This window comes from Coregonus lavaretus (assembly GCF_964263955.1).
Source record: "Coregonus lavaretus genome assembly, chromosome: 14".
NCBI lineage: Eukaryota > Metazoa > Chordata > Actinopteri > Salmoniformes > Salmonidae > Coregonus > Coregonus lavaretus.
In genome coordinates, this window is record NC_140001.1 from 44,384,860 (window position 1) to 44,456,948 (window position 72,089).

The following is a 72,089-nucleotide window of genomic DNA, read 5'->3' on the forward strand; positions in this document are numbered from 1 at the left end:
TGGAGTGGCCTAACCAGTCTCCAGATCTCAACCCCATAGAAAATCTTTGGAGGGAGTTGAAAGTCCGTGTTGCCCAGCGACAGCCCCAAAACATCACTGCTCTAGAGGAGATCTGCATGGAGGAATGGGCCAAAATACCAGCAACAGTGTGTGAAAACCTTGTGAAGACTTACAGAAAACGTTTACACACAGACATACATATACGCATATACATACACATATATACATACATATCCATTAAAAATATATATATATTTCCCTTTATTACTTTTCAACCCCACCATCCCTTCCCTAATTGGAGTAAACTAGTGAACAACAATGCTTAGGCCTCTACTTCATGCTTATACATACTATATACATTTTATGGACACAGTCAATAATTATATTTTGTTTGTTTTTACTCCTGAACTTCCTACGATCATTTTCATGATGTCCATCTTGTATGCTTCTATATGCCATATCTTTCTAACTGTGCTCTTTCACAAAAGCTCACAATATATAACCTATATACTTATTATGGACACAGCTTGTCTTACACTAGTTATCTTGTTGTTATTAGTTGTTGTTATTAGTCCCATCCTTCAGCTCCATTCAACACCTCCCATCTATCTTTTAACACCATCCATATTGGATTTCTATTTGCCATATATTTTTCAACTGTACTGTGATGTTTTACAAGTTCTGAACCTTTCTATTCTCATTGTTTCTACAGTTTGTAAATTGAAAATAAACATTTCTGCAGAGCTGGGCAGAGCTGGGAAGATTGTATCCCCCATACAAATAACATTCTATTGGTAGCAAGAATTTTATATAACAATTTAAATTGAAAAATTCTAAGTTTTGAATCCGGCGTCGTTTTGCGTATCAGTTCATAAACACTATGCCATGGAATCGGTATGTCAAATATCTCTTCCCAACTATTTTGCAAATATATGGGACGGCTGTCAATCTTTTGGTCCTTAAATTATCACAATTTTCTTTAACCAATTATGTTCTTTAATGCAAGGCCGACAGACAAGTTCCTTACTTTTGCCTCTTTCCACTTTCCTCTTCCATTTTTTCGGTAATGCTGCAATTATTTGGTTGTAATTTTGGGTAGAGCACATTTCCATAAATTTTTGTTAGCTGCATGTGCAACATAACTCCACCATTCCCATTTTTTTTTTCAAAAAAGAATCGTTTTTTATCAATTAGTATATTTGAGTTTAACCACAATAGTTGTTGCAATATTTGTTCTGTCATTTCTGGAGGATTAAATTGAAATTGCAACCAGCTTTCTATGGCTTGTTTTAGAAATAGTGATATTTGGGAGATTATTTCCTTTTCAAATACCTGAACGTCAGGGGTTTTAATCTGAATAAAGGGAAAAAGTCCCTTCTTAAACATTGGGTGAAAATGTTTCGCATTATTTGTAACTTATTTTGTACATAATGTTTCTGCCACCGTCTCTTATGAGCTTCTGGATATCAGGACAGCGATTACTCACCTCGTACTGGACAAAGATTTTTTCTTTAACGAGTCGGACGCAAAGGATTTACTTCAGACGCCCGACAAGGCCCAAATCCCCGTCATTCGCAGGAGAAAGAGATGGAGATATCGGGGACATAGGTCGGTGTGCCTTGTAAGGATCCGACGGCGAGTGAATAATCTGCCTCTACCATCAGTCCTATTAGCCAATGTACAATTATTGGATAACAAAATAGACGAGCTACGATCACGAATATCCGACCAACGGGACATAACAAACGGTAATATCTTACGTTTCACCGAGTCGTGGCTGAACGACGACATGGATAACATACAGCTGGCGGGGTTTACGCTGCATCGGCAAGACAAAACAGCCGCCTCCGGTAAGACAAGGGGTGGCGGTCTGTGTATATTTTTAAACAACAGCTGGTGCACGAAATCTAATATTAAGGACGTTTCGAGGTTTTGCTCGCCTGAGGTAGAGTATATCATGATAAGCTGTAGACCAAACTATTTACCAAGAGAGTTTTCATCTATATCGTAGCTGTCTATTTACCACCACAAACTGATGCTGGCACTAAGAGGAAGCGAACAGGAAAACGCTCATCCAGAGGCGGCGCTCCTAGTGGCCGGGGACTTTAATGCAGTGAAACTTAAATCCGTTTTCCCTAATTTCTGCCAGCATGTTAAATGCAACTAGAGGGAAGAAAAACTCTAGACCACCTTTACTCCACACACAGAGATGTGTACAAAGCTCTTCCTCGCCCTCCATTTGGCAAATCTGACCATAATTCTATCCTCCTGATTCCTGCTTACAAGCAAAAACTAAAGCAGGAAGCACCAGTGACTCGGTCAATAAAGAAGTGGTCAGATGACGCAGATGCTAAGCTACAGGACTGTTTTGCTAGAACAGTCTGGAATATGTTCCGGGATTCTTCCGATGGCATTGAGGAGTACACCACATCAGTCACTGGCTTCATCAATAAGTGCATCGATGACGTCATCCCCACAGTGACCGTACGTACATACCCCAACTTTGCTCGCTTCAAGGCAAGCAAAACTGAGACATGCATGAGAGCATCAGCTGTTCTGGATGACTGTGTGATCACGCTCTCCGTAGCCGATGTGAGTAAGACCTTTAAACAGGTCAACATTCACAAGGCCACAGGGCCAGATGGATTGCCAGGAGGTGTACTCCGAGCATACGCTGACCAACTTGCAAGTGTCTTCACTGACATTTTCAACCTGTCCCTGATTGAGTCTGTAATACCAACATGTTTCAAGCAGACCACCATAGTCCCTATGCCCAAGAACACTAAGGTAACCTGTCTAAATGACTACAGACCCGTAGCACTCACGTCTGTAGCCATGAAGTGCTTTGAAAGAATGGTATGTTATCCATGTCGTCGTTCAGCCACGACTCGGTGAAACATAAGATATTACAGTTTTTAATGTCCCGTTGGTAGGACAACCTTGTAGGTCCTCCAATTTGTTTTCAAATAATTGAACATTGGCTAATAGGATTGATGGAAGAAGCAGTTTACTCGCTCGCTGTCGAATTGTTACAAGGCACCCCGACCTACGTCCATGATATCTCCGTCTCTTTCTCATTCGAATGACAGGGATTTGGGCCTTGTCGGGTGTCTGTAGAATATCCTTCACATCCGACTCGTTGAAGAAAAGATCTTTGTCCAATATGAGGTGAGTAATCGCTGTCCTGATATCCAGAAGCTCTTTTTGGTCATAAGAGACGGTGGCAGAAACATTATGTACAGAATAAATTACAAATAACGCGAAAAAACACACACAATAGTACTATTGGATAGAGGGCTGTAAAACGGCAGCCATCTTCTCCAGGCACCATTACTCATGATCCTCAACACGGCGGCCCCTCAGGGGTGCGTGCTCAGTCCCCTCCTGTACTCCCTGTTCACCCATGACTGCATGGCCAGGCACCACTCCAACACCATCATTAAGTTTGCCGACGACACAACAGTGGTAGTCCTGATCACCGACAACGATGAGACAGCCTATAGGGAGGAGGTCAGAGACCTGGCCGTGTGATGCCAGGATAACAAACCTCTCCCTCAACGTGATCAAGACAAAGGACTGAGCACACCCCCATTCTCATCGATGGGGCTTCAAGTTGCTTGGTGTCCACATCACCAACAAGCTATCATGGTCCAAACACACCAAGACAGTCGTGAAGAGGGCACGACAAAGCCTATTCCCCCTCAGGAGACAGAAATTATTTGGCATGGGTCCTCACATCATCAAAAAGTTATACAGCTGCACCATCGAGAACATCCTGACTGGTTACATCACTGCCTGGTATGGCAACTGCTCGGCCTCCGACCGCAAGGCACTACAGATGGTAGTGCGTACGTCCCAGTACATCACTGGGGCCAAGCTTCCTGCCATCCAGGACCTCTATACCAGGCAGTGTCAGAGGAAGGTCCAAAAGGCTTCTTAACAGCTTCTACCCCCAAGCCATAAGACTCCTGAACAGCTAATCAAATGGCTACCCGGACTATTTGCATTTCCCTTCTTTTTCTTAAAACTGCGTTGTTGGTTAAGGGCTTGTAAGTAAGCATTTCACTGTAAGGTCTACACCTGTTGTATTCGGCGCATGTGACAAATAACATTTGATTTGATTTGATCATATATTATATTAATGTCTGTATCTTCATGATGTATATGTAAGATAGATATATAGGGATATAGAAGGACAAAAAGGAGAGATTGAGAACGAGAAGAGGAGAGTATAGAGAAATGGGAGTAATAGTAAATAATAAAATGGCTTTTGTAAAGAGAAAGCGAACGAGAGGGTTCATTAGCAGAGTGGAAGTGAAGCAGAATGTGCTGCGTCTCGACAGGAGGGATATACTCCAGCGTACCAGGGAGTCACAGTGGGGGACACACACACGGAAAGCACAGACTTCCCACTGGGACGTACTGGTTGATTCAACATTATTTCCACATAATTTCAATACATACCGAACAAAAATATAAACACAACGTGTAAAGTGTTGGTCCCATGTTTCATGAGCTGAAATAAAAAGATTCCCGAAATGTACAGCATACAATGACATTCTAGACAATTCTGTGCTTCCAATTTTGTGGCAACATTGTACAAGATCGCCTTTTTTTTTACAAGATTTGTCAACTCTGCTTGAAATTGATCAGCTTACAGTGTATCGATGAAATGTAGATAATGAGTGGAATATATTGTTATATACAACCCAGGTAGCCCATTTCAGCAGTGCATTGTACACTACACTATAATTTCTAATGGTAGCACATAGTGATTCTTTCCACTTTGTCCTATTGAAGCACACTGGCTGATGGAGAATCATGTAGTATTTACAGCTTTATCCATATATGATTTGGTTTTAACTTCCAACATAAATTGATGTAAAATTGCTACAATTATGAGGTAAGCATATAAAATATTACAGTTTTCAGCAGTTATCAATCTATATACGTTAACTAGGCACTACATGCTTTTGGTTCAGTAGTTATCAGTTTTGAGCAGTTTGATTAAGTGATAGTTAATTGTATTGTTAACAAATGACAAGAAAATCATATCAAAAGTAAAGTGAATGTTGAATTTTGAAAAGCAGATACTTAGATTGAATATGTTTCCATATTCAAAGAGTGATTTGGTGCAGTGAACAAATGACTTTGTGAATGTGTTTGTCGTACTCAGTCAATTGAAAATGTGCTTAAAGTTTTGAAACACGAGCCATTTTGATGATCTGTTTTGATTTGTGCTTAGAGTTGTGAAAATGTACCACATACTTTTCACCAACGTGATTGAAAAAAATTGTAATATCATACATTAGAGAAAAATACTAGCCAGTAGCCACCACTTCCAGAGTAAATTATTCAAAGACAAACTAAACGAAACATCAGGACAAACCCTTCAGCCTTGATAGCTGACTTGATGAAGGTAATGATGACAAAAGTGACACCGAGCAGGGAGACTAGACGAGAGGTTAGGGGGGAGAGGAGAGGTCGGCTGGTGCAATTAAAAAGGAACACAGGAACCGAACGCTGACGAGGTTCTTCTCCAGGACCACACAACACGCACGCACACACACACACACAATAAATAACTCAGCCCCATCATGCTGGCCTGAACACAATAACAACAATACAGTCAGAGGAAGGATAATGTTACATGTATGACACCGCTGTACAGTGATGTTAAGGCCTGGTGAACACAGACACGGCAACAAACTAGACACCATGTCTACATGGTGCCTCGACTCTCTACAAGTCCTCCGTCCGTGACTGGTTGCCTGTCTGTCGAGGACAAGTGACAGACAGAACCACCCATGCCAGGACTGAGAGATACAAGAAAGCCCACATAACCTACTTCTACCACCTAAGTAAATTGTGTGTAATTGTTCTAATGTTAGTCCATATCCATATACACTACCAGTCAAAAGTTTGGACACACCTACTCAAGGGTTTTTCTTTATTTTTACAATATAGAATAATAGTGAATACATCAAAACTATGAAATAACACACATGGAATCATGTAGTAAACAAAAAAGTGTTAAACAAATCAAAATATATGTTATATTTGAGATTCTTCAAACAGCCACCCTTTGCCTTGATGACAGCTTTGCACACTCTTGGCATTCTCTCAACCAGCTTCACCTGGAATGCTTTTCCAACAATCTTGACGGATTTCCCACATATGCTGAGCACTTGTTGGCTGCTTTTCCTTCACTCTGCCGTCCGACTCATCCCAAGCCTTCTCAGTTGGGTTGAGGTTGGGGGATTGTGGAGGCCAGGTCATCTGATGCAGCATTCCATCACTCTCCTTGGTCAAATAGCCCTTACACAGTCTGGAGGTGTGTTTTGGGTCATTGTCCTGTTGAAAAACAAATGATAGTCCCACTAAGCCCAAACCAGATGGGATGGCGTATCGCTGCAGACTGCTGTGGTAGACTTGCTGGTTAAGTGTGCCTTGAATTCTAAATAAATCACAGACAGTGTCACCAGCAAAGCACCCACCACAACATAACACCTCCTCCTCCATGCTTTACGGTGGGAACTACACATGCAGAGATCATCCGTTCACCCACACCGCGTCTCAAAAAGACACAGCGTTTGAACCAAAAATCTCAAATTTGGACTCAATCCACCGGTCTAATGTCCATTGCTCGTGTTTCTTGTAGTGGTTTCATGCAGCAATTCGACCATGAAGGCCTGATTCACACAGTCTCCTCTGAACAGTTAATGTTGAGATGTGTCTGTTACTTGAACTCTGTGAAGCATTTATTTGGGCTGCAATTTCTGAGGCTGGTAACTCTAATGAACTTATCCTCTACAGCAGAGGTAACTCTGGGTCTTCCATTCCTGTGGCGGTCCTCGTGAGAGCCAGTTTCATCATAGCGCTTGATGGTTTTTGCGACTGCACTTGAAGAAACTTTCAAAGTTCTTGAAATTATGGACTGTCGTTTCTCTTTGCTTATTTGAGCTGTTCTTGCCATAATATGGACTTGGTCTTCTGTATACCACCCCTACCTTGTCACAACACAACTGATTGGCTCAAACGCATTAAGAAGGAAAGCAATTCCACAAATTAACTTTTAACAAGGCACACCTGTTAATTGAAATGCATTCCAGGTGACTACCTTGTGAAGCTGGTTGAGAGAATCCCAAGAGTGTGCAAAGCTGTCATCAAGGCAAAGGGTGGCTATTTGAAGAATCTCAAATATAAAATATATTTTGATATGTTTAATACTACATGATTCCATATGTGTTATTTAATAGTTTTGATGTCTTCACTATTATTCTACAATGTAAAAAATAGTACAAATAAAGAAAAACCCTTGAATGAGTAGGTGTGTCAAAACTTTTGACTGGTAGTGTATTTCAGTGTCCATCACTACCATGTGGTTAAACTTTTACAATTTGACATTGCACCAAATACTTTGTTTTTTTTTTCTTTCAATGAATGTCTGAATTAACATTATAGCTCCCCAGAGGGGAAATTGAGTTTGACACATGAAGGGACAATACACACTAGGGTTGGTATCTTTCAAGGATTTTATGTAATCTATCACAATACATCTAGTGGCCCTTTTGGGTCCTTCAGATTATCACAGGTGTCTGTAATCATCTCTGGCCCTCTGTGTGGCCTCATCACATGTCAAATATATGAAATAATTCAATAAAATGATTTTAAAATAAAAAATAGAATTACAAAGCTGTAAAACATTATCCTAAATATAAGCCATCAACTAAGTGAATACCATTGGTGTTTAATATGAGTGTTTCAGCATGAAACATCCTTTATTTATTTTTTTACTATGTCAATCTGTATTTGTTGTCAATGTTTTGGGGTCAAACTGGTGGCAGTTTTGAGCAGTCAATAGCTAGAAGAGTTGCAGAGTTAATTGGAAATAATGCCATTGTTGATTACAATTGTTTTAATTAATTGGGCTATTTTCTATATACTAGAAACTAATGGACAACATGGACACAGATACAATAAATTGATAATATATTAATACAGTTATTCAAATATAAATGATCAAAGTTACGATAGATTGCCATAGCTTTTTTGTTAATTACCAAAATCACTGAAGATTCCGGTAACTTTCTAAATTACTGGTAGCTTTGCAACCTTAATACAGACACACCGTGTAAGAGGCAGCTCCAGTCTTCATGCAGTTCTCTACCCTAAATGTAGCTCATTTACATAACTAAAATATCAACTCAGATGTTTAAAACTGCTTTTGACAGTGGAAAATAACTCTTCATTTGCAGGCTCTTCACTGAAGACCCCTGGATCCTGAACTCATTTCACCCAGGAGCCCCTACCCCCACCGTCCTCCTTGCTCCAGCCCCACAGCCTGTGGGTATCTTCCTGTACCTGTGTGTGTGTGTACCTCCCCCTCCTCATCCTCCCACCTTCACAGCCCATAGTCGACCATGCTGTGGACTGTTCTCCTAGCCCTGCTGGTTCTCCTCCTACTGCAGACCCAGCTATGTGTCTGTCTACGGGTGCTCAGAGTTGCCGGCTATTCCTCCCCCTCATCCTCCCCCTCTCGTAATGCCACCCAGCAGCGACTACCTGGAGTCATCATCATCGGCGTGCGTAAAGGTGGCACCAGGGCCCTCCTGGAGATGCTCAACCTCCATCCGGACGTAGAGGTGGCCAAGGCTGAGGTAATGAGACACAGAAACATCATCATGACCATCTTAACTTAATTTGTAAAGCACTTTCACACAATAGGCTACTCTCAAAGCTTTAACATAATGGGATGAAAATAGTCATGCAGCATAACAGAATGAAAGAACAAGAGAAAATCCTAGACTTTACAGCGGTACATTTTTGGGAGGTGATGAGGCATTAAACAACTCTACATACTTTCTTTTTAGGTGCACTACTTCAACGTGGAAGAGCACTACCGGCGGGGGCTGGCGTGGTATCGTGCCCAGATGCCCTTCACCCTGCCTGGGCAAGTGACAGTGGAGAAAACCCCTGGCTACTTTGCCTCTCCCGAGGTCCCTCAGCGGGTCTGGGAGATGAACCCTGCTGTCCGACTCCTGCTGATCGTCCGGGATCCCGCAGAGCGCCTCGTCTCCGACTATACCCAGGTCCTCCATAATAGGGTGACCCGCCACAAGCCCTACCAGTCTCTAGGTAAGTGGCACCGAGGTTAAAGTGGTAGCCCAGTAACCGAAAGGTTGCTAGTTCAAGTCCCAGGCGATGGATAATTGGGGACTGCTTGTGTCAGATGATTACTACCACTACTGTTGTTCCCTTGAGAAAGGCAGTTAACCCCAAAAATGTCAATCCATCCAGTGCTCCATACCTCAGATCCTGTTCCTCTCAACCTATATGTGTGCCTAGAGTTGGGAAAAAGCGAAGACAATATAAATTTTTGTTCTAACCTAATAATATTGGACTCTATTTTATGTTTTCTATTGTAGAAGAGCTACTGCTCCGCCATGGCCACATTGACCCGGCCTACAAAGCCCTGCAGAGGAGCCTGTACCACCAGCACCTGGACCGCTGGCTGGATGTCTTCCCCAGGGAGCAGGTCCATGTGGTGGACGGAGAGGCCCTCATCAGAGACCCCTTCCCAGAGCTCCGGAGGGCGGAGAGGTAATGTTATACCTAATGTAATCTTTGGGCGTGTCCCAAACTCCACAACAAAGGGCTCTGGTCAAAAGTAGCCATAATAAGATTTTGACCTTATGGTCACTGTAAGTACATCTTCCCTGTAAGGTTGGAACGGCAGGCTGCCCAGGAAACCATGGAGCCGGCACGAGATATAGCTCAGAAAACATACCTCAATCCAGGGATGGAGATGCTAGGTAGCCAAAACCACAGCAGCCATTTTCGAAGGATAGTCAGCCAATCAGCTCCTTTGTTGTTCAACATGACATTCCATATTGGGAAGGGGATACCTAGTCAGTTGCACAACTGAAATGTGTCTTCCTCTGAATCAGAGAGGTGTGGGGGGCTGCCTGTTGTTGTTGTTGAGGGTTAACTGCCTTGCTCAAGGGCAGAACTGTAGATTTTTTCCACCTTGCCGGCTCTAGGATTCAAACCAGCGACCTTTCGGTTACTGGCCCAACACTCTTAACTGCTAGGCTACCATGGCTGCTGGGGCTACTGCTAGCTAGCATGAGGATAAAAAAGTCAGTTTACTTTAAAAAGTATTTCAATCTTCTCAAGTACAACGCCATCTCCCATCGCTGGATTGAGGTATGTTTTCCGAGCCATATCTCGCACTGGCTCCACTGTGTCCTAATTAGGAGAGCCTGCCGTTCTGACCGTAAGGTCGGAGTCTTATTATGGCTAGTCAAAAATAGTACACTATATAGGAAATAGGGTGCAATTTGGGACACAGACTTACACTAGAATAAAATGGACGAAATTACACTTTATCACCATGCACTTTAACTTGTAGCCTACATATTTAACCAACCATGCTTTTTGCACACATTTAGCCTCCTGTCTATTGCTGGTACATGTTGGTAAAATTCAGATTTTCTTTCAATTGGCATGAGAATTCTTGGCCTACTTTCACACGAACACAACAAACAGGAAGTTCATTGAAAGGACCCGGAAATAGCAGTCTTCTTCTTCTTCATCTTATATGGTATTATGGCGGTCCACAAACACACTTTAGAGGTGCATGCTGCCACCTACTGTACGGGTGGTAAACTATATAAAAAATATCCATTGTAGAAAAAGGGGATAAAAACAACATCATACAAAAACAAAAATGGACACATACAAAAAAATATAACATCACAATCCTTCAGTCACATTCCAATTCAAGTCATATCCCTACACAGTCTCCTGAGTGGCGCAGTGGTCTAAGGCACTGCATCGCAGTGCTAGCTGTGCCACTAGAGATCCTGGTTCGAATCCAGGCTCTGTCGTAGCCGGCCGTGACCGGGAGACCCATGGGGCGGCGTGCAATTGGCCCAGCGTCGTCCAGGGTAGGGGAGGGAATGGCCGGCAGGGATGTAGCTCAGTTGATAGAGCATGGCGTTTGCAACGCCAGGGTTGTGGGTTCGATTCCCACAGGGGGTATGACAAAAATAAATAATAATGTAAGTCGCTCTGGATAAGAGCGTCTGCTAAACGACGTAAATGTAAATGTAAGGCGGAACATCCATTGACAAGATTTCTTGCAATTTAAACTCACTGAGTCCCTAAAAGCATTCTCTGATTGTGCTGTGCAGTTTATGACCATTGCAATAAATGCTACCTCAGCTATCATATGATATTTTTCCCATCTGCACACACTTGAGACACGCATTTATTACACTGGAGGAGCTTATGCACAAAAGATCTTAAAGGATATTTCATAAAGCCTAGCTTTACATGAGAAGGGAGAGACTTTATAATATGGACGAAGTGGGTTTCCTTACTCCATCCACCACACAGGTCAGTCAACGTGCACCAGTCACTTCATCTACTTCCTCAGGTATATCATCTGCATCCACTTCATGCGCAACCCCAGAGATAACCCCCTTGACAGGCGCCCTGCTTCGGAAATCCATTCACAAAACATTGCATGAAAAAATATTTTTGAGGCGCAATGTTCCGTGAGAAATCGGAATAAAACCAGAATTTGTGGCTGCCACCGACGCCACCTCACCCAATGCATCCATGTTATACCTCGTGACTTCAAATGGATCCCCCAGGTAACATTGATCCAAAACCCTCACTCCGACTATAAACAGATCTAGGGATTTCTTAGTTTCCATCACAACTGTTTCCTTTCTTTTTCACGACTGTAGCCTACTCATTTTCACTCTCATCTTTACCCGACCCGCCATCAGTTTCCAACAGAACATCTATTTCCGCCATCTTCCCTCTCCTAATCGACTCATCCGCCCGGAAATAGCAGTCTTTTGGATTGCCTGATTAAATAGGGGCCTGAATAAAAAATGGCCTCAAAGAGAGGATCCTTTCATGGCTCACCTGTTACATTTGTCTGTATGTAACTTATATTGTGTAAGATGCTATTCAGTTGCCTCATTGTGGAGATTAACGTTTTCGAATCTAATCTCATCTAATCTAATGTAGGCTGTCGTTGTAGTAGGCTGTCATTGTAAACAAGAATTTGTTCTTAACTGACTTGTTAAATTAAATAAATAAATAATCTATAGGTTCCTGGACCTGCCGCCCCGCATCACTCCCTCCAACTTCTACTTCAACACAACTAAAGGTTTCTACTGCCTCCTCTCTGCTGGGGGCCATGACAAGTGTCTGGATGAGTCCAAGGGGAGGCCCCACGCTCCTCTCAGCTCCCGGGCCTTCAGGAAGCTCTGCCGGTACTTCAAAGAACCCAACCGCCTGTTCTTTGAGATGGTGGGACGTTCCTTCTCCTGGTGCTGACTGCATCAAGAAACTAAAGGCTCTTATTGCTCTGATACCACCATTAATGGGACAGAGAGAGGGGACAGACAGGGCCAACTGGAGATATTGGCCATAATAGCAAACATTTGGAATGCCTCTGAAATGGTCATCTGTTCCCTATGTAGTGCACTACGTTTGGGCAGAGTGGGTACCATTTAGAACGTAATCTTAGAAATGCTTAGAGACACTAAGAGGAGGTCCACATTGAAGAGACATTGACCTGTGTGAAGTTGCTGTTGATTGATTGAATGGACGGATTGGTGTGTTGACTGTCAGGTAGGTGGGTGGATGGGATGAATGGATGAATAGATTGGTGTGCAGACTGTTGGGTGGGCAAATGGATGAATTGATGTGTTAATTGAAGGGTGCGGGTGGATGAATTGACTGAGAGATGGAAGGATAAAACCATGGCTGCACACTGAGATCTTTAGAGGTGATACGTTTTGAATGTTCTCAGTTCTCTTACTGTCAATGAGCTTCACCAAGCCAGACCTGGGAGTGAAAAGCACAACAAGCATAGACTATAAGATGATTCTCACTGAGAGACACACAGAACTACCCATATAAATAGATGATGGGTACATTCAATATGGCAGCCGGTCCACCCATCATGGAACATTGACTTGAATTGGAATGTCCATTCTAGTGATAAGAAAAAAGAATTGTACTACCTGCTGGAGAACATGAACTGAAGTGCCCATTCTCTAATACTGTGGTGGTCTTAATACCACCTGATCATGACACTTGCTGGTGCCTGTCACCGTTGGCCTTGGCTGCACAAACTGGAATGAAATCAAGTGTAAGAAAAGAACTACAAACTGGAATGAAATCAAGCGTAAGAAAAGAACTACAATAAACTGTGCCATACAATTGTATCGTGAACAATCAAGACAAAAACAAATATTGTCATTATGATGGTCATTAAAATGAGTTTCAGAGCAGATGCCATTGGAGGAAATGTATAAGTGTAGAGAAAATAGAGTGTAGAAGAAGGTTTTGAAATGAGATGGGGCTCATTGTTGCACTATAACTGAATGCTTAATTGCATAAAAGGTCAGTCCATCTGTAGAACTACTGTACCAATATGAAGCTATTTCAAACTGAGTCTGGGGTTTTAGACCGCTTACCATTGTTTACCATTGTAAAAAGTATGCCTGTGAGCTAAAATAATGTCCTCATCTAGATAATCATGTTTACTTATCTTGATAATATTTTATTACTCTAATATTTGACTTTCAAATGTTCAATAGAAATGTATATTTTTGGGATTGTTGAATTTAGATTTTAAGGTATTTGAGCTGTAATGCATTGTAAGTATGTTTTAAAATCTTCTTCAATAAATGTGTGCTGTGGTACCATAAGAAAAAAACAATATTTAATAGAATAGCCTGTGGCTCACAATAATTGCTCTCTAGCTATGGGGAAGAGAGAGAGAGAGAGAGAGAGAGAGAGAGAGAGAGAGAGAGAGAGAGAGAGAGAGAGAGAGAGAGAGAGAGAGAGAGAGAGAGAGAGAGAGAGCGAGAGAGAGAAAAAAAAAGAGAGAGAGAGAGAGAGACAAAGAGAGAGAGAGAGAGAGAGAAAGAGAGAGAGAGAGAGAGAGAGAGAGAGAGAGAGAGAGAGAGACAAAGAGAGAGAGATAAAGAGAGAACGAGAGAGAGAGAGAGAGAGAGAGAGAGAGAGAGAGAGAGACAAAGAGAGAGAGAGAAAGAAAGAAAGAGAGAGAGAGAGAGAGAGAGAGAGAGAGAAGCTCTCTGGCCCTCCCTGACACACCCCTACTTGTACACAGGCCCTGTGTACCCCAGTCCCAGCTCCAGCCCCACACCGTAAACCCACTACTCTGGTAAAACCCACTAAGGAGGAGGCCATCCTCATTGACTCAAATGGGAAATTCATCCAAGAGGATAAACTCTTCCCCCACCACAAGGTGTCCAAAATATGGTGCCCAAAAACAGAGGATGCACTCCACATCCTGTCCCAGCCTGACTTTGGCACACCAGGCCACATTATTATTCACACCGGCACCAACAACCTGCGAGAGGAGCAGGAGAGAGTAGGCAGCCTGGTCAACAGAGTAGCAGAGAGGGCCTCTGAGTGGTTCCCCAACTCCCACATCACCATCTCCACTCTGCTGCCATGCAAAGACTTTCATCCCCGTACCATTCAGAAAGTCAACGCTGACATCACCAGAGGGTATGGCCTACTCCCGAACGTGCACGTTGCTCACTACCCAACAATCACCCCAGAGCATCTGCATAACCACTCCCACCTGAGGAAGCAGACAGTAGGGATGCTTGCCAAGTCTCTAAAGGATGTGGCACTTGGTAGACAAACACCCGAATGCCGCACTGGACAGAGGACCACCCAGAGACCCCTATCAGACCACTGCACCACCAAGGAGCCCCAGGCCCCCTCAACGCCCCACCAGACCCAGCGCACCCCACAGGCCGCACCCACCACCAGAGCATCACCACTTCCATCGGCTTAGCCAGACTGGACCGGGCCCAGCCTACTCCCCTGCACCAGACCACCACCTCTACCAGACCAGAGAGGAAGCACCCCGGCCCAGACCTGGCCCCACTCCACAGGGCCCAACAACAGGACCAGCGCAGCTACGCGGAGGTCCTCAGAGGACAAGAGAACCCTGTAGGACTGAGTGAGATTAAACAGCTCCTCCAATACATCTGCACTAAACTGCACTAAACGCATGCACACACGCACACACACACTGTACTAAAATTTTACTTGTTCAATGAAAAGGAATATACAGTTGAAGTCGGAAGTTTACATACACTTAGGTTGGAGTCATTAAAACTTGTTTTTCAACCACTCCACACATTTCTTGTTAACAAACTATAGTTTTGGCAAGTCGGTTAGGACATCTACTTTGTGCATGGCACAAGTAAAATCAATCCCAGAACAAAGCAAAGGACCTTGTGAAGATGCTGGAGGAAACAGGTACAAAAGTATCTATATCCACAGTAAAACGAGTCCTATATCGACATAATCTGAAAGGCCGCTCAGCAAGGAAGAAGCCACTGCTCCAAAACCGCAATAAAAAAGCCAGACTACGGTTTGCAACTGCACATGGGGACAAAGATCGTACTTTTTGGAGAAATGTCCATAATGACCATCGTTATGTTTGGAGGAAAAAGAGGGTGCCTTGCAAGACAAAGAACACCATCCCAACCGTGAAGCACGGGGGTGGCAGCATCATGCTGTGGGGGTGCTTTGCTGCAGGAGGGACTGGTGCACTTCACAAAATAGATGGCATCATGAGGAAGGAAAATTATGTGGATATATTGAAGCAACATCTCAAGACATCAGTCAGGAAGTTAAAGCTTGGTCGCAAATGGGTCTTCCAAATAGACAATGACCCCAAGCATACTTCCAAAGTTGTGGCAAAATGGCTTAAGGACAACAAAGTCAAGGTATTGGAGTGGCCAATACAAAGCCCTGACCTCAGTCCTATAGATAATGTGTGGGCAAAACTGAAAAAACGTGTGCGAGCAAGGAGGCCTACAAACCTGACTCAGTTACACCAGCTCTGTCAGGAGGAATAGGCCAAAATTCACCCAAATTATTGTGGGAAGCTTGTGGAAGGCTACCTGAAATGTTTGACCAAATTTAAACAATTTAAAGGCAATGCTACCAAATACTAATTGAGTGTATGTAAACATCTGACCCACTGGGAATGTGATGAAAGAAATAAAAGCTGAAATAAATCATTCTCTCTACTATTATTCTGACATTTCACATTCTTAAAATAAAGTGGTGATCCTAACTGACCTAAGACAGGGAATTTTTACTAGGATTGAATGTCAGGAATTGTGAAAAACTGAGTTGAAATGTATTTGGCTAAGGTGTATGTAAACTTCTGACTTCAACTGTATATATATATATATATAACAGAACAAATGTTCGCTGTTATCCTGTTTATCTCACTCTTAACAACTTAGTAGTTAGTAGTTACTGTATTTTTGACTGTGCTGTTCTTTCTTTTTGCAACATGAAATCGCTATCAGCTACCATGTGGAACATTCAGGGCCTAAACTCATCAACCTTTGGACTGAAGAGTTTGGCACTGGTGTAAGTCAGACATTGTCCCTCAGGCTACAGAGAGGTAATTGTGCCGTCACAGAAACACAGCTCCGTCAATAGAGGCAGAGACTCTGGAGGATTGATCATTTGGTACAAATCCGAACTACAAAATCGAATTGATCCCCTCAAAATTGGTAAATATCACATTTGGCTAAAACTGAAAAAAGAACTTGTACTGACAGAAAAATATGTGTTCCTTTGCGCAATATATATCCCCCCTCAGAATCCCCATATTACTCAGAGGAGATATTCCCCACCCTTGAGGAAGAGACATGCCATTTCCAGGCCCAGGGAAATATGCTCATCTGTGGGGACACAAATGCGCGCACAGGAACACTACCTGATCTGACGACCACACGAGGGGACAGCTTTATTACCGGCCATACTGTTTCTAACTGTCTTAATCTCCCCCATAGAAACAACAGTGACAGCACCATCAACAAAAACGGAAGGGATCTGTTGCAGCTCTGTCGAAGCCTGGGTTTGTACTTTGTCAATGGTAGGTTACGGGAGACTTTGTGGAGAATCACCTATTGCTCACCTATTGGCCACAGCACAGTAGACTATATGATTCAGACATTGACCCTTTCTCTCTAAGCTCATTCACCGTCAAGCCACTAACACCTCTGTCTGATCACAGCCAAATTATGTTGTTCCTCAAACAACCACACATTCACAGCCCAGTAAGCTGTACAACATCAGAAATTCATACAGATGGGCCCAAAACAGCACAGAAGAATACCAGAAAGCAACCAGTAACCAAAATATCCAAACACTCTTAGATACAGTGGGAGAAAAAAGTATTTAGTCAGCCACCAATTGTGCAAGTTCTCCCACTTAAAAATATGAGAGAGGCCTGTAATTTTCATCATAGGTACACGTCAACTATGACAGACAAAATAAGAAAAAATTATCCAGAAAATCACATTGTAGGATTTTTAATGAATTTATTTGCAAATTATGGTGGAAAATAAGTATTTGGTCAATAACAAAAGTTTCTCAATACTTTGTTATATACCCTTTGTTGGCAATGACACAGGTCAAACGTTTTCTGTAAGTCTTCACAAGGTTTTCACACACTATTGCTGGTATTTTGGCCCATTCCTCCATGCAGATCTCCTCTTGAGCAGTGATGTTTTGGGGCTGTCGCTGGGCAACACAGACTTTCAACTCCCTCCAAATATTTTCTATGGGGTTGAGATCTGGAGACTGGCTAGGCCACTCCAGGACCTTCTTACGAAGCCACTCCTTCGTTGCCCGGGCGGTGTGTTTGGGGTCATTGTCATGCTGAAAGACCCAGCCACGTTTAATCTTCAATGCCCTTGCTGATGGAAGGAGGTTTTCACTCAAAATCTCACGATACATGGCCCCATTCATTCTTTCCTTTACACGGATCAGTCGTCCTGGTCCCTTTGCAGAAAAACAGCCGCAAAGCATGATGTTTCCACCCCCATGCTTCAAAGTAGGTATGGTGTTCTTTGGATGCAACTCAGCATTCTTTGTCCTCCAAACACGACGAGTTGAGTTTTTACCAAAAAGTTCTATTTTGGTTTCATCTGACCATATGACATTCTCCCAATCCTCTTCTGGATCATCCAAATGCACTCTAGCAAACTTCAGATGGGCCTGGACACCAGGGGGACACGTCTGGCACTGAAGGATTTGAGTCCCTGGCGGCGTAGTGTGTTACTGATGGTAGGCTTTGTTACTTTGGTCCCAGCTCTCTGCAGGTCATTCACTAGGTCCCCCCGTGTGGTTCTGGGATTTTTGCTCACCGTTCTTGTGATCATTTTGACCCCACGGGGTGAGATCTTGCGTGGAGCCCCAGATCGAGGGAGATTATCAGTGGTCTTTTATGTCTTCCATTTCCTAATAATTGCTCCCACAGTTGATTTCTTCAAACCAAGCTGCTTACCTATTGCAGATTCAGTCTTCCCAGCCTGGTGCAGGTCTACAATTTTGTTTCTGTCACGATCGTTTACGGATGAGACGGACCAAGGCACAGCGTGATAAGCATACATATTTATTTAGTACTGAACACACGACAAAAACAACAAACAAACGATACATGAAGTCCAAGGTAGACTAATAACATACCTATACGGAACAAGATCCCACACAGACTGGTGCCAAACGGCTGCCTAAGTATGGTCCCCAATCAGAGACAACGAGCTACAGCTGCCTCTGATTGGGAACCACCCTGGCCAACATAGATCTACACGATCTAGACACTCAACATAGAAAACTGAACATAGAAACTACACACCCTGGCTCAACATTTAAGAGTCCCCAGAGCCAGGGCGTGACAGTACCTCCCCCCAAAGGTACGGACTCCGACCGCGCCCCATAAACATAACAGGGTATGGGCCGGGTGGGCATTCGGCCTCGGAGGCGGATCCGGCTCCGGGCGTAACCACCACTTTCTCTCCACCTCCCTGTTGCGCCCCTGGTCTGGTATGGCACCGCTGACTGGAGCTGGACCCAACGACGGTGGATCGAACTGTACAGGCTCCGGACTGGAGCCGCTGGCCGGAGCTGGACTGGGCACCGGTGGAGCGGATTGCTCTGGCTCCGGAGTGGATCCGCTGACTGGAGTTGGACCGGACCCCGGTGGAGCGGATTGCTCTGGCTCCGGAGTGGAGCAGCTGACCGGTGCCGGACCAGGCACCGGTGGAACAGGCACGGGCCGTGCCGGACTGGACACACGCACCACTGGCTTGGTGCGGGGAGCAGGAACGGGCCGGACCGGGCTGACGACGCGCACCACTGGCTTGGTGCGGGGAGCAGGAACGGGCCGGACCGGGCTGACGACGCGCACCACTGGCTTGGTGCGGGGAGCAGGAACGGGCCGGTCCAGGCTGACGACGCGCACCACTGGCTTGGCGCGAGGGACAGGAACAGGCCGGACCGGGCTGGCGATGCGCACCACTGGCTTGGTGCGAGGGACAGGAACAGGCCGGGCTGGACTGGGAACACGCACCACTGGCTTGGTGCGGGGAGCAGGAACGGGCCGGGCCGGACTGGGAACACGCACCACTGGCTTGGTGCGGGGAGCAGGAACGGGCCGTACCGGACTGTGGACACACACCACTGGCTTAGTGCGAGGAGCAGGAACGGGTCAGGCCGTACTGGGAACACGCACCACTAGCTTAGTGCGGGGAGCAGGAACGGGCCGGACCGTACTGGGAACACACACCACTGGCCTTGTGCGGGAAGCAGGAATGGGTCGGGCCGTACTGGGAACACGCACCACTGGCTTAGTGCGGGGATCAGGAACGGGCCGGACCGGACTGGCGACACACACCACTTGCTTGGTGCGAGGAGCGGGACTGGGTTCCCTTATAAACCTCTGCTCCTTCTGCTGCCTAACCAGCTCCTCTCGCCGTGCCTCTACACTCTCCTTCTCCCTTCTCGCCTCCTGTAGCTCCTCCCTCTGACCAATTAACTCCTGCTCCCTCTGGACCAATAGACCCCGTAACCTGGTGGCCTCCTCTCCTAGTCTGCAGATTCGCCCTGTCGCTGCCTCCTGCTGCCTCGTCGTCCACGCCGTGTGCCCCCCAAAAATGTTTCTTGGGGTTGCCTCTCGGGTGTCCGTCGTCGGCACGGTTGGCGCCGTTTCTCCTCTCCTGCCTGGGCATTTACCTTTGCCCATGGCCCTTTCCCCGCGAATATCTCCTCCCATGACCACCATTTGCCCACCTGAGACATCGCTATTCTCTCTTCCTGGGCACGCTGCTTGGTCCTCATTTGGTGGGATCTTCTGTCACGATCGTTTACGGATGAGACGGACCAAGGCGCAGCGTGATAAGCGTACATATTTATTTAGTACTGAACACACGACAAAAACAACAAACAAACGATACGTGAAGTCCAAGGTAGACTAATAACATACCTATACGGAACAAGATCCCACACAGACTGGTGCCAAACGGCTGCCTAAGTATGGTCCCCAATCAGAGACAACGAGCTACAGCTGCCTCTGATTGGGAACCACCCTGGCCAACATAGATCTACACGATCTAGACACTCAACATAGAAAACTAAACATAGAAACTACACACCCTGGCTCAACATTTAAGAGTCCCCAGAGCCAGGGCGTGACAGTTTCTGGTGTCCTTTGACAGCTCTTTGGTCTTGGCCATAGTGGAGTTTGGAGTGTGACTGTTTGAGGTTGTGGACAGGTGTCTTTTATACTGATAACAAGTTCAAACAGGTGCCATTAATACAGGTAACGAGTGGAGGACAGAGGAGCCTCTTAAAGAAGAAGTTACAGGTCTGTGAGAGCCAGAAAACCTGCTTGTTTGTAGGTGACCAAATACTTATTTTCCACCATAATTTGCAAATAAATTCATTAAAAATCCTACAATGTGATTTTCTGGAAAAATAATTCTCAATTTGTCTGTCATAGTTGACGTGTACCTATGATGACAATTACAGGCCTCTCTCTTCTTTTTAAGTGGGAGAACTTGCACAATTGGTGGCTGACTAAATACTTTTTTCCCACTGTAACTTTCTGGATACCACAGTCACTCATAGTAAAGAAGGCATCAATCTAGCAGTAAAAAACATAAACTATATATTCAGGCAAACGACAAAAGAAGCACAACTGATTTTTTTTTTTTTTTTTTATAATTTAAAAAAACACCACAGACACCACTGGTTTGATGCAGATTGTAAAATTATAAGGAAAAAACTTAGAACACTATCAATGACTGTAAGTCGCTTTGGATAAAAGCGTCTGCTAAATGGCATATTATTATTATTATTATTATTATTATTATTATCAAACCAAAAGTACAGAGACCTAAATAATGGTGAATTACGCCTTCATTACTGTGAGACTTTAAAAACGCTATAAACGTACACTCAGAACCAAAAAAGCACAGTACAACAGCAAGCAGCTGACACTAACAGTACAACAGCAAGCAGCTGACACTAACAGTACAACAGCAAGCAGCTGACACTAACAGTACAACAGCAAGCAGCTGTACAACAGCAAGCAGCTGTACAACAGCAAGCAGCTGACACTAACAGCAAGCACCTCGACTAACCGGTGCCCCCGCACATTGATTCGATACCGGTACCCCCTCTATATAGCCTCGCTATTGTTATTTGTACTGCTGCTCTTTAATTGTTTTTTACTTTTATTTCCTATTATTTTATATTGTATTTTTTTGTGTGATTTTTTGGGGTATTCTGTCTTAAAACTGCATTGTTGGTTAAGGGCTTGTAAGTAAGCATTTCACTGTAAGGTCTACACCTGTTGTATTCGTGTCACGGTTCAGACAGACGACCAGAGGACCACAATTGCGTCACACCAGAAAGTTTATTAAACTTAAGGGAAAAGGGAAGTAGGGAGTGAATGAAGGCTCCAGGGGTAACAGGGATCCCGTCCAATGCGCTGGGTCTGTGCCCCCCCCAGTGGCAGCGATGCGTCCTATGAAGCCGGTGGTGGGTGGTCCAGAAGTCCTGGGGGGGGGAGACACAGACACAACAGGGCGGAATGAAACCAGGCAGCAGTACAGTTCAAGGGAAATCCAAAATACGTAGTAGAAAGGCAGAAGGCTGGTCAGAGTTACCGGGATTGAAGAGTAGTCAGGAGTCGTAATGGCAGAAGCAGGTCTGGATCTCCTGAGGCAGAAGAGTATCCAAAAAACAGGCAGGTCCGGGGTCACAAAACCAGGGTGAGCCAGAAGCGCGAGCAAACAGGTTCCGGGTGTGAGCTTTGCAGACGATCTGACACCGGAGAGCTGAAAGACAGGGCCTTAAATACTGGGAGAGGTAGTGGGTAATGCAGCGCAGCTGGCAGAGTAATTAGAGCAGAGCAGAGCAGGGACAGGTGGAGCTAGTTAGGCTGAGTAGAGAGAGTGGTGAGCAGAGTGGAAGAAAATTAAGGTGGTAACCCGGTGGAGTGAGAGGCCCATGACAATTCGGCGCATGTGACAAATAACATTTGATTTGATTTGAATTGAGGAGTCCATAAACACAAACAACTTCTGGCAAATTGGAAAAAACGGAAAAAATCAAAACAAGAGGAATTAGCAATAGAAAATGGTGACATATGGACAACCCATTTTAAAACACTCTACAACACCATTCAAATTGACAAAAAACTCAGAACAATGCCAAATTCATGAGAAGTTAAATGGATTAGAAAAAGCTATAAAGGACAATCAAAATCCATTGGACCATCTTTAAGAATGGAGACAAATTTGACCCTAACAATTACAGAGGCATTTGTGTGAACAGTAACCTGGGGAAGGTTTTCTGTAGTATTCTAAATGTAAGTTCTAAACGTCCTTAATAAGCACAGTGTCTTGAGTAAAAGCCAAATTGGATTCATACCAAAACATCACAAGACCGATCATATTTACACCCTACACACCCTGATAGATAAACATGTCCACCAAAATAATACCAAAATGTATGCTTGCTTTATCGACTTCCAAAAAGCATTTGATTCTATTTGGCATACAGGACTGTTCTACAAAGTTATTGAAAGTGGTGTAGGGGGTAAAACATATATCAATGTATACTGGCAATACGTGCAGCATCAAAATTGGCAAGAAAATAACAGAATTCTTTAACCAGGGGCGTGGCCTTCACCAGGGTTGCAATCGGAGCCATGCACTCTTCAATATTTACATCAATGAATTGGCCACTATTCTAGAAAAATCCTCAGCCCCTGGTGTTAGTCTCCACAATTCAAAGTTTAAATGCCTGCTCTTCGCAGATGACCTATGCCTGCTGTCACCCACAGCACATGGCCAACAGCAGAGCCTGGACCTGCTAGAGCAGTACTGGCAGACCTGGGCCCTGGCCGTAAAACCCAAAAATACTAAAATAATGATTTTCGGGGAATTAGACCAAAGTTGTCAATTGGTACAAAATATATAGAGTACTGCACACACTACAATTACTTAGGTTTTAAAATAAGCTCAACTGGACACCTTAATGATGCAGTGAATGAACTGAGAGAGAAAGCACGCAGGGCATTCTACGCCATTAAAAAACAATTTAAAATTGAAATACCTGTAAAAATTTGGCAAAAACTAATTGAATGTGTCATTGAACCAATTGCACTTTATGGCAGCGAGGTGTGGGGTCCACTTGCAAAACAAGATTTCACCAAATGGGACAAACACCCCATTGAAAGCCTGCATGCAGAGTTTTGTAAGATTATCCTACATGTCCAGAGGAAAACTACAAACAATGCATGCAGGGCAGAATTAGGCCAATATCCACTAATAATAAAAACTCATAAAAGAGCAATTAAGTTTTGGAAACATCTAAAATACAGTGACCCACTCTCATATCATTACCAAGCCCTGCAATGCCAAGAGCTGAGCAAAGAAAAGAGTCCCCTCATCCAGCTGGTCCTGGGGCTGAGTTCACAAACCTGTTCTACTAACACACTGAAGCCTCAGGACCAGAACATCCAATCAATCAGAATAAACCAAATTACAACACAGTCAAAACAAAACTACATTGCTTATTGGGAAACACAAGCACAAAGTAAAATGCAGTGCTATCTGGCCCTAAATCGACAGTACACCGTGGCTAACTATTTCACCATGGTTACTGATCAAAACCTTAGGAAAACCTTGACAAAGTACAGGCTCAGTGAGCACAGCCTTTCCATTGAGAAGGGTAGACACAGGAAAACCTGTCTCCCTGTAAAGGAAAGGCTGTGCAACCACTGCACCACAGCAGAGCCTGAGACAGAGCTGCATTTCCTGACAAAATGTCAAAAATATAAAACAATTAGAGTGTTTTTCAAGGTTTCAAAGACCTCTCTGATGAGAATAGGCTACCCGTCCTGTTGGGGGAGGACACAGAGAGCTGTGGGTTGGCAGCGCACTACATTGCTGCCTGCCATAAGATGAGGGACAGTGTCTGACAGACCAACCAACCTGCACATATCCTCTATATTGTTATTCAATGGTTATTTTGACCCTTGGTTATTGTTGTTACTGTTATCCCGTTAACAATATTGATTGTTATTATTTTAATTCTGTTCATATTGTAAATATCCAAAGTAAGCTTTGGCAATATGTACATTGTTACGTCATGCCAATAAAGCAAATTGAATTGAATTGAGAGAGAGAGAGAGAGAGAGAGAAATTGAGAGAGAGAGAGAGAGAGAGAGAGAGAGAGAGAGAGAGAGAGAGAGAGAGAGAGAGAGAGAGAGAGAGAGAGAGAGAGAGGGAGAGAGAGAGAGAGAGAGCGAGGAGGGAGAGAGAAAGCGAGAGAGGGAGAGAGAAAGAGAGAGAGAGAGAGAGAGAAAGCGAGAGAGAGAGAGAGAGAGAGAGAGAGAGAGAGAGAGAGAGAGAGAGAGAGAGAGAGAAATGTAAGAGTAAACAAAAGATTCCTTCTCTCTTTGAAGATACTATATCTCAGCTCTCCATGGCTTTCATGTTCAGAGACCCATAGCTGTATGGACAGACTCAGATGTGTTGCTGAGCGTGTCAAAGTGTGTTTAGTCCCGTTGGAGATCCTCCTCACATCAATGGTGTTCTAAAGTTTATATAGCTTTATCAAATAAGATAAGTCTATATTGACCGAAGATAAGTGAATTGCAGAAGAAGACCAATTCATCATCCTATCATTCTGTATGTAGGTAAGCTCCCCATAAACTCAAGGCTTATTTCCATATTCATGACTGGTATCCAATGTCTGGTGTGTAATAGTGCACTTATATCAAGAATAATGTAGGGTACCAACCAAAATACATTACTAGGCCTAGACAGAATGTACTGTAAAGATCATATGTCCTATCTCAGCGGGTCAAATACATAATAACACGTAGGGCTTTAAATACACAGACAGGGTGCTGACTTTTAACAGTTGTGTGTAAGTCTAATACATGTATTAGTTCTACACTTACAACAGTTAAAGCTCAGCACCCTGTCTGTGTTATTCTAGAATCTAGTCAAACCACAACCTCTATTATTATTATTTCTAATGACAATGTACAGTCAGGTCCATCATTTTTGGTACCCTTCATAAAGATGAGCAAAATAAATTGTTAAATTATATTATTTTACACCAGGATTGCCCAACTGGAGGCCTGCGGCCGTTTTTATTTGGCCCCCCTAGTTCATGATGCCTTTGACCTGAACAAGGGCCCCAGGACCAGTGGAAGCAAAATAGCCCCATAACATCAAAGATGCGCCACCATATTTTAAGGGAAAGGGGATACCTAGTCAGTTGCACAACTGAATGCATTCAACTGAAATGTGTCTTCAGCATTTAACCCAACCCCTCTGAATCAGAGAGTTGCGGGGGGGCTGCCTTAATCAACGTCCACGTCATTGGCGCCTGGGGAGCAGTTGTTGTCCGGGGTTAACTGCCTTGCTCAAGGGAAGAACGGCAGATTTTTCCACTTTGCCAGCTTGGGGATTCGAACCAGCGAATTTTCGGTTACTGGCCCAACACGCTTAGCCACTAGGCTACCGCAAATATGAGGTACTTCTATTCATTTGCTTCCGTTTTTCAAAGCCAAACCCACCACTAGTGTGTGGCCAAATAGCTCTATTTTCATGTCATCAGACCATAGCACTGCCTGGAGTTTGATAAACGGCACTGGCACTTGGATTGGAACCGTGCTTTGGTCAGATGACATGAAAATAGAGATATTTGGCCATGCACACCAGTGGTGTGTTTGGTGTTGAAAAACAGAAGCATATGCAGAAAAGTACCTCATACCTACGGTAAAATATGGTGGCGGAGCTTTGATGTTATGGGGCTATTTTCTTTTAAGATAGCAGTGTGATGTCTATAACACCAGCAAGACAATAACCCCAAGCCCTAATGAAAATCTACAAAGAAATGGTTAATTGACCATAACATTAACATTTGGCAATGGCCATCTCAGTCTCCAGACTTGAACCCCATTGAAAACCTGTTTGAATTGAAGAAGGCAGTCCATAAGAGCAGACGAAGGATATCAAGCATCTGGAAAGATTCTGTATGGAGGAATGTTCTAAGATCCCTCCCAATGTGTTCTCCAATCTCATAAAACATTTAAGGAAAAGGCTCAGTGTCGTTATCCTCGCAAGGGATATTGAAAACATTTTTACCCCTATCCTTTTGAGATGTACTTGTTAAACAAAATCTCTTTCTCTGAGGAATAATATTATAGCTCAGTATTTGTATAGTTTTTTTATACAGTCTTTTTTGCACATCTTTATCAAGGGCGCCAATAATTATGAACATGACTGTAGTTGTTCAAGTCATTTGAACTATCCTGCTGCACATCAAAGGGGTGCTGGTGCTTTGATATCTATCTTTGGTGTGACAGTCTAACACTGGATAAACATGTAGACTGTAAATGCAGGTTGACAGCAGAAAGTTCATCTCTGGGTCAGACTCAACAGTGAGGAGGCAGTGGTGTAGTGGAGGGTAAACGCAAGTCAACACTTTTTTTACGTGACAGTTTACCCACCTTTTGCAGAAAAACTCATTGAAAGTGTAGGACGTTTACCCGTCTATTTTATTTACCACTACATCACTGTGAGTAGGGTAACGGTCCCAAGTGACGACAAAGAAAGAGACCTGGCCTAGGTGTGTGTGTGTTTGGAGAGAAGAGAGAGAGAGAGAGAGAGAGAGAGAGAGAGAGAGAGAGAGAGAGAGAGAGAGAGAGAGAGAGAGAGAGAGAGAGAGAGAGAGAGAGAGAGAATGTTTACTGTTTCTTTTTTATTATCTATTTCACTTGCTTTGGCAACATAAACATATGTTTCCCATGTCAATAAACCCCTTTGAATTGAATTGAGAGAGAGAGAGAGAGAGAGAGAGAGGGAGAGAGATGAATAACATCAGTAGACTCCCAGGTGTCTTGTCTCAAACAGAAGAAGAGGCAGAAGATGTGTCTCAATTACCACAGGGCTTTCAAAGGCTAGGAGTGGAACAAGGGGAAAGGTTTCCCGTCATGTCTCTTAGCTCAGTGGATGTGCTTGCATTCTGCAGAGAGAGAGAGAGAAAGAGAGAGATGACATTGATATCACATTCCTCAAGTACCTCTGAGCACTGACACAATCTCCTAGCATTATGAATGTAACTAGCACCACCTGCTATTACATTACAGGCTGCAATTACATTTTTGCATCTACTTATACATTTTTAGATTTTGTGGTATTTTGGTCCTTTATTGTGTACTTTCAAAAATTCAACATAATTATTTATTTTTTACTTGATGTAAATGTATATTTTCTTTAGTTTATCATACTACCGAACTTTAACCCCCTTTAAATGGACATAGGGGAGACTGGGGTAAGTTGAGCCAACGGGTTAGTTGAGCCTATTGAGATAGAGGAATCATTTTTGTATCTGTGCCAGAATGGGCAGCGCCATTGAGGCTCTCAATTCTAAAGTAGTACATTTTCATAGGAATCCCCATCCAGTTGACTACCTTAAAATGGTGGAAGCCCTCAATTGTAATGTCCATGTTAAAACGGGTTATATCCATGATGAGTCCATTATCTATCTATATGGTTGAGCCATCCCTTGTTTCTAGGAAACAAAATTAATCATGTGACCAAATATTTAAGAAGAGGTCATCATTTCATGGATTCTGGAGGAAGAAACCACAAGGAAAGAGTGGTAAGCAAGTTAGGTCCAAAAAACGGATTTTCACAAAGTCAAATGAATGTATTGTGTTATAGCAGGGCTATCCAACCCTGTTCCTGGAGAGCTACCCTCTTGTCAGTTTTCACTCCAACCCCTGTTGTAACTAACCTGATTCAGCTTATCAACCAGCTAATTATTAGAATCAGGTGCACTAGATTGGGGTTGGAGTGAAAACCTACAGGACGGTAGCTCTCCAGGAACAGGGTTGGAGAGCCCTGTGTTCTAGGTTTCATTATGTTTGTATCTAAACCAGGGATGGGCAACTCCAGTCCTCGGGGGCCTGATTGGTGACACACTTTTATCCCAGCTCCTGCTAACACACCTGACTCCAATAATCAACTAATCAAGGTCTTCAGTTTAGAATGCAATATGTTTAATCAGGTGTGTTAGCTATAGGGCTGGGGGGAAAGTCTGACACCAATAAGGCCCCCAAGGACTGGAGTTGACCATCCCTGATCTAAACCAAAGTAAATCGTTTTAAGAATGTTTTATACATAAGTTGAGGTCTCTATAAGCTACAATATGAGGTCCTAAACCTAGCATGAAAGTGCATTCCTGTAGCTGTGTGGGTTAATATAGTCAAAACGTTTGCCTGAGCCAATGGCCACCATACTCCATATAAATTATAATTGATTACATTTTGTACGTTTAATGCATAGTCTTTTTGCAATGTGTCATGCATATGAACTCAAGATAGCATTTTTACTGTTACAGAGCAGACATCATCAAGCCCTGTGTGTACAAACGTAAAACAAGCAGGGGTCTAGCCCCCCCTTGAGGTTCTTGAGAGAGCAGCCAAGGAAGTGAGAGAAAGGAATAAGTCCATTCGAGCAGGTTCAAGGAATGAAAAAACTGACAGAATGACACTGAAGAGGTACATTGACAAAAAAGAAAACTAATGATCCTTTGTGGGAGGGATATTGGAAGACAATTGGAGGTTTACTTAGTGTTAGTTGCAGCTGCAATATGTTTAGCAGTGTATATACAATACATTACCAAAAGTATGTGGACACCCTGCTCGTCGAACATCTCATTCCAAAATCATGGGCATTAATATGGAGTTGGTCCCCCCCTTTGCTGCTATAACAGTCTCCACCCCCCTTTGCTGCTATAACAGTCTCCACTCTTCTTGGAAGTCTTTCCACTAGATGTTGGAACATTGTTGCGGGGACTTGCTTCCATTCAGCCACAAGAGCATTAGTGAGTTCAGGCACTGATGTTTGGCAATTAGGCCTGGCTCGCAGTTGGCGTTTCAATTTATCCCAAAGGTGTTGGATGGGGTTGAGGTCAGGGCTCTGTGCAGGCCAGTCAAGTTCTTCCACACCAATCTCGACAAACCATTTCTGTATGGACCTCGCTTTGTGCATATGGGCATTGTCATCCTGAAACAGGAAAGGGCCTTCCCCAAACTGTTGCCAAAAAGTTGGAAGCACAGAATTGTCTTAAATGTCATTGTATGCTGTACCATTAAGATATCCCTTCATCGGAACTAAGGGGCCTAACTCAAACCATGAAAAACAGCCCCAGACCATTATTCCTCCTCCACCAAACTTTACAGTTGCCACTCTGTATTCGGGCAGGCAGCGTTTTCCTGGCATTTGCCAAACCCAGATTTGTCCGTCGGACTGCCAGATGGTGAAGCGTGATTCATCACTCCAGAGAACGTGTTTCCACTGCTCCAGAGTCCAATGGTGGCGAGCTTTACACCACTCCAGCCGACGCTTGGCATTGCGCATGGTGATCTTAGGCTTGTGTGTGGCTGCTCGGCCATGGAAACCCATTTCTTGAAGCTCCCGACAAACAGTTGTTGTGCTGACGTTGCTTCCAGAGGCAGTTTGGAACTCGGTATTGAGTGTTGCAACCGAGGACAGAAGATCTGTGAGCTTGTGTGGCCTACCACTTCGTGGCTGAGGCATTCTTGCTCATAGATGTTTCCACTTCACAATAACAGCACTTACAGTTGACCGGGGCAGCTCTAGCAGGGCAAACATTTGACAAACTGACTTGTTGGAAAGGTGGCATCCTATGACGGTACCACGTTGAAAGTCACTGAGCACTTCATCTACTGCCAATGTTTGTCTATGGAGATTGCATGGCTGTGTGCTCGATTTGATACACCTGTCAGCAATGGGTGTAACTGAAATAGCTGAATCCACTCATGTCCACATACTTTTGTATATATAGTGTATTATGGTACAGCAATATTGATAGATGTCAGACATTGATTGTGGTAGTATTGTATGTATGGATACATTCAGGGTGTCTAGCAGCTTGATCATTATGCTACTTTTTGGTAGTAAGTTTACAGGCATATATTATGGTAAGTATATTTGAAACTTTTATCTCATTATGGTAAGTGGTGAAATAAGTATAGTTAGTTATAATTGTAATGGCTTAGTAGATTATAAAAAAAGACTATCAGTCTTTACCTGGCTAAAATATAATTAATATCATATCTATTGTTTACAGGAAAGTCACTCTACAATTACAGATGCGTGTGTATAGAAAAAGAACGGAGAGGGATACATTTATTTCTGTTATGGGCAAAGAAACTCAAAAGGGGTGATGATATTAATTAATAACAATTTCGATCTGAATGTGCAAACTCTCCAAACAGATCCAAAAGGAAGGTGGATACTTTTAAATATGCTATTGGACGATAAACAGATTTGGCTAATTAATCTATATGGTCCAAATAATGATGATCCACACTTCTTTGAAATTATATATACTAATCTATCGAGCTCACAAGCAACAAATGACTCTATTATTATGGTGGGAGATTATAATACAGTTTTAAGTACCCCAATGGATCATTTAGGAAATCACACTACAAACTATCACCCTCATGCACTTAGGGAAATTACGAATATCATGGACACATTAGAACTAGTGGATATATGGAGGCTTAAAAATCCAGACTTAGTGAGATATACTGTACATGGAGGAGGCTTAATCAAGCTAGTCATCTTGATTACTTTCTTGTATCCTTCACGCTGGCACCAAAAGTAAAACAAGTTTTGATAAGGGGATGAATGCAGTCGGACCATCAAATCATTGGCATCCACATTATTCTTACAGAATTTCCACATGGGCGAGGATACTGTATATTTTTTACCTAATAATAGTGTAAAAGTAACAGCTGTACAGAAAGACTTGTGAAAGGACCAAATTGCAGAGGAGGAATTTCTTGATGAAATTAAAGCCTGTAGGCCAGGGAAAACTCCAGGGCTGGATGGCATACCAGTTAAGGTATATGAAACCTTTTTTGATCTACTCAAATATCCACTATTAGCATGTTTTAACCACACTATCAGGTACTCAGCAATAAGGTTTGATTTCACTACTACTGAAACAGAACCCAGGTGGTAAGTATAAAGATCCAGTCTATCTAAAAAACTGGAGGCCCCTTATACTTTAGCACATAGAATTTAAAAGGTGTTGTCGGATATTATTCACCCTGAACAGACAGGTTTTACAGGGAAGATATATTGGAGATAATATAAGACAAGTACCTCAAACAACAGAAACTAGGTATTGTGTTCATTGCAGATTTTGAAAAGGCTTTTGATAAAGTACGACTAGAATTGATATACAATGCCTTTGGAAAGTATTGAGACCCCTTGACTTTTTCCACATTTTGTTACATTACAGCATTCTAAAATGGATTAAATAAATAACAATCCTCAGCAATCTACACACAATACCCCATAATGACTAAGCAAAAACAGTTTGAGAAATTTTAGCAAGAAAACAGAAATACCTTATTTACATAAGTATTCAGACCCTTTGCTATGAGACTCGAAATTGAGCTCAGGTGCATCCTGTTTCCATTGATCATCCTTGAGATGTTTCTGCAACTTGATTTGAGTCCACCTGTGGTAAATTCAATTGATTGGACATGATTTGGAAAGGCACACACCTGTCTATATAAGGTCTCACAGTGCATGTCAGAACAAAAACCAAGCCATGAGGTCGAAGGAATTGTCCGTAGAGCTCCGAGGCAGGATTGTGTCGAGGCACAGATCTGGGGAAGGGTACCAAAAAATTTCTGCAGCATTGAAGGTCCACAAGAACAGTGGCCTCCATCATTCTTAAATGGAAGAAGTTTGGAACCACCAAGGCTCTTCCTAGAGCTGGCCGCCCGGCTAAACTGAGCAATTGGGGGAGAAGGGCATTGGTCAAGGAGGTGACCAAGAACCCGATGGTCACTCTGACAGAGCTCTAGAGTTCCTCTGTGGAAATGGGAGAAATTTCCAGAAGGACATCCATCTCTGAAGCACTCCACCAATCAGGCCTTTATGGTAGAGTGGCCAGTCGGATCCACTCCTCAGTAAAAGGCACATGACAGCCCGCTTGGAGTTTGCCAAAAGGCACCTAAAGACTCTCAGACCATGAGAAACAAGATTCTCAGGTCTGATGAAACCAAGATTGAACTCTTTGGCCTGAATGCCAAGCGTCACGTCTGGAGGAGACCTGGCACCATCCCTACGGTGAAGCATGGTGATGGCAGCATCATGCTGTGGAGATGTTTTTCAGCGGCAGGGACTGGGAGACTAGTCAGGATCGAGGGAAAGATGAAGGGAGCAAATTACAGAGAGATCCTTGATGAAAACCTGCTCCAGAGTGCTCAGGACCTAAGACTGGGGCAAAGGTTCACCTTCCACCAGGACAACGACCCTAAGCACACAGCCAACACAACGCAGGAGTGGCTTCGGGACAAGCCTCTGAATGTCCTTGAGAGGTCCAGCCAGAGCCCGGACTTGAACCTGATCTAACATCTCTGGAGAGACCTGAAAATAGCTGTGCAGCAATGTTCCCCATTCAACCTGACAGAGCTTGAGAAGATCTGCAGAGAAGAATGGGAGAAACTCCCCAAATACAGGTGTGCCAAGCTTGTAGCATCATACCCAAGAAGTCTTGAGGCTGTAATCGCTGCCAAAGGTGCTTCAACAAAATACTATGGGTCTGAATACTTATGTCAATGTGATATTAATGTTTTTTATTTTTAATACATTGACAAACATTTCTAAAAAACAATTTTTGCTTTGTCATTATGGGGTATTGTGTGTAGATTGATGAGGGCAAAAAAAAGTGATGTATAATAACCCCAGGTGTAAAACAGTAAATAATGGCTACTTCTCAGAAAGTTTTAAACTGTCAAGAGGAGTAAAGCAAGGTTGTCCAATATCGGCATATCTATTTATTATGGCCATCGAAATGTTATTTATTAAAATCAGATCCAACATTAATATCAAGGGGCTATAAATTCAGGGCTTAAAAAAAATTATCATTGTATGCTGACGATTCATGTTTTCTTTTAAATCCGCAATCTGGATCCCTGCATAGCCTCATTGAGGATCTAGATAATTTTTCTAACCTCTCTAGATTTCAACAAAACTATGATGTACAGTGCCTTGCAAAAGTACTCATTCCCCTTGCCGGTTTTCCTATTTTGTTGCATTACAACCTGTAATTTAAATTGATTTTTATTTGGATTTCATGTAATGGACATACAATAAAAAGTCCAAAATGGTGAAGTGAAATGAAATAAATAACTTGTTTAAAAAAAAGAAAAATCTGTATATACACCTGTTCTGAAAGGCTCCAGAGTCTGCAACACCACTAAGCAAGGGGCACCACCAAGCAAGCGGCACCATGAAGACCAAGGAGGTCTCCAAACAGGTCAGCGACAAAGTTGTGGAGAAGTACAGATCAGGGTTGGGTTATAAAATAATGTCTGAAACTTTGAACATCCCACGGAGCACCATTAAATCCAATATTAAAAAATTGAAAGAATATGGCACCACAACAAACCTGCCAAGAGAGGGCCGCCCACCAAAACTCACAGACCAGGCAAGGAGGGCATTAATCAGAGAGGCAACAAAGAGACCAAAGATAACCCTGAAGGAGCAGCAAAGCTCCACAGCGGAGATTGGAGTATCTGGCCATAGGACCACTTTAAGCCTTACACTCCACAGAGCTGGGCTTTAGGGAAGAGTGGCCGGAAAAAAAGCCATTGCTTTAAGACAAAATTAAGCAAACACGTTTGGTGTTCGCCAAAAGGCATGTGGGAGACTCCCCGAACATATGGAAGAAGGTACTCTGGTCAGATGAGACTAAAATTGAGCTTTTTGGCCATCAAGGAAAACGCTATGTCTGGCGCAAACTCAACACCTCTCATCACCCCGAGAACACCATCCCCACAGTGAAGCATGTTGGTGGTAGCATCATGCTGTGGGGATGTTTTTCATTGGCAGGGACTGGGAGACTGGTCAGAATTGAAGGAATGATGGATGGCGCTAAATACAGGGAAAATCTTGAGGGAAACCTGTTTCAGTCTTCCAGAGATTTGAGACTGGGACGGAGGTTCACCTTCCAGCAGGACAATGACCATAAGCATACTGCTAAAGCAACACTTCAGTGGTTTAAGGGGAACCATTTAAATGTCTTGGAATGGCCTAGACCTCAATCCAATTGAGAATCTGTGGTATGACTTAAAGATTGCTGTACACCAGCGGAACCCATCCAACTTGAAGGAGCTGGAGCAGTTTTGCCTTCAAGAATGGGCAAAAATCCCAGTGGCTAGATGTGCCAAGCTTATAGAGACATACCCCAAGAGACTTGCAAATGTAATTGCTGCAAAAAGTGGCTCTACAAAGTATTGACTTTGCACGCTCAAGTTCTGTTTTTTTGTCTTATTTCTTGTTCGTTTCACAAAAAAAAATATTTTGCATCTTCAAAGTAGTAGGCATGTTGTGTAAATCAAATGATACAAACCCCCCAAAAAATCAATTTTAATTCCAGGTTGTAAGGCAACAAAATAGGAAAAATGCCAAGGGGGGTGAATAGTTTCGCAAGCCACTGTACCATATTACAGTGAGGGAAAAAAGTATTTGATCCCCTGCTGATTTTGTACGTTTGCCCACTGACAAAGAAATGATCAGTCTATAATTTTAATGGTAGGTTTATTTGAACTGTGAGAGACAGAATATAAATTCATTTGCATTTTAATGAGGGAAATAAGTATTTGACCCCCTCTCAATCAGAAAGATTTCTGGCTCCCAGGTGTCTTTTATACAGGTAACGAGCTGAGATTAGGAGCACACTCTTGAAGGGAGTGCTCCTAATCTCAGTTTGTTACCTGTATAAAAGACACCTGTCCACAGAAGCAATCAATCAATCAGATTCCAAACTCTCCACCATGGCCAAGACCAAGGATGTCAGGGACAAGATTGTAGACCTACACAAGGCTGGAATGGGCTACAAGACCATCGCCAAGCAGCTTGGTGAGAAGGTGACAACAGTTGGTGCGATTATTCGCAAATGGAAGAAACACAAAATAACTGTCAATCTCCCTCGGCCTGGGGCTCCATGCAAGATCTCACCTCTTGGAGTTGCAATGATCATGAGAACGGTGAGGGATCAGCCCAGAACTACACGGGAGGATCTTGTCAATGATCTCAAGGCAGCTGGGACCATAGTCACAAAGAAAACAATTGGTAACACACTACGCCGTGAAGGACTGAAATCCTGCAGCGCCCGCAAGGTCCCCTTGCTCAAGAAAGCACATATACAGGCCCTTCTGAAGTTTGCCAATGAACATCTGAATGATTTAGAGGAGAACTGGGTGAAAGTGTTGTGGTCAGATGAGACCAAAATCGAGCTCTTTGGCATCAACTCAACTCGCCGTGTTTGGAGGAGGAGGAATGCTGCCTATGACCCCAAGAACACAATCCCCACCGTCAAATATGGAGGTGGAAACATTATGCTTTGGGGGTGTTTTTCTGCTAAGGGGACAGGACAACTTCACCGCATCAAGGGACGATGGACGGCGCCATGTACCATCAAATCTTGGGTGAGAACCTCCTTCCCTCAGCCAGGGCATTGAAAATGGGTTGTGGATGGGTATTCCAGCATGAGAATGACCCAAAACACACAGCCAAGGCAACAAAGGAGTGGCTCAATAAGAAGCACATTAAGGTCCTGGAGTGGCCTAGCCAGTCTCCAGACCATAATCCCATAGAAAATCTGTGGAGGGAGCTGAAGGTTCGAGTTGCCAAACGTCAGCCTCGAAACCTTAATGACTTGGAGAAGATCTGCAAAGAGGAGTGGGACAAAATCCCTCCTGAGATGTTTGCAAACCTGGTGGCCAACTACAAGAAATGTCTGACATCTGTGATTGCCAACAAGGGTTTTGCCACCAAGTACTAAGTCATGTTTTGCAGAGGGGTCAAATACTTATTTCCCTCATTAAAATGCAAATCAATTTATAACATTTTTGACATGCGTTTTTCTGGATTTTATTGTTGTTATTCAGTCTCTCGCTGATCAAATAAACCTACCATTAAAATTATAGACTGATCATTTATTTGTTAGTGGGCAAACATACCAAATCAGTAGGGGATCAAATACTTTTTTCCCTCACTGTATGTATTTGATGGCAAAAAAATACATATTTTACATTACCGTGTAGTTTACCAATAAAATGGTCTGACGTTGAAGTGGACATGCTCGGTATTCAAAATATCCCTAAAGAAATAAAGGAACTTTAGTCATATCCCAGTTTACCTATTTACTTATGGCCCTGCCCACGCTGAACGATTAGTCTTTAAAATTATTTGAGCAAAAGATAGTTCACTTTATTTGGAATGGCAAGCCAGACAAAATAAAACTTGCTTATTTATATAATAACTATGAGTTAAATGTATTAAATATTAAAGCATTAAACCTCTCACTAAAGGCATCAGTCATACAAAAGTCATACTTAAACCCAAATTGGTTCTCCATTAGATTAGTAAGAATGGCTCATCCCTTCTTAAAATAATGTCATTTTTTGCCTTTATCCAGATTACAACCTCTCACTTTCAGTTAATTGAAAATTGAACCTTTTTCAAAACATTGCCCTTTCTAAAACAAGCCATACAAAGCTGGTTGCAATTTGTTTCATCCTCCAGAAAAGACAACATCAAATAATATGGTTCAAATTTACTAATTGATTTAAAAAAACGTTCTTTATGGAATTTTTTTAAAGAAAAGGAATTATCTTTGTTAATGATATCATGAATAGGAAAGGTGGAGTTATGTCACGTGCAGTTAACAAACATTTACGGAAATGTTTGCTCCATCCAAAATTACAACCAACTGATTGCAGCATTACCAAAAAAATGGAGGAGGCAAGTGGAAGGGGGAGAAGGTAGTGAACTTGTTTGTTTGCCCTTTATTAAAGACCAAAATTGGCAAAAACTAATTGTCATGAATAAAAAAATATTTCCATTTTCCTTGAGGGCCAAAATGTTGACCGCAGCGCCATACAGGTTGCAAAATAGTTGGGAAGAGATTTTGGATGTGCCGATTCCGTGGTACATGGTTTATGAACTGATACACAAAACAACGCTTGATTCAAAACTTTTTCAATTTAAATTATTATACAACATTCTTGCCACAAACAAAATGTTATGTACAGTATATGGGGTATACAACCATTTCAGCTCTGCAGATTTTGCTACGAAGAGACAGAATCATTAGATCACTTATTTAGGTATTGCCCCCTATGTACCTTGTTTCTGGTCACAGGTTCAGGAATGGCTGAAAAATCACAACATTTATCTAAAATGAACCCTACAAATAGCACTGTTGGGAGATTTGGAAAACCATAGTCAATCAATCAACAATATAATAACACTTTTAGTAAAAATATGTATCTTTAACTTACAATCTGTAGATACTATGCGATTAGACAGGTTCAGAATTTATATGAAACATCACAGCACAGCTGAAAAATATATGGCACATGGAAATCTTAAGAGGGCGGTTTACGGAGATACAGGTAGGTGGGATGGACTGAGAGTAGCTGAGGGGTGGGTTTAAAAGCTCATGTTCTATAATAGTTATGACTGAAAACATTTATACTGTATAAGTACTATCTAGATGTAATGTACTGTATATCAAAATACTTTATTCTTGCTATGTAACTACTGTAAAACATATATTTTTTAAGTGCCATGTATGTCAAATGTGTGTAGAATGTACATGCAACAACAAAATAAAAAGCTGTAAAAAACAAAGTGGGAACCATTTAAAAAATAAATAAAAATATTTAAAAAAACATGTACCTGTGCGAAAGAGAGTCTATGATAGAATAGCAGAGCCAGAGGCACACAAGGTCTTATCTGATGGCATGGAGTCTGAGCTTGCTAAACATATCAAGAATCTCACAGACGAGTTTCATGGGCTTAGTAGCCTCAAATGCAGAGAACTTTGGCACATCGAAACAACATCCCTGCCCCTGGTCAAGAAAAGGTAGGGTAAGTGATATTGAACAGAGATATCTACAGTATATTTGAATGTAGGCATACATTTAAGATATACAATATACCACACCCCAATTCCATGAATTAAACTTTGACCTACCAGGGCCATCACCCACTGTCACAGGACTCCATCACCCACTTACCAACTTACACTGTCCCTATGCTCAATTTACCCCATACCCGGGTTCTGTCTGTTCAGTATGTTTTTACGTTCTGGAACGTTCAGTTGAATGGAAATGGTGCTGTACTGAACGATCAGTTGAAAAAACGTGAAGGTGTTGGGGTCTGGAACGCTGTCAGCATGGCCACTGCTCTTTAAATACACCACTCATTGCTTCAAGCCACACCTCGCCACACCCACCAAACGGGAGCAAACATACCTCAAAGTCTGTTCAAAAATGTACAAGATAGTTTTGGGGAAACGTGTCATTCAGTACAAATCGTTCTGAACGCACCGCACTTTTTTTGGACAAGCTGTTTTCAAACTGTTTACATGAATTCTGATTATTTCCAGGGATACACAACATCCTGAAATATACAGTGCATTCGGAAAGTATTCAGACCCGTTGACCTTTTCCACATTCTGTTACGTTATAGCCTTATTCTAAAATGGATTCAATTGTTTTCCCCCCTCATCAATCTGCACAGAATACCCCATAATGACAAAGCAAAAACAGGTTTTTAGAAAGTTTTGCAAATGTATAAAAAATACAAAACCGGAAATATTACATTTACATAAGTATTCAGACCCTTTACTCAGTTCTTTGTTGAAGCACCTTTGGCAGCGATTACAGCCTCAAGTCTTCTTGGGTATGATGGTACAAGCACACCTGTATTTGGAGAGTTTCTACCATTCTTCTCTGCAGATCCTCTCAAGCTCTGTCAGGTTGGATGGGGAGCGTCGCTGCACAGCTATTTTCAGGTTTCTCCAGAGATGTTCGATCGGGTTCAAGTCCGGGCTCTGGCTGGACCACTCAAGAACATTCAGAGACTTGTCCCGAAGCCACTCTTGCGTTGTCTTGGCTGTGTGCTTAGAGTCGTTGTCCTGTTGGAAGATGAACCTTCGCCCCAGTCTGAGGTCCTGAGCAGGTTTTCATGAAGGATCTTTCTGTACTTTGCTCCGTTCATCTTTGCCTTGATCCTGACTAGTCTCCCAGTCCCTGCCGCTGAAAAACATCCCCACAGAATAATGCTGCCACCACCATGCTTCACCGTAGGGATGGTGCCAGGTTTCCTCCAGACATGACGCTTGGCAATCAGGACAAAGAGTTCAATCTTGGTTTCATCAGACCAGATAATCTTGTTTCTCATGGTCTGAGAATCTTTAGGTACATTTTGGCACACTCCAAGCGGGCTGTCATGTGCCTTTTACTGAGGAGTGGAGTGCTGCAGAATTTCTCCCATTCTTCTCTACAGATCCTCTCAAGCTCTGTCATGTCCAGAGACGTTCGATAGCGTTCAAGTCCGGGCTCTGGCTGGGCCACAAGGACATTCAGAGACGTGTCCCAAAGCCACTCCTGCGTTGTCTTGGCTGTGTGCGTAGGGTTGTTGTCCTGTTGGAAGGTGAACGTTCACCCAAGTCTGAGGGCCGGCGCAGGTTTTCATCAAGGATTTTTCTGTACTTCGCGCCATTCATCTTTCCCTGGATCCTGACTAGTCTCCCAGTCCCTGCTGCTGAAACACATATCCACAGCATGATGCTGCCACCATGCTTCACCATAGGAATGGTGCCAGGTTTCCTCCAGACGTGACGCTTGGCAATCAGGACAAAGAGTTCAATCTTGGTTTCATCAGACCAGATAATCTTGTTTCTCATGGTCTGAGAGTCTTTAGGTACATTTTGGCACACTCCAAGCGGGCTGTCATGTGCCTTTTACTGAAGAGTGGAGTGCTGCAGAGACGGTTGTCCTTCTGGAAGGTTCTCCCATCTCCACAGAGGAACTCTAGGGCTCTGTCAAAGTGACCATCAGGTTCTTGGTCACCTCCCTGACCAAGGCCCTTCCTACCCCGATTGCTCAGTTTGGCCGGGCGGCCAGCTCTAGGAAGAGTCTTGGGGGTTCCAAACTTCTTCCATTCAAGAATGATAGAGGCCACTGTGTTCTTGGGGACCTTCAATGCTGCAGAAATGTTTTGGTACCCTTCCCCAGATCTGTGACTCGACACAATCCTGTCTCGGAGCTCTACGGACAATGCTTTCAACATGGCTTAGTTTTTTCTCTGACATGCACTGTCAACTGTGGGACCTTATATAGACAGGTGTGTGCCTTTCCAAATCATGTCCAATCAATTGAATTTACCACAGGTGGACTCCAATCAAGTTGTAGAAACATCTCAAGGATGATCAATGGAAACAGGAACTCAATTTCGATTCGCATAGCAAAGGGTCTGAATACATATGTAAATAAGGTATCTGTTTTTGTTTTTTTTATACATTTGCTCAAATTTATAAAAACCTGTTTTTGCTTTGTCTTTATGGGGTAGTGTGTGTAGATTGATGAGGAAAAACATTTATTTAATACATTTTAGAATAAGGCTGTAACGTAACAAAATGTGGAAAAAGTCAAGGGGTCTGAATACTTTCCGAATGCACTGTATGTAGATATCTTTATTAGAAATAATACTATATGTAAAAATTATCTCAACATACTTTGAAGAGATGGTGATTGGGTCTAAATAGGCGATCGGTAGGCTAATTTCAGTGCCATTTCCCGAATGTTAGACTCTTCCCACACGCCAACAAATTCATCTCGGCTTCAGAAACACCTACACTGACCAAAATATAAACGCAACATGTAAATTGTTAGTCCCATGTTTCATGAGCTGAAATGAAAGATACCAGAAATGTTCCACATGCACAAAAAGCTTATTTCTCCCAAATGTTGTGCACAAATTTGTTTACATCCCTGTTAGTGAGCATTTCTCCTTTGCCAAGATAATCCATCCACCTGACAGGTGGCATATCAAGAAGCTGATTAAACAGCATGATCATTACACAGGTGCACCTTGTGCTGGGGACAATAAAAGGCCACTCTAAAATGTGCAGTTTTGTCACAACAAAATGCCACAGATATTTTGAGGAGGCGTGAAATTGGTTTGCTGACTGCAGATATGTCCACCAGAGCTGTTGCCAGAGAATTGAATGTTAATGTCTCTATCATAACCGCCTCCAACGTCGTTTTAGAGAATTTGGCAGTACGTCCAACCGGCATCACAACCGCAGACCACGTGTATGGCGTCGTGTGGAGGAGCAGTTTGCTGATGTCAACATTGTGAATAGTGTGCCCCATGGTGGCGGTGGGGTTATGGTATGGGCAGGCATAAGCTACGGACAACGAACAAAATTACATTTTATCCATGGCAATTTGAATGCACAGAAATACTGTGACATTATCCTGAGGCCCACTGTGAGGCCTATGTTTGTTAAGGTATCTGTGACCAACAGATGCATATCTGTATTCCCTGTAATGTGAAATCCGAAGATTAGGGCCTAATTATTTCATATCAATTGACTGATTTCCTCACATGAACTGTAACTCAGTAAAATCTTTGATATTGTTGCGTTTATATTTTTGTTCAGTATACCTTCACCAAAGTTTGTGTGGTGGCTTAGATACAGTGGGGCAAAAAAGTATTTAGTCAGCAACCAATTGTGCAAGTCAGCAACCAATTGTGCACTTAAAAAGATGAGAGAGGCCTGTAATTTTCATCATAGGTACACTTCAACTATGACAGACGAAATGAGAAAAATAAATCCAGAAAATCACATTGTAGGATTTTTAATGAATTTATTTGCAAATTATGGTGGAAAATAATTATTTGGTCAATAACAAAAGTTTCTCAATACTTTGTTATATACCCTTTGTTGGCAATGACACAGGTCAAACGTTTTCTGTAAGTATTCACAAGGCTTTCACACACTGTTGCTGGTATTTTGGCCCATTCCTCCATGCAGATCTCCTCTAGAGCAGTGATGTTTTGGGGCTGTCGCTGGGCAACACATACTTTCAACTCCCTCCAAAGATGTTCTATGGGGTTGAGATCTGGAGACTGGCTAGGCCACTCCAGGACCTTGAAATGCTTCTTACGAAGCCACTCCTTCGTTGCCCGGGCGGTGTGTTTGGGATCATTGTCATGCTGAAAGACCCAGCAACGTTTCATCTTCAATGCCCTTGCTGATGGAAGGAGGTTTTCACTCAAAATCTCACGATACATGGCCCCATTCATTCTTTCCTTTACACGGATCAGTCGTCCTGGTCCCTTTGCAGAAAAACAGCCCCAAAGCATGATGTTTCCACCCCCATGCTTCACAGTAGGTATGGTGTTCTTTGGATGCAACTCAGCATTCTTTGTCCTCCAAACACGACGAGTTGAGTTTTTACCAAAATGTTCTATTTTGGTTTCATCTGACCATAAGACATTCTCCCAATCCTCTTCTGGATCATCCAAATGCACTCTAGCAAACTTCAGACGGGCCTGGACATGTACTGGCTTAAGCAGGGGGACACGTCTTGCACTGCAGGATTTGAGTCCCTGGCGGCGTAGTGTGTTAGTGATGGTAGGCTTTGTTACTTTGGTCCCAGCTCTCTGCAGGTCATTCACTAGGTCCCCCCGTGTGGTTCTGGGATTTTTGCTCACCGTTCTTGTGATCATTTTGACCCCACGGGGTGAGATCTTGCGTGGAGCCCCAGATCGAGGGAGATTATCAGTGGTCTTGTATGTCTTCCATTTCCTAATAATTGCTCCCACAGTCGATTTCTTCAAACCAAGCTGCTTACCTATTGCAGATTCAGTCTTCCCAGCCTGGTGCAGGTCTACAATTTTGTTTCTGGTGTCCTTTGACAGCTCTTTGGTCTTGGCCATAGTGGAGTTTGGAGTGTGACTGTTTGAGGTTGTGGACAGGTGTCTTTTATACTGATAACAAGTTCAAACAAGTGCCATTAATACAGGTAACGAGTGGAGGACAGAGGAGCCTCTTAAAGAAGAAGTTACAGGTCTGTGAGAGCCAGAAATCTTGCTTGTTTGTAGGTGAGCAAAAACGTATTTTCCACCATAATTTGCAAATAAATTCATTAAAAATCCTACAATGTGATTTTCTGGATTTTCTTTTCTCAATTTGTCTGTCATAGTTGACGTGTACCTATGATGAAAATTACTGGCCTCTCTCATCTTTTTAAGTGGGATAACTTGCACAATTGGTGGCTGACTAAATACTTTTTTTCCCCACTGTATATTCTCCAGACTTTTACACCTCGATCACACCTACAGAGTCATTGCCCAAAATAGTAAGCCGCATCATCTGGATAGGTGTGCAACCAACGTTCAACATTCACCTTCTGCTACCATTACTGCCAACGTATGCCCCACACAGAATGCACTGCAACTGCCTCTGCAATGCTGCAAGGCAAACGCAGCGTTCCATTGACAAATCAATTTACTTCTGGTGTACCAAAACGCAATGGCGCTGTTGGTGTGATCGAGGCGTTACAGAGGGAATTGTTGATATGTTGTAGTGCTGAGCGATTAGTGCTTTTTGAAGTCTGTTTGGTTAGATTAAAACATAATCATGGATTTTGAAAGTGATTATTTTTATTTTTTTACATTAAATGCACTTTGCATTATGTGGGTTGAATGCTGTAACACCACAGAATAAAACAATTAATAAAAGTCCCATGAGGGTAGTGACTGCCAATTACTGCTTAGTGCTTCACTTATTAACCATCATTTATTCACATTACTTTAATAAAATATTTCAGTTGTTTATATTACATTTGTTTTATTTGATGACTTTATTTCATTCCAAGTCATCATCTCATCCCTATGGAGATGTTGCCTATGCTGTCTGACAAAATAATTGTAGTAGTTCTTCAAAGTAAATAAGGCATACTTATGACTGCTGAATACCAACTATCAGTCACTTATATAATGTATTTTCAGGTAGAGCTAGCAACTGCTCTCTATTCCTCTCGATCGACCATTCTTGTCTCTTAAGTAGCAGACGTAAAAGAAACAGACCGGACAAGTATGAGGTGTGCAATGGATTATGGTCATTGTAGTTAATTACCACGTTTTCGGCACTAAACTATGTCGAATATTGGTCTGTTGGAAACTACAACTCCCTACTACATCGCACAGTTCGGGCTTGATCCGATTTATTTTGAGAAACTGCGCAATGTGCGCATTGAGCTCACAGAAAAACTATTGAAATAGAATTCAAATAATTGAACCGACATGGTTTAAACCCGAAAAATAACCAACATTTCGGTTAATTGCTCAGCACAGTTGTCAAAATGCTTGACAACATATAATTTGTTATTGTTTCGACTGCAGATTGTCCCTTTAACAAAGCACTAAAACTAGCTGCAAATGAAGATATTACTACTCATCATAAAATGCAGTATTTACATTTTAGTCATTTAGCGGACGCTCTTATCCAGAGCGACTTACAGGAGCAATTAGGGTTAAGTGCCTTGCTCAAGGGCATGTCGAAAGATTGCTTACCTAGTCGGCTTGGGGATTCAAACCAGCGACCTTTCGGTTACTGGCCCAACGCTCTTAATCGCTATAGGCTACCTACAGCATTTGATCATTTTGTCACATCAACAAACCAGATATGTTTTTAAAGTGCCTTGATTAGGGTTGCAAAGCTACTGGTAATTTACACAAATTACCGGAATCTTCTGTAATTTTGGTAACTAACAATCTATGGTCATCTATGGTAACTTATGCTTCAATAACTTTTTTTTAAATGCATTCAGTATTAATTTTTTATATCTGTGACCATATTGTCCATGAGTTCCTAGTAAACTCAGCAAAAAAATAAATGTCCCTTTTTCAGGACCCTGTCTTTGAAAGATAATTCATAAAAATCCAAATAACTTCACAGATCTTCATTGTAAAGGGTTTAAACACTGTTTCCCACGCTTGTTCAATTAACCATAAACAATGAATGAACATGCACCTGTGGAACGGTTCTTAAGACACTAGACGGTAGGCAATTAAGGTCACAGTTAAGAAGATTTAGGAGTCTAAAGAGGCCTTTCTACTGACTCTGAAAAACACCAAAAGAAAGATTCCCAGGGTCCCTGCTCATCTGCGTGAACGTGCCTTAGGCATGCTGCAAGGAGGCATGAGGACTGCAGATGTGGCCAGGGCAATAAATTGCAATGTCCGTACTGTGAAACGACTAAGACAGTGCTACAGGGAGACAGGACGGACAGCTGATCGTCCTCGCAGTGGCAGACCACGTGTAACAACACCTGCACAGGATCGGTACATCCGAACATCACACCTGCGGGACAGGTACAGGATGGCAACAACATCTGCCCGAGTTACACCAGGAACGCACAATCCCTCCATCAGTGCTCAGACTGCCCGCAATAGGCTGAGAGAGGCTGGACTGAGGGCTTGTAGGCCTGTTGTAAGGCAGGTCCTCACCAGACATCACAGGCAACAATGTCGCCAATGGGCACAAACACACCGTTGCAGGACTAGACAGGACTGGCAAAAGGTGCTCTTCACTGACGAGTCACGGTTTTGTCTCACCAGGGGTGATGGTCGGATTCGTGTTTATCGTCAAAGGAATGAGCGTTACACCGAGGCCTGTACTTTGGAGCGGGATCGATTTGGAGGTGGAGGGTCCGTCATGGTCTGGGGCGGTGTGTCACAGCATCATCGGACTGAGCTTGTTGTCATTGCAGGCAATCTCAACGCTGTGCGTTACAGGGAAGATATCCTCCTCCCTCATGTGGTACCCTTCCTGCAGGCTCATCCTGACATGACCCTCCAGCATGACAATGCCACCAGCCATACTGCTCATTCTGTGTGTGATTTCCTGCAAAACAGGAATGTCAGTGTTCTGCCATGGCCAGCGAAGAGGATCTGGGACCTGTTGGATCGGAGGGTGAGGGCTAGGGCCATTCCCCCCAGAATTGTCCGGGAATTTGCAGGTGCCTTGGTGGAAGAGTGGGGTAACATCTCACAGCAAGAAATGGCAAATCTGGTGCAGTCCATGAGAAGGAGATGCACTGCAGTACTTAATGCAGCTGGTGGCCACACCAGATACTGACTTTTACTTTTGACCCCCCCCCCCCTCCTCCTTTGTTCAGGGACACATTATTCAATTTCTGTTAGTCATAGGTCTGTGGAACTTGTTCAGTTGATGTCTCAGTTGTTGAATCTTATGTTAATACAAATATTTACACGTTAGGTTTGCTTAAAATATACACTGTTGACAGTGAGGACGCTTCTTTTTTTGCTGAGTTTAGAAACTCAAGAGGATATAGCGTAATTCATGAAAGAAAAAGCATTAATCAACAATGACATTTTTTCAATTAATTCTGCAACTCTTCCAACTAGACATTTCACAACTGCCTCCAGTATGACACCGAAACCCTAATTAAACACCAATGGTATTCACTATGTTTATACAGTAGTTAGGATAATGTTTTACAGCTTTGTCATTCCATTTGTCATCTTATTGAATGATTTCATATTTTACATGTGATAAGGCTACACAGAGGGCCAGAGATGACACCTGTGATAATCTTTAGTACCCAAAAAGGCCACTAGATGTCATCTAATAAAATTCCAAATAGAGTAAGTCCAGCTTGTAGTCCTAAAACCCAGAAATTAGTTAACTCTGGTTTGTTAGGACCATAGAGAATGACAGAGGCCTGTAGTGGCCAGAAGGCTGTTTTAGAATGGGCAGCGCCATTGAGGGCGTCTACAATTTTAAAGTAGTCAACTGGGTGGGGATTCCTATGGTTGCAGCCTCAATAGCGCTGCCCATGAGGTCACAGAATGGTATAAAGACGAGTCCTCCATCGCTTTTGGTTCAAAAAAGTATGGTCTCCTAAGCCTGTGTTAACCGCAGACTTCATGTCCCCCATAGGCATTTTTCCTTTATAAGATATCAGTTAACATGACCTTCATGAATTATGAAGCCTTAATGCGCTCATTTGGATGACATAAAATACTTCAAAATTCACAAAGTGATGTTGGCTGATTCTTGTAGAATAAAGCAAAAGATCTCCTAAGCCTGTTTTTAACCACAGACCTTATTTTCGGAGTTGATCAAAAAACTACATTCATTTCCCCCTTGGCTGTGACCAACGAGCCTACAAAGAGATGCCATTACAATTGCGCTCTATAAACCTCTGGTAGTTTCCTGTTAAAACTTAAAGTTTCCAGTAGTATACCCCACCCTTTGCAACCCTAGCCTTGATACAGGCTTTGTTGGAACTAGTAGCAAATAAAGACATTACTTCATCATAGCATAAAAATTCTAATAATTTAGCTAGACCAATACGGAAGAAATCCACAAACAGCTTCGTTTTTATAAAAAATGAGTTTTAATTCCATTTTCAGTATAAAACATTTATGAAGCCCTGCCAATCAAAACAAATTCAACTGTCACAATAACAAACGTATGATTATTTCCCCGTCCTGCCCCACAATCTAAAAATAAAAAAAATTAGGGCTGGGCGATATTGAATTAATTTGATTAATTCGAATTTGTGCAATATTCCAAATGCCTGTATCGCAAGAAGAGGTGTATTGTACTTTTCATTTTTATGAGTGTCATTGTCTGCTTGTTCTCATGTCTTTTTGGTCTCATCTTCTTCGCTCCTTCCCACTAACACCAGAGATCTGTATATAATGATGAGATGCATGTCTCCACCCTAACAGTGGGAGTCGTCCCAAAGGCAGGCGACAAGATTAAATCCAAACTAAGCTCAATCCCATTGGCCTTATTTTGGTGCGAGTGAAACCTCTCGCCTCTACGGCAGGGCTGTCGAACTCATTCCATGGAGGGCCTAGTGTCTGCGGATGTTTTCAATTAAGACAACCAGATGAGGGGAGTTCTTTACTAATTAGGGACCTTCATTTGTCAATCAAGTACAAGGGAGGAGTGAAAACCCGCAAACACTCTGCCCTCTGTGGAATAAGTTTGACACGTGCTCTATGGTTCACACTCCCCCTGCCACTCATAAAGATGAGATCAGTTCTTCCTCTCCGACAATTGGTTTCAACTTGCTATTTGCATTTAAGGTTTGGTCCAACAGAAAACCGGTCATATGGACATTTTAATGTAACAAGAGGAGAAGTTACCTTTTCCGACGATACCCTTTGTCTTAACTACTCAAATTGCACGCAGAGCAGACACTAATTAAAAGAGCGCGTCTATGGAAATGAATGCTCAGTTTGTCGCGCGCAGCATTGCACTACCATGTACACGAAGCAGCATTTTAGCCAAAGACTTAAACTAGCTGTCTAGTCATAAAACAATATGATTGGCAACTTCTCATTCTGACAAGTTAGGCCACTTGATTTCAACATCTGAACAAAGTGGACAGGATAGCATGCTGTTTAAACAGTTGGAAACAGAAGGGTGTGTTCATAATTTATTATTATAATGCAACTGTTCTGCCTTGTTAGCTAGCAAATAGACCCAAGTACACTAAATGTGAAATACAAAGATTAGCTGGCTACCTACTAGCATGTGGGCTTGCGCTTGAGACCAGTGTTAATTTTCTATAACGCCTGCTACAAGAAGTTATTAATTATTAGTTAATGTACATTATGCATGATTCTGGTTAAATTTGTTAGAAAAGGGGAATTTTCATAAACCAGATCAGTGATTGCAAAAAAGCAGGTTAAAATTGATAAAATATTTAAATTATTAGTGATCTTATGTTGTAGAAGGCTTTTATTGAGCCCAGGTATAATTTCACAAGTCCTGAATTAGATTGTTGCTTGACTATTTGAAATGCAGTGTATTTGACCTTTAAAATTGTACAAGAAAACTATTACATGTTTTAGGAACCGCCCATAAACTAAAAAATAAATTACGATCCGATTTTTAGGCCAGTCGCCCAGCCCTAATCCAAATGTGTTTGAGTTTTTCTAGTTATGGGAAATATTACAATCATGACAAAACCGTAACAATCACTCATCATCGTTAGCTATAATATTAATAAAAGAAAATGTGAAGTTCTGGTCGGTCAAGTAAGTCTGAATACAAGCGTCTCCGAACACAGTCCAGTCCGAATAAAAGCCTTCACAGTCAACAAGATGTCTGTCTACGCAGTCTTCTGCTGGCCCTTCTTCCCAATCAGGGACTTGTGGATGTGAGGGATCACTCCTGGAAACAGAAGCAAACAGTGGTCAAACAAGAACACGAGCGTATGCATGTTATGAAAGAAATGGAGATGTGGACATCTAGTATTTTGAAAACACCACGTACAATAGCAATGATCCAAAAACGGGTGCATATGTGGAGGGCGATTATGCGTGTGTTTGTTCCAATAACTGTGTGTGAGAGCAAGTGATCTAATAACGGTGTGCCTTCACAACTCACCTCCTCCAGCGATGGTGGCCTTGATGAGGGAGTCCAACTCCTCGTCTCCACGGATAGCGAGCTGCAAGTGGCGAGGGGTGATGCGCTTCACCTTCAGATCTTTGGAAGCGTTGCCCGCCAACTCCAGTACCTGGAAACAAAAATCTTAAACTCAAATATGAAACGATTCAGAGATCTACTATTCAATAGCACTCTTATACATCTTCCCAATCACTCACAAATTGATAAATGACATTTTGGTTACATGACAGCAATAGTCTAATCCAACAGGATGTATTTGATCAGATGCGTCAGTGGTACGCGCACCTCAGCGGTGAGGTACTCCAGGATGGCAGCACTGTACACGGCCGCTGTGGCTCCTACACGGCCATGGCTGGTAGTACGAGTCTTCAAGTGCCTGTGGATACGACCCACTGGGAACTGGAAGGAAGAAAACAGGGGGGGGGGGGGGGAAAGGGGATGAGGATATATATAGCAATACATTTACATTTTAGTCATTTAGCAGATGCTCTTATCCAGAGCGACTTACAGTTAGTGAATACATATTTTTTTATACTGGCCCCCCGTGGGAATCGAACCCGCAACCCTGGCGTTGCAAACGCCATGCTCTATCAACTGAGCTACATCCCTGCCGGCCATTCCCTCCCCTACCCTGGACGACGCTGGGCCAATTGTGCGCCGCCCATGAGTCTCCTGGTCGCGGCCGGCTGCGACAGAGCCTGGATTCGAACCAGGATCTCTAGTGGCACAGTTAGCACTTACACCTATTCAGAAAGTAAGGAAACGATGTGGGGAGACAAGCAAGTGGGAGAAACAGTGAGAAGGTTGGACACAGGGATTTAACCTGGTCTCTGTTGGACAGTTGCACTTGTGACATGTTCCAGGGAGTGTTACCACTACACAATGGCTCTGCAATGAATGAGTGGTTTCTAGTAATAGCCGTACATGAGCACTGAAACATTGAGAAGCAAACAAATGCAAACCAGTTGAATGGAAGAGTTTTATTGTAATAGCAGGAACATGGAAAATAGCATTGCTACTCTTACCTAATAGAACAGAAACTCAAGATCCATTATAATGAACGATAAGGTGCATATACAGTGCAGTCGGAAAGTATTCAGACCTCCACCCGTTCTACATTGTTACAGCCTTATTCTAAAATGGAAAAAAAACGAATGTTTCACCTCAATCCACACAACCCCATAATGAGAAAGCAAAAACAGAATTTGTGGCAATGTATTAAAAAAACAGAAATATCACATTCACATATGTATTCAGACCTTTTACTCAGTACTTTGTGGAAGCACATCTGGCAGCGATTACAGCCTTGAGTATTCTGGGTATGACACTATAAGCTTTGCACACCTGTATTTGAGGAATTTCTCCCATTCTTCTCTACAGATCCTCTCAAGCTCTGTTACGTCCAGAGACGTTCGATAGCGTTCAAGTCCGGGCTCTGGCTGGGCCACTCAAGGACATTCAGAGACGTGTCCCAAAGCCACTCCTGCGTTATCTTGGCTGTGTGCGTAGGGTTGATGTCCTGTTGGAAGGTGAACGTTCACCCAAGTCTGAGGGCCGGCGCAGGTTTTCATCAAGGATTTCTCTGTACTTTGTGCCATTCATCTTTCCCTGGATCCTGACTAGTCTCCCAGTCCCTGCTGCTGAAACACATATCCACAGCATGATGCTGCCACCATGCTTCACCGTAGGAATGGTGCCAGGTTTCCTCCAGACGTGACGTTTGGCATTCAGGTCAAAGAGTTCAAGCTTGGTTTCATCAGAACAGAGAACCTTGTTTCTCATCGTCTGAGAGTCCTTTTGGCAAACTCCAAGCGGGCTGTCATGTGCCTTTTATGGAAGAGTGGCTTCCGTCTAGCCACTCTACCATAAAGGCCTGATTGGTGGAGTGCTGCAGAGGTTCTTGGTCACCTCCCTGAACAAGGCCCTTCTCCCCCGATTGTACAGTTTGGCCGGGCAGCCAACTCTAGGAAGAGTCTGGGTGGTTCCAAACTTCTTCCATTTAAGAATGACGGACGCCACTGTGTTCTTGGGGACCTTCAATGCTGCAGAATTGTTTTGGTACCCTTCCCCAGATCTGTGCCATGACACAATCCTGTCTCTGAGCTCTACGGAAAAGTCCTTCAACCTCATGTCTTGGTTTTTGCTCTGACATGCACTGTCAACTGTGGGACCTTATATAGACAGGTGTGTGCCTTTCCAAATCATGTCCAATCAATTGAATTTACCACAGGTGGACTCCAATCAAGTTGTAGAAACATCAAGGATGATCAATGGAAACAGGATGCACCTGAACTCAATTTCAAGTCTCATAGGAAAGGTTCAGAATACTTATGTAAATAAGGTATGTTTATTTTATTTATAATACATTTGCAAAAATTTCAAAAACGTTGCGGTCATTATGGGGTATTGTGTGTAGATTGATGAGGGGGGGAAACATTTATTTTATCAATATGTAAAAAGTCAAGGGGTCTGAAAACTTTCCGAAAGCACTCCACACACAGAACAAAAATATAAATGCAAAGATTTTACTGAGTTAGTTCATAAGGAAATCAGTCAATTGAAATATACTGAACAAATATAAAATGCTACATGTAAAGTGACCTGGGGAGTTCTGAGGTACCAGAACGCATAAAAAAAAGTCACCTTTATAATTAGGCATGCATTACGGCGCATTTGTGTAGTGGTAGAGAGCAGTACAGTAGAGGGACTTACAGAAGTTGCACACATAGGGAACGTTTTTAGTAGCCTAAGGTCCGGGAAAAATGTTGCCCTTTATAAACGCATTTCATTTTTCATGACTGGAGACTGGCAGAATATTTTTTGATACCGCACAAATGATCGAAATGGCAGGCTACTTTGACACTGACAAACTGAGAATCTGAGCTCATTAAAAACGACCTTGTCTTGAATCCATCAATAGCCTTGGCGTGTGGAGACATATTGTAGGCTACAAGATAAGGAAATTAGTCCTAAAAATGGTTTCTAGTTTCACCAATGATACACAGATCACTCGCTGGTGATTGTCGACCCGTGCCAAAAGCGTCGCTCTCGTAAAACAATATTTGGAAGTTGATCAAATATTTTGGTAGCCTACAGCATAGTGTTCTCTTTCAGCAGAGTCATTTGCTGTCCAACCTGTGTTTTCCCTTGATCGCATTCGAAATATTGCGAAAGGCCTGTTGTCTGCATGCAGTTTTTTTAACTGACAGATTTGCCGCATGTTGCCGACTGTTGGCTATTCCTTGTTATTGGGCTACAATCACAGCTAGGCTATTCTTTTATATAATCTATTGATCCTCTGTGGCTAAATTATAGGCCTTTTCATGGTGTAGTAGGCTATTCTGAATAATTTAATTTATTTCTGAGCAGACCGCAGTAATTCTATAACTTTAGCAAATGTCTTTACGTTCATCAGGGGTGCTGCAGTTCGCTCAGAACCCTTTTGTGGCTATGATTCTATAAGGAAATAAATTACGAAGTGCAACGCTAGAGATGTGAGTTGCAGGCTCATGTCTAGCGGAGTAGAGAGATCATAGAAAATGAATCTCATTATAGTTATGCGAGACATACTGGCATGCGTCTCAGCCACAGATTGGTCTCTAACATACGTTTCAATGTTGCGCAAAATCAACCCAAATAAAACGCTTAGAATATTAGGCACGGGCTGAGAATCTACTTTTTCACGTGACGCTTTTTTTGTGGGGGCAGGTAATTAACAAAAGAGTCACCTCAAATGAACTTCGATCGCTTTGGTTAGAATTTTTACATTGCAAGAAGTTAAAATCATTATTAATGCAACGAGAGGTTCCGGATCCGGCCAAATAAGTTCCAGAACAAAACAGTCCAAACTGAGAGGCTCAAATTAAACATGGGTCCCATGAGCTGAAATAAAAAAGATCGAGAAATGTTCCATACGCACAAAAAGCTTCCCAAATTTTGCACACAGTTGTTTACATCCCTGTTAGTGAGCTTTTCTCCTTTGCCAAGATAATCCGTCCACCTGACAGGTGTGACATATCAAGAAGTTGATTAAACAGCATGATCACTACACAGGTGCACCTTGAGCTAGGCACAATAAAAGGCCACTACAATGTGCAGTTGTGTCAACACAATGCCACAGATGTCTCAAGCTGAGGGAGCTTGCAATTGGCATGCTGACTGCAGGAATGTCCTCGAGAGCAGTTGCCATTTGTGACCATGCCAGCCCAGGACCTCCACACCCAGCTTCGTCACCTGCGGGATCGTCCGAGACCAGCCACCCGGACAGCTGATGAAATTGAGGAGTATTTGAGTCTGATTGGCTGGGCCTTGCTCCCCAGTCATGTGAAATCCATAGATTATTTAAGTTGACTGATTTCCTTATATGAACTGTAACTCAATAAAATCATTGGAATTGTTGCATTCATATTTTTCCCCCCCAGTATAACTGGGCAGGGGTGCAGCCATAGGTGGCTTGGGAGCCACGCTCACCCAATCAGAATTAGTTTTTCCCCACAAAAGGGCTTTATTGCAGATAGAAACACTACTCTGCATCCCCCAACTTCAGACGATTTCGCTGGTGAAGAAGCCAGATGTAGAGGTCCTGGGCTGACATGGTTACACATGGTCTGCGGTTGAGGCCGGTTAGACGTACTGCCAAATTCTCTAAAACGACGTTGAAGGCAGCTTATGGTAGAGAAATGAACATTGATTTGGCAACATCTCTGTTGGCCATACCTGCAGTCAGAATGCCAATTGCACGCTCCCTCAAAACTTCAGACATCTGTAGCGTTGTGTCAAAACTGCACATTTTAAAGTGTAATTTTGTTCCCAGTCCAAGGTGCACCTGTGTAATGATATGCCACACCTGTCAGGTGGGTGGATTATCTTGGCAAAAGAGAAATGCTCACCAACAGGGATGTAAACCATTTGTACACAACATTTGAGAGAAATAAGCTTTGTGCATATGGAACATTTCTAGGATTTTTTTATTTGAGCTCATGAAACCAAAACTTCACATGATGCGTTTATATTTTTGTTCAGTATATAAGATCACTGCAGCGGTATTCAAATCTTACCTGAAGTCCAGCTCTCTGGGAGCGCGACACTGCTTTCGCCTTGGCCTTGCCACTGTCTTTTCCTGCCTTACCGCCAGCCTGGAATAGATGGAGCAAGACATTATTACAAAATAAAAATAGGGACTTTTAAGTAAGATAATGAATAGAAACCATGTGATTTGCATGCAAGCACCCCTTACCCAAATGACAACACAAATCCCCCAACTGTGTTTTTTGTTACAATATATATAATTTAATGGATTATCTACATAGGCCCATTAGCAGCAACTGTCAGTCCTGTGTTCCAATGGCACGTTGTGTTTGCTAATCCAAGTTTGTCATTTTAAAAGGCTAATTGATCATTAGAAAACCCTTTTGCAATGATGTTAGCACAGCTGAAAACTGTTGTGCTGATTAAAGAAGCAATAAAAACTGGCCTTCTTGAGACTAGTTGAGTATCTGGAGCATCAGCAATTGTGGGTTCGATTACAGGCTCAAAATGGCCAGAAACAAAGAACTTTCTTCTGAAACTCGTCAGTCTATTCTTGTTCTGAGAAATGAAGGCTATTCCATGCGAGAAATTGCCAAGAAACTGAAGCTCTCGTACAACGCTGTGTACTACTCCCTTCACAGAACAGAGCAAACTGTCTCTAACCAGAATATAAAGAGTGGGAGGCCCTAGTGCACAACTGAGCAAGAGGACAAATATATTAGTGTCTAGTTTGAGAAACAGACGCCTCACAGGTCCTCAACAGGCAGCTTCATTAATTAGTACCCGCAAAACACCAGTCTCAACATCAACAGTGAAGAGGCGACTCCGGGATGCTGACCTAGGCAGAATTGCAAAGAAAAAGCCATATCTCAGACTGGCCAATAAAAAGAAAAGATTAAGATGGGCAAAGAACAGACACTGGACTTTTTCCTTGTTGTGTTGAATCAATTGTTGTTTTGTTTATCAGTTCATACACCATGTGCCATGGAATTCGTACAGTGATAATCTCTTCCCAGCTACTTTGCAGCCTGTATGGCGCAGCTGTCAACATTTGTCCTCAAAACTCAGTGTTTCTTAATCCTGGACCTAGAGACCCTAAATATCTTGACCCCTGACCGTGTCCCAGGTCACCAACCTTCACTTGCCTGGCTGACATTGCTAACGTTTAGCTAAAATAAGACAACTTAAAATTGATTAATTAGGTCCATATAAACATTTCTAATTAGGAAGGTAGTTAGTGCTTGCTAGCATGCCATGGGAATCACCCCCATTTTGATGGCTTACGTTTCCCGCCAATTCTTCACAAGCAACATCTCAGCTGGCATCAAATTAGAAGGCTAGCTAACTAGTTAGATATCAAATTAGAAGGTTAACTAGATGGATAACACTACCACCAAGTGGAATGTTTAATAAACCCATTGTATTAGTTAACCATTTGCTGAAATGTACTGCAATGCTAAAGGCGAATTATTAGTAACTAGTTACATAACCTCAACAGATATGGCAATATTGACATTTGATACAGAACAGCCGCGGAGCAACACGACCAGCGAACTCGAACAAACTGACGGTAGTTATCCAAATTAGTTAAGTTAGTAGACTACTTGCCGATCAACCACATGATTCGCACGCGAAAATAGCAGAATATATTTATCAGTGATAAAACCAGCAATTACCAAAACAGAAAATAAGTTAAACTAAGGTAAAAAGTAACTCAAATCTAACTAGTAAGTTAGCTATCGATTAGGAACGCATTGCTTTTCAGTCAATTTGAAGCAGTAGCAGGTAATGCTAGCGAATGTACAATTAAACCATACACGGACAAATTCTATACCATGCAGTAGTTATTAAAAGTATGGCTACAGAAAATAAACACTTACCATTTCAACGTTTCTTTATTTGGTTGTGGAACTGAGGAGATCGAAAACAATTTCGGTTCAAGACGGAGAGAAACAATAAATCCCTTAACAACCCCTATACCCAAAGGACTCCTCGCGAGCGGACATTGACCAATGGGAATTCCTGTTGTTTATTTGAATCTTTTTGTTGACCAATCACAGCGCTGCTTGTACAGATTTTACCCATCCCCCCACCTAAAATCGGATTGTCTTTCTTTGCGCACGAGACCAACAAGTAGGCGGGACCGCTGTAGCTAGAAAATGCCACTCAAAATGTATACTGTTTTTCATTTGATAAAAATTGATGCTCAATATTATTCACTTGATTGACTAATACAATTTTGAAAAAATACTACGTGCATGCGCATAACTGGAGATTGCATACTCAACTCGTCTTTGATAATGCATGCATATTTGTAGCATAGGCAGCCGATAGTGTGCGTTAGATCTACACCACAGATTGAACAATGAGTTAACAATGGGTTAGTTATAAAAGTATTTGTCTGCTTCTAGGAATGATGTGCCCAGCCGTTAATACCACAGACAGAGCAATGAGACAGATATTTCACGGATGTATAAAAGTGAAGCTAACTACCGGAAGCCCACTGGCCGGCAGTGGGAGAAGATGGAACAAGATGGATTTTGGCCTAAATTCTGTACATTTTCTCATCGATGAAACATTTGATCTCAATGCAATTTCTGTTCCCAAAACTAGAATATGTTATGAATAGAGTGGACTAAGTTTTGTAGACTTTACCCTTAGCAAAAACATTTTTTAAATTGCCTTGTTTTGAAGGAGTGCAAAGGCGAATTGAGTAATTGCACATGCGCATTTCAGAGTAGGCGTTCCCTAACGGAAATATGCAGATGTACTAGAACGCGTCAATAGGATCTCGCTAGCTCGTGCTTGGCTCTGCCCACCACCTTGCTTGTTCTGCCCACTATGACTCATTTGTTCCCATTAAACGACAGGCTGTGGTTTATCTTGGTTTAGTTATAAAATATATTTAGTAATACACTCATTCGTTTTCGGACAATTTAGGATGTTGCACAACCTTGGCTGTACTCGGCCCGCCATTAAAGCTAGTAAAGGAGGGAAATGATGCCTTTGCAGCCTTGTGTACAAGCCGGTCCACTGGGGACACAAGTGTTACCGGCTGGTCACATCAAACCTAGATGATAGTGCAGATCTAGCGCCCACTATCGGCTGCCTAGGCTAGCATAGATGCAAAGTTGCAAACTAACTGGGTGACCTAAAATATTAATTTGCCTCACAAAATAAATTGGTATTTGTACACAATTAACTCAATACTCAGCAGTATATGCTAGTTTAGCTGAGTATCATATTCTAAAACAGACCAGGTTTTCCAATGCATTCGAAAAGTATAACTTTCTTTGATTTCATAGAATTAGGAGGGCACAATGTATTATAAGAGAAACCTACCTGTAGGAAATCTATACTGAACAAAAATATAAACGCAACATGTAAAGTGTTGGTCCCATGTTTCATGAGCTGAAATAAAATATCCCAGAATTTTTCCATATGCACAAAAAGCTTATTTCTCTCAAATGTTGTGTACAAATGTGTTTACATCCCTGTTAGTGAACATTTCTCCTTTGCCGAGACATCCACCTGACAGGTGTGGCATTTCAAGAAGCTGATTAAACAGCGTGATCATTACACAGGTGCACATTGTGCTGGGGACAATAAAAGGCCACTAAAATGTGCAGTTCTGTCAAACACAGATGTCTCTAGTTTTGAGGGAGCGTAAAATAGGCACGCTGACTGCAGGAATGTCCACCAGAGCATGTCATGTTAATTTCTCTACCATAAGCCTCCTCCAACATCGTTTTAGAGAATTTGGCAATACGTCCAACCGGCCTCACAACCGCAGACCACCTGTAACCATGCCAACCCAGGACCTCCACATCCGGCTTCTTACATTTTAGTCATTTAGCAGACGCTCTTATCCAGAGCGACTTACAGGAGCAATTAGGGTTAAGTGCCTTGCTCAAGGGCACATCGGCAGATTTTTCACCTAGTCGGCTCAGGGATTAGAACCAGCGACCTTTCGGTTACTGGCACAACGCTCTTAACCACTAAGCTACCTGCCGCCTGCAGGATCGTCTGAGACCAGCCACCTGGACAGCTGATGAAACGGAGGAGTATTTCTGTCTGCAATAACTGCCTTTTGTGGGGAAAAACTGATTCTGATTGGCTGGGCCTGGCTCCCCAGTGGGTGGGCCTTGTGCCCAAGTGGGTCCTACCCATGGCTGCGCCCCTGCCCAGTCATGTGAAATCCATAGATTAGGGCCTAATGAATTAATTTCAATTGACTGATTTCCTTATATGAACTGTAACTCAGTAAAATCGTTGAAATTGTTGTATGTTGCGTTTATATTTTTGTTCAGTATAGTTTGCCATCAGGGGTGTATTCATTATGCCAATTCTGTTGCAAAACGTTTTGCAACAGAAACCGTTTACACCAAACCTAGCCTCTCCCGAGTCCCCAACAACCAGATTTTCCAGTTTTCAGGGGAAATGGAAAGAGAGCCTGTGACGCGACATTTGGACATTAACAGAGAAGGGGGTGCAGGGGAAGCTCCCAAGCCATCAAGACCCACGCCTCATGCTATTGGCCATTCGATAGCCAATGGGCTCTCAGAAACGCTTTCACCGTCACGTTCGAGGAGAAGCAGTCTGAAATGTAACCACTCAAAATCATGGATAGAGCTATGGATGCAAGGACCGACCATCCATGATATCATGGTAGGTAAGATGGCGCCGACAGATATGGCAGCTCTGCTTCTAGCTCCTAAGCAACTTTGCAGTATTTGGTTTTTGTGTGTGTTATTTATTACATTATTAGGGCAGTATTTTTTTGTGTTATTACATACAGCCGGAAATAACTTTTGGATATCAGAGCGGAATACGAATTGGATCCTTTGTTCATACCCCCCAGGGCAATTATTCCAGAGGCTGCTCCAAAGAGGTATTCGGAGTGGACTTCTAGTCCGACTCAGGAGGCGTGCACACCATCCACCGCTTCCGAGTATATTTCTCGCTAATGTTCAGCCTCTGGACAATAAAGTAGACGAGCTCAGGGCGAGGATCTCCTTCCAGAGAGACATCAGGGATTGTAACGTTCTCTGTTTCACGGAAACATGTCTCTCTCGGGATATGCTGTTTCCGTCCATACAGCCAGCTGGGTTCTCAGTACATCGCACAGACAGGAATAAAGAACTCTCCAGGAAGAAGAAAGGCGGGGGTGTGTGTTTCATGATTAACTACTCATGGTGTGATTGTGATAACATACAGAAACTCAAGTCCTTCACCTGACCTAGAATACCTCACAATCAAATGCCGAACGTATTACCTCCCAAGAGAATTCTCTTCGGTTATAGTCACAGCCGTGTATATTCCCCCTCAAGCCGATACCACAACGGCCCTCAAAGAACTACACTTGACTTTATGCAAACTGGAAACCACAAATCCTGAGGCCGCATTTATTGTAACTGAGGATTTTAACAAAGCAAATTTGAAGAAAACGCTACCGAAGTTCAACAAACAAATTGACTTTAGTACTCGCTCTGAGAAAACATTGAACCACTGCTACTCAACTTTTCAAAATGCCTACAAGGCCCTTCCCCGTGCTCCCTTCGGCAAATCTGATCACAACTCCATTTTGCTCCTCCCTTCCTATAGGCAGAAACTCAAACAGGAAGTACCCATGCTAAGGTCTATTCAACTCTGGTCTGACCAATCGGAATCCATGCTTCAAGATTGTATTGATCACGCGGACTGGGATATGTTCCAGGTAGCCTCTGAGAATAACATTGATGAATACACGGATACGGTGACTGAGTTAATCAGGAAGTGTATAGGAGATGTTGTACCCACTGTAACTATTAAAACCTACCCAAACCAGAAACTGTGGATAGATGGCAGCATTCACACAAAACTGAAAGTGCGAACCACTGCATTTAACCATGGCAAGGTGACTGGGAATATGGCTGAATACAAAGAGTGTAGTTATTACCTCCGTAAGGCAATCAAACAGACAAAACGTCAATGCAGAGACAAAGTGGAGTCGCAATTCAATGGCTCGGACACGAGACGTATGTGGCAAGGTCTACAGACAATCACGGACTACAAAGGGAAAGCCAGCCATGTCGCAGACACCGACGTCTTGCTTCCGGACAAGCTAAACACCTTCTTTGCCCGCTTTGAGGATAACACAGTGCCACCGACACGGCCCGCTACCAAGGACTGTGGGCTGTCCTTCTCCGTGGCCGATGTGAGTAAGACATTTAAGCGTGTTAACCCTCGCAAGGCTGCCGGCCCAGACGGCAACCCTAGCCGCGTCCTCAGAGCATGCGCAGACCAGATGGCTGGAGTGTTTACGGACATATTCAATCTCTTCCTATCCCAGTCTGCTGTCCCTACTTGCTTCAAGATGTCCACCATTGCTCCTGTACCCAAGAAAGCAAAGGTAACTGAACTAAATGACTATCGCCCCGTAGCACTCACTTCTGTCATCATGAAGTGCTTTGAGAGGCTAGTTAAGGATCATATCATCTCTACCTTACCTGACACCCTAGACCCACTTAAATTTGCTTACCGCCCCAATAGATCCACAGATGATGCAATCGCCATCGCACTGCACACTGCGATGGCGATTGAACCCCACCCTGTGCAACTGGGTCCTGGACTACCTGACGGGCCGCCCCCAGGTGGTGAAGGTAGGAAACAACACCTCCACTTCGCTGATCCTCAACACAGGGGCCCCACAAGGGTGCGTGCTCAGCCCCCTCCTGTACTCCCTGTTCACCGATGACTGCGTGGCCACGCACGCCTCCAACTCAATCATCAAGTTTGCAGACGACACAACAGTAGTAGGCCTGATTACCAACAATGATGAGAGCCTACAGGGAGGAGGTGAGGGCCCTGGGAGAGTGGTGCCAGGAAAATAACCTCTCACTCAACGTCAACAAAACAAAGGAGCTGATCGTGGACTTCAGGAAACAGCAGAGGGAGCACGCACCTATCCACATCAACAGGACCGCAGTGCAGAAGGTGGAAAGCTTCAAGTTCCTCGGCGTACACATCACTGACGATCTGAAATGGTCCACCCACACAGACAGTGTGGTGAAGAAGGCACAACAACGTCTCTCTTCAACCTCAGGAGGCTGAAGAAATGTGGCTTGGCCCCTAAAACCCTCACAAACTTTTACAGATGCACAATTGAGAGCATCCTGTCGGGCTGTATCAACACCTGATATGGCAACTGCACCACCCGATGTCACAGGAAGGCCAAAAAGATCATCAAGGACATCAACCACACGAGCCACGGCCTGTTCACCCCGCTATCATCCAGAAGGCGAGGTCAGTATAAGTGCATCAAAGCTGGGACCGAAAGACTGAAAAACAGCTTCTATCTCAAGGCCATCAAGACTGTTAAATAGCCATAACTAGCCGACTTCCACCCGGTTACGCAACCCTGCACCTTAGAGGCTGCTGCCCTATATACATAGATTTGTAATCACTGGCCACTTTAATAATGGAACACCAGTCACTTAAAAAAATTGTACATACTGCTTTACTCATCTCATATATACTGTATTCTATTCTACTGTATTTTAGTCAATGCAACTCCGACATTGCTCAATCTAATATTTATATATTTCTTAATTCCAATATTTTACTTTTAAATTTGTGAGTATTGTTGTGAAATTGTTAGATACTACTGCACTGTTGGAGCTAGGAACACAAGCATTTCACTACACCCGGAATTACATCTGCTAAATATGTGTATGTGACCAATAAAATTTTATTTGATCAAAATTATAGTTTTAACCCTGTTGACGCTATATAGTGTTTGATTACATTTTCTTTGTTTACAAACAGAGTAAAACAAGCTTGTATTTGGGGTTCTGATGGGGTACGACAGTTGAACTAAGCTCATGAGGCATTTTATGTTATATTCTTCAAGAATCAATGGATACATATAATTAAGTCCAAAAATGGATGTAACAACTGCTGATTGACCCTTTAAAGTATGCACATTGGACAAACTATCTATTAATGCCAATTGGAGACTACCCCACTGGAAGAAGAGGTCAACCACCCCAGGTGTCAACTGTCAAGGTAGTGACAAGGGAGAAGGAGGCAAAAGCACCAGTCAAGATCCAGGTGGGAAACTGCTGGCAGACCATGCCGATGGCTGCCCACAACAGAGAACAAAGAAACATAGGCCTATCTTAAAATACTTGTCTCTCATCTCCTTCAATAAAAAAAAGGCATATTATGCAATAAAATGTAACCTAAACTAGGATATTGGATAGCCTATTCGCATAAAGTATCTACAGTTGAAGTCGGAAGTTTACATACACCTTAGCCAAATACATTTAAACTCAGTTTTTCACAATTCCTGACATTCAATCCTAGTAAAACTTCCCTGTCTTAGGTCAGTTAGGATCACCACTTTATTTTAAGAATGTGAAATGTCAGAATAATAGTAGAGAGAATTATTTATTTAAGCTTTTATTTATTTCATCACATTTCCAGTGGGTCAGAAGTTTACATACACTCAATTAGTATTTGGTAGCATTGCCTTTAAATTGTTTAACTTGGGTCAAATGTTTCAGGTAGCCTTCCACAAGCTTCCCACAATAGGTTGGGTGAATTTTGGCCCATTCCTCCTAACAGAGCTTGTGTAACTGAGTCAGGTTTGTAGGCCTCCTTGCTCACACACGCTTTTTCAGTTCTGTCCACACATTTTCTTTAGGATTGAGGTCAGGGCTTTGTGATGGCCACTCCAATACCTTGACTTTGTTGTCCTTAAGCCATTTTGCCACAACTTTGGAAGTATGCTTGGGGTAATTGTCCAGTTGGAAGACCCATTTGCGACCAAGCTTTAACTTCCTGACTGATGTCTTGAGATGTTGCTTCAATATATCCACATAATTTTCCTTCCTCATGATGCCATCTATTTTGTGAAGTGCACCAGTCCCTCCTGCAGCAAAGCACCCCCACAGCATGATGCTGCCACCCCCGTGCTTCACGGTTGGGATGGTGTTCTTCGGCTTGCAAGCCTCCCCCTTTTCCCTCCAAACATAACGATGGTCATTATGGCCAAACAGTTCTATTTTGTTTCATCAGACCAGAGGACATTTCTCCAAAAAGTACAATCTTTGTCCCCATGTGCAGTTGCAAACCGTTGTCTGGCTTTTTTATGGCGGTTTTGGAGCAGTGGCTTCTTCCTTGCTGAGCGGCCTTTCAGTTTATGTCGATATAGGACTCGTTTTACTGTGGATATAGATACTTTTGTACCTATTTCCTCCAGCATCTTCACAAGGTCCTTTGCTGTTGTTGTGGGATTGATTTGCACTTTTCGCACCAAAGTACGTTCATCTCTAGGAGACAGAACACGCCTCCTTCCTGAGCGGTATGACGGCTGCGTGGTCCCATGGTGTTTATACTTGCGCACTATTGTTTGTACAGATGTACGTGGTACCTTCAGGCGTTTGGAAATTGCTCCCAAGGATGAACCAGACTTGTGGAGGTCTACAATCTTATTTATGAGGTCTTGGCTGATTTCTTGGGGCGGCAGGTAGCTTAGTGGTTAAGAGCGTTGTACCAGTAACCGAAAGGTCGCTGGTTCTAATCCCCAAGCCGACTAGGTGAAAAATCTGTCGATGTGCCCTTGAGCAAGGCACTTAACCCTAATTGCTCCTGTAAGTCGCTCTGGATAAGAGCGTCTGCTAAATGACCAATTTATTTATTTTATTATTCTTTTGATTTTCCCATGATGTCAAGCAAAGAGGCAATGAGTTTGAAGGTAGGCCTTGAAATACATCCACAGGTACACCTCCAATTGACTCAAATGATGTCAATTAGCCTATCAGAAGCTTCTAAAGTCATGTCATCATTTTCTGGAATTGTCCAATCTGTTTAAAAGGCACAGTCAATTTAGTGTATGTAAACTTCTGACCCACTGGAATTGTGATACAGTGAATTATAAGTGAAATAATCTGTCTGTAAACAATTGTTGGAAAAATTACTTGTGTCATGCACAAAGTAGATGTCCTAACCGACTTGCCAAAACTATAGTTTGTTAACAAGACATTTGTGGAGTGGTTGAAAAGCGAGTTTTAATGACTCCAACCTAAGTGTATGTAAACTTCCGACTTCAACTGTATTTTCATAGTGTGAATGATGGTAAGTTTAAATTGTTATTAAACTGTTTAATAGGCATCAGCAAGGTGCCTGTAATGGTGTTCTGTAATGACTGTATTTATGCTCTGCAACTACACTCTCTGTCTACATTCATAGGTCATGGACAGGACACACCAGACAGGACCCACCGGACCTACAGCCATCTTGGCAAATGTTTTCTTTGTCCTTGATGTTATGTTCCCTGAGGTGACATTCTGGTGAAATCCACCCTACTCCTGGTAATTTTATTATGTCTGCATATCATCAGTCTACCATAATTATATCTACAGTATACAAGTGCATTCGGAAAGTATTCAGACCCCTTGACATTTTCCAAATTTTGTTACGTTACAGCCTTATTCTAAAATTGATTAAATTGTTTTTTTCCCTCCTCATCAATCTACACACACTACCCCATAATGAGAAAGCAAAAACTGGTTTTTATAAATTTTTGCAAATTTATATAAAAAAAATAATATATATCACATTTACATAAATATTCAGACCCTTTACTCATTACTTTGTTTAAGCACCTTTGCAGCGATTATAGCCTTGAGTCTTCCTGGGTATGACACTACAAGCTTGGCACACCTGTATTTGGGAAGTTTCTCCCATTCTTCTCTGCAGATCATCTCCAACTGTTGCTGCACAGCTATTTTCAGGTCTCTCCAGAGACGTTAGATCGGGTTCAAGTCCGGGCTCTGGCTGGGCCACTCAAGGACATTCAGAGACTTGTCCCGAAGTCACTCCTGCGTTGTCTTGGTTGTGTGCTTAGGGTCATTGTCCTGTTGGAAGGTGAACCTTCGCCCGGTCTGAGGTCCTCAGAGCTCTGGGGCAGGTTTTCATCAAGGATCTCGCTGTACTTTGCTCCGTTCATCTTTCCCTCGATCCTGACTAGTCTCCCAGTCCCTGCCGCTGAAAAACATCTCCACAGCATGATGCTGCCACCACCATGCTTCACCTTAGGGATGGTGCCAGGTCTCCTCCAGACGTGACGCTTGGCATTCAGGACAAAGAGTTCAATCTTGGTTTCATCAGAACGAATAATCTTGTTTCTCATGGTCTGAGAGTCCTTTAGGTGCCTTTTGGCAAACTCCAAGCGGGCTGTCATGTGCCTTTTACTGAGGAGTGGCTTCCGTCGGGCCACTCTACCATAAAGGCCTGATTGGTGGAGTGCTGCAGAGATGGTTGTCCTTCTGGAAGGTTCTCCCATCTCCACAGAGGAACTCTGGAGCTCTGTCAGAGTGACCATCGGGTTCTTGTTTACCTCCCTGACCAAGGCCCTTCTCCCCGGATTGCTCAGTTTGGCCGGGCGGCCAGCTCTAGGAAGAGTCTTGGTGGTTCCAAACTTCTTCCATTTAAGAATGATGGAGGCCACTGTGTTCTTGGGGACCTTCAATGCTGCAGATTTTTTTTTGGTACCCTTCCCCAAATCTGTGCCTCGACATAATCTCTGAGCTCTACTGAAAATTCCTTCGACCTCATGGCTTGGTTTTCTGCTCTGACATGCACTGTCAGAGCAGAAATCATGTCCAATCAATTAAATTTACCACAGGTGGACTACAATCAAGTTGTAGAAACATCTGAAGGATGATCAATGGAAACAGGATGTACCTGAACTCAATTTTGAGTCTCATAGCAAAGGGTCTGAATACTTATGTAAATAAGGTATTTCTGTATTTTACTTTTAATACATTTGCTAAAATGTATAAAAACCTGTTTTCACGTTGTCATTATGGGGTATTGTGTGTAGATTGATGAGTAAACATAAAAAAAAAAAAAAAAATCAATTTTAGAATAAGGCTGTAACGTAACATAAATAAACTAGCTCCGCCATCAAATATGTAATTAAAAGTATAAATATCTTATTCTGTTTATTATGTGTTATGTATTATATGCAGAGTAATTGTTTATTTTAAGTTGGGTGCGTTATTCAACACAACCACAGAAAGCGGGTACGGTCAGAACGTGGGAAGGAGAGAAGCTGGCTGGTAGAGAAGATGGCGGATGGGGACAGTGGGAGTGAGCGCAGTGGTGGCGGGTTTCAGCACTACCAGCGGGATCAGGAGACCCAGGAGCTAGCCTCAAAGCGGCTGGACATCCAGAACAAACGGTTCTACCTGGATGTAAAGCAGAATGTGAAGGGCAGGTTCATCAAAATAGCCGAGGTCGGCGCAGGGGGCTCGAAAAGTCGACTGACCCTTTCCATGTCAGTCGCCGCGGAGTTCCGTGACTACCTGGGGGATTTCATAGAACACTACGCCCAACTTGGGCCTAGCAGCCCCGAGCAGATCGCTCAGTCATCAGGCGGGGATGACAGTGGGCCTAAGCGGGCCTTGAAGAGTGAGTTCCTAGTTCGAGAGAACAGAAAATACTACCTCGATCTGAAAGAGAACCAGCGGGGGAGGTTTCTCCGGATCAGGCAGACCGTCAACCGAGGACCCGGGTTCGGAGTAGGAGGTGGCGGAGTCCCAGGTGGCATGCAATCCGGACAAACCATCGCCCTCCCGGCCCAAGGGTTAATAGAGTTCCGTGACGCCCTTGCCAAACACATAGACGACTACGGGGGAGATGACGAAGAACTCGCCTGTGGCGGAGGAGCAGGGGACTACAGCGAGCTTCCGGAGGGCACCTCTATCATGGTGGACTCCAAACGGTTCTTCTTTGACGTGGGATCCAACAAATACGGAGTTTTCATGAGGGTGAGCGAAGTCAAACCCAGCTATAGAAACTCCATCACTATTCCGTTCAAAGCGTGGGGCAAGTTTGGAGGAGCGTTCTCCCGTTATGCCGAAGGGATGAAAGAGAAACAGGAGAGACAGAAGGATAAAATGTTTGAAAAGGGACCGGGAGGAGCAGAAGAAGAGTCGGAGGTAGACTATGCAGATGATTGATTGATCAAGCGGGCTGTGCGATCAAGCTGTCAACGTGAAGCAAAGCTTGGATAGAATAACTACTATTTTGTGCATGACAAATTGAATTTTAATGATAAACTGTGGCGTAAGTAAAGTATATTTGACTGAGAAATACTGTCTATATTAAGAGAGGATCTAAATTTGTGCTCAGAAGTTTAGAACCATGGGTTTGTGCTAGCTAAACGAGTAAAATTAGCTTGTCAGCTCATATAACGTTAGCTCTTGGTCTTGACTATGAGATTTCCAATTGACAAAAAGTAAATACTTTTGTACATGTAATAACCCCACTCATGTAGCCCAGCAAATCCAGTCTCACAATGTTTCACAACATGACATTAGCCTACTGGTCTCATTTACCAGTAGAATATCTATTTTTAACTCTAAAGAACACATTTAGACCAGAACTATGTGCTATATTTGATAAGAAAGTGAAAATGTGGTGTGTTGCTGAGCAAAGAGATGTGAAGCTCATCATTTCCCAATACATTGCTGTGTGTTCTGTGGCTCTTATGGTTGTATAAAGACCCGTTGTATTGTTTTGGAAGAATCTGAATCATTGTCCCAACACCAGCCTGGGTTCAGTGACATATAGGCCCTAGACAGGCAGCATCATAAGTGAACAGCTCCATTGGTTGGTAGGGGGTTCATCATGACCACATGAGTGGCTGCATGCTGGGTCATGAATTGAAAAGCAGGGGATTCCCTCACCCTCCTTTAGGCTATATTGCTGCTCAGCTCCCATAGTAGATGGTTGTTATACTGGCTGATGATACTCACAGAATCTCTGTTCTCTCGGGCCTGTGCCTGTAGGGATGATATATGATCTATCTATGGACATTTTAGTAGGACGAGACCTGTGTGTGCTCTGTATTGTCAACCACAAGGATAGGAGGGAGGCCTGTATGTCAAATCCAGCAATCTGTTAGATTTTGGTGACTCAGATTGAAGGTGGCACACTAGGCCCTGTTGAGGCCCCAGGGATTCTGCTAAAGCTAGCATGTCTGGCACTGGTCTTTGCTTTTAGGGACGGTTTCCCGGACACAAGTTAAACCTAGCCCTGGACTAAAAATCATGCTCAATTGAGAATCTCTATTTAAATAGATCAGTAGTCCAGGACTAGACTAAATCCGGTCCGAGAAACTGGGCCTTACAGTTTAACATTGATACTGGGCACGATTAATTAAAAAAGGGATATGCCTTAATGACAAGTTTAGGATAAGTCACTTAGGCTGCGTTTAGACAGGCAGTCCAATTCTGATATTTATTTTCACTAATTGGTATTCTGACCAATCAGATCAGCTCTGAAAAAGATCTGATGTGAAAAGATCTGATGTGATTGGTCAAATTAGTGGGGAAAAAGGTCAGAATTGGGTTGCCTGTCAAAACGCAGTCTTGGATTCATGAACTCTGATCATGTACGACTGAAAGAAACTTCAGTATGATTGTCAAATTGGTGCTGTCCTAAATATACTGAAGGAGATATACTCACAAAAAGATCAACTATAGATATAATTATTTTTCAAATAAATATATTGAAATATGTCATATATATATATATATATATGACATATATAGATATATTCAATACATTTTACATTTTATATATTGCTGCCTAAAGTAAACTGGCGTAAGCTATTTAAACACTAAAGCTTGGATGCAATCATCCAGGGAAATATTTCATACCTGTTTTTTTCTAACATTTTATTTTATTCTGTGAGAGTAAAATAAAGAGCATAGAAAACAATATTGAAGTACTAACAAACGCAAACATTCTTTTCTTTTGCATATTCTGATTGCTGTATGTTGGTATTTATCTTATTTTGGGGGGGCAGCCTAGATTGAATTAAAATTGACAATGACAAAAAAAGAATCAAAAGTTTTATTGTCAACATACATAAAATCATGGCATTCGTAACCTTGTTCAGGAAATGACATCTTCAACAACAACAAAACAACCACCATCCCATTTGTGTGAACCATAGAGATAGATAGAGGACTCATCTTTATATCTGTGCTATTTTAGCGTTTGTGACAGCATGGGCAGCGCCCTTGAGGCAATCCCCATTTTGAAGTGGTCCATTTTCTTCTTCACGATTGGCTCATCCCTACTGATGACCTGACTGGACATGACTCCAACAGGGTCATCAGGAGGGATCAGCCAATAAAGTTGGAAGTCCCACCCAGTTGACTACATTAAAATGGTGGAGGCCCTCAATGGCGCTGCCTATGCTTAAACTGCCTTTTGGCCAGTAGAGGCCTCTATCATTCTCTATGGTGTGACCCTCTTCCTGTTGGTTTTACTTTACCCTTCAACACAGCAGGAGAGAATTTGTCATACAAAAAACAATCGTAGCAATCTTTTTTTTTTCTACTGATAAAAAAAATGTATGTATACAGACACACACGTTTGAAGTAAAACCTTATTCCTGTACTGTGTTATGTGAAATGGCAGCTGTTTCCCTCATGTGTTCTGCTGTAATATTTTACCAAGTTCCTTTTAACGTAAATAAAAAGTTATTTGCTGAGGACAAGTGTTTTCTTTCCCCCATCCAACAAATCAGATTCCACAATCATAGATTAATTTTTATGTCCTCAATATGTGGGCTAGGCTGTGTTGTTTCTTTGGGCAGATTTGCTGTGGTAAGAAACTGAGGTTAGAGAATTGGAGGTCTTATACAGCAACAGGTGTGGAATGCCAATTGAAGCAATCTCACAGAATAGAAGGCATGGGATGACACAAGGGATACCCCATTCAACATTCTTACAGGGTGCACTCACGTGTTTAAGTGTATTAGATAAGGTTGACAATATTACCACAATATGAGAATTGAGCCCTGTCCAGAAACAACCCTTACATACTTGATTCATGTAGATCTAAAATAATTTGATGGGTGTAAACAACATGGCTATAGCCACATCTTGCCTTCTGATAGGCTAGTTGGAATATTCAACACTGCTTATACCTGTTCAACAATTTCAGATCAACAGTGCCTAGGTCCTAGGCTAGGGGGTAGCATCTAGGGGTTGGTTCTGAACAATGGTGACCATGAGGGTGTCAGAGTCAAAGGGTGTGTGTTTGTGGTTGTCTAAGGTGTGGAGGAAATCTAACAGCAGCCAGCTGTTCCTTTATCAATGTCTGTGTCCCAAATGGCACCCTATTCCCTACCAGGTCCCATATGGCTCTGTTCAAAAGTAGTGCAATATGTAGGGAATAGGGTGCCATTTGGGACACAACCATTGATAAAGGAATCAATGCTGTTTGATTTCCTCCACACCTTAGACGTCAAGCAGACAGAGGGGAAGTGATACTGCTGGGAAAACATAAAGGAAAGGCCATAAACTGTGTCCCAAATGATATTCCCTATAGTGCACTACTTTTGACTAGAGCCCTATAGCTCTGGTCAGAAGTAGTAGACTATATAGGGAATAGGGTGGCATTTGGGACACAGCCACAGAAAGAGGCCCTCCTCTCTCCTGACCTGATGACTGTAAAGGAAGTTGTGGAATCAAGTTGTGGTTTATTGAAGTCATATTTGACATGTTTTAAGTAATGTACTTTAACTCCCATTGATATCAGAGAGATAAGTGATGGTCAAGCAATGGATGATTAGGGCTCTGTCCCAAATGGCACCCTCACTACATAGGGAATAGGGAAGCAAACTATATGCTTATGACAGAGTGAGGGGGCCATGTTAGGAATTTAAAGGCACTGCATGGTCAATCCGACATCTGCATTGGCTGTGCAGCATTTACAGTACACTGATACGGCCTCTGCAGAAGTCAGGGCATTCATACTTATTGCGCTTTGCGAAGCAGCGCAAAGCTGATGAGTAGAGCTGTTGTCAAGGAAGTGAGTTTGTGTTTACACAGGACCTCCCGCCCACACCTACCGTTAACCAATCATGTCAATGTGGAGCTATACGGAGCCCTCCACATTTTTTACAACATTTGGGAGGCAAACGGCGTTGCAGAACGGAGCTCAACTTGGCTTCTGCATGCCTCCGGAGGCTCCGCAATTGCGTCACACCCTCCGTACAGATCAAGCATAAATTCGCGCTTAGCCCTAGAGACACTGGGGTTAACACTCCTACTGTACTGACAACTGCCATGGGAAGTCATTTTGGTGGGAGTAGAGTGAAGTCAATTTAGCAATTTCCCCACTAATGGTTAAGATTAGGGAAGGGGAAGCTGATCCTAAAACTTTACCTAGGGGAACAGCCTGGAAATATT

At 42.8% G+C, this 72,089-nt stretch overlaps 3 protein-coding genes across 3 annotated transcripts in view; 2 read left to right on the forward strand and 1 right to left on the reverse strand.

Annotated features, from left to right (window-relative positions):
• LOC311141766 (heparan sulfate glucosamine 3-O-sulfotransferase 1-like) overlaps positions 1–13,755 on the forward strand; it is a 23,748-nt gene extending 9,993 nt beyond the window's left edge. The window contains exons 2-5 of the mRNA XM_084177210.1: positions 8,259–8,660; positions 8,874–9,138; positions 9,429–9,603; positions 12,132–13,755. Coding sequence (XP_084033336.1) covers positions 8,424–8,660; positions 8,874–9,138; positions 9,429–9,603; positions 12,132–12,360 — 906 coding nt within the window. The 5' untranslated portion in view covers positions 8,259–8,423 and the 3' untranslated portion in view covers positions 12,361–13,755. The remainder of the gene's footprint in view (positions 1–8,258; positions 8,661–8,873; positions 9,139–9,428; positions 9,604–12,131) is intronic.
• A 35,055-nt stretch (positions 13,756–48,810) lies between these two features.
• LOC311141769 (histone H2A.V) lies at positions 48,811–56,817 on the reverse strand. The gene is made up of 5 exons (XM_084177213.1): positions 56,709–56,817; positions 54,858–54,935; positions 50,086–50,199; positions 49,780–49,909; positions 48,811–49,563 (listed from the first exon to the last, which is right to left on the reverse strand). The coding sequence occupies exons 1-5, from the start codon at positions 56,709–56,711 to the stop codon at positions 49,502–49,504; spliced, it is 387 nt and encodes a 128-aa protein (XP_084033339.1). The 5' UTR covers positions 56,712–56,817; the 3' UTR covers positions 48,811–49,501.
• A 10,107-nt stretch (positions 56,818–66,924) lies between these two features.
• LOC311141767 (transcriptional regulator protein Pur-beta-like) lies at positions 66,925–70,384 on the forward strand. Its single transcript, XM_084177211.1, has one exon. It carries the CDS (start codon positions 66,945–66,947, stop codon positions 67,836–67,838), a length of 894 nt encoding a protein of 297 aa, XP_084033337.1. The 5' UTR covers positions 66,925–66,944; the 3' UTR covers positions 67,839–70,384.
• The last annotated feature ends 1,705 nt before the right edge of the window (positions 70,385–72,089 follow it).

Coding starts and splice junctions, on each gene's coding strand:
- LOC311141769 (XM_084177213.1), bottom strand. Junction 50,200..54,857: donor CCCAGAGAGCTGGACTTCAG/GTAAGATTTGAA, acceptor TCTTCCTTCCAG/TTCCCAGTGGGTCGTATCCA. Junction 49,564..49,779: donor GGCCACCATCGCTGGAGGAG/GTGAGTTGTGAA, acceptor TTCTGTTTCCAG/GAGTGATCCCTCACATCCAC.
- LOC311141767 (XM_084177211.1), top strand. CDS start 66,945: ATGGCGGATGGGGACAGTGGGAGTGAGCGCAGTGGTGGCGGGTTTCAG.